This window comes from Diceros bicornis, chromosome 6, assembly GCF_020826845.1.
Source record: "Diceros bicornis minor isolate mBicDic1 chromosome 6, mDicBic1.mat.cur, whole genome shotgun sequence".
NCBI lineage: Eukaryota > Metazoa > Chordata > Mammalia > Perissodactyla > Rhinocerotidae > Diceros > Diceros bicornis.
The window spans coordinates 74,272,672-74,340,659 of NC_080745.1; the positions used below are offsets into that span (position 1 = coordinate 74,272,672).

The 67,988-nt window shown below is 45.5% G+C and overlaps 1 protein-coding gene across 1 annotated transcript; it reads left to right on the top strand.

Moving 5' to 3' along the window:
- Positions 1-14,300: 14,300 nt before the first annotated feature.
- Positions 14,301-27,165, top strand: DUSP5 (dual specificity phosphatase 5). The gene is made up of 4 exons (XM_058543970.1): positions 14,301-14,839; positions 19,629-19,777; positions 22,664-22,883; positions 25,636-27,165. The coding sequence occupies exons 1-4, from the start codon at positions 14,461-14,463 to the stop codon at positions 26,040-26,042; spliced, it is 1,155 nt and encodes a 384-aa protein (XP_058399953.1). The 5' UTR covers positions 14,301-14,460; the 3' UTR covers positions 26,043-27,165.
- The last annotated feature ends 40,823 nt before the right edge of the window (positions 27,166-67,988 follow it).

Sequence of the window (67,988 nt, forward strand, 5' to 3'; positions counted from 1 at the left end):
CCTCTTGCTCAGTGCCCACCCCTCATCAGGAACAGCAAGTGTCTCACCATGTTGCGAGGTCTATGGGTGCGTCATCTCCTCCCAACCCAAGCCCCCTCCCTCTCACGTGTGCATTCATTCATTCCTCTAATCTCAGCTTCCGGCAAGCGGTGCGCACTCAGCAGGTGCTGCATGAATGTTCCAGGCATAAGTTTGGGGGTTAATCTGTCTCCCCTTCCCCATCCCTCATTATCATACAAATTCATAGAAGGCAAGGTTTACATCCAAACACCAGCCCTGGGGCCAGCACAGTGGCATAGTGGTTAAGTGCGAGCACTCCGCTTCCTCGGCCCAAGGTTCCCCAGGCTTTGCAGGTTCCGATCCCCGGTGCGCACCAACACATCGCCCGTCAAGCCATGCTGTGGAGGCGTCCCACATAATGTAGAGGAAGATGGGCACAGATGTTAGCCCAGGGCCAATCTTCCTCGGCAAAAAAACGAGCATCAGCATCAGATGTTAGCTCAGGGCTGATCTTCCTCACAAAAAAACAAAACAAAACAGAAACACCAGCCCTGCACTACAACCAGCCTTAGGTAAATACTTGGTGAAATGAAAGGCTGACTTCCTTGTTGAAATCAGGACTTCCATGGTTCCTAGTAACTAAGGAAGGCTGGGCTATTCCCACATAATCAAGATTAACAACTCCCTAACAAAGTAGGGTTTTTACTTGCTGATGGAGTCCTGCTTAATGACTGGAAATTACCTGTCTTCCATTTTCCAGCCCCTGAGGTGTGGCCACCCGGAGGAAGCCAAAGGGAGTCAGCGCCTGGAACCAAGATCAAGGACCACCAGCTACACACTGTCGTTATGTTTAAGTCTACAACAAACGGCTTCCCATCTGGCCTCAAGTAAAGTCCTTACACGCCTACAAGGCTCTTGGGATCTCCCTCTCCACCGCATCCTCCACCCTCCATCCCTCCACTTCTTGTTATTTCTCTGACATCATCTCCTGCAACTCTTCCTATGTCTAGACCAGAGTTTCTCAACCTTGGCACTATTGACATTTGGGGCCGGATAATTCTTTGGGGAGAGGGGGAGGCTGCCTGTGTGTTGTAGGATGTCAAACAGCATCCACAGACTCTACCCACTAGACACTAGTAGCACCCTCTCCCCAGTTGTGGCAACAAAAAATGTCTCCAGACACTGCCAGATATCTCTTGCAGGGAGGGGTCAAAATCCCCCTACCCCCAGCCTGTTGGGAACCAGTGGTCTAGACCACTCCATTCCAGCCCTGCTGCCCTCCTAGCTATTGTTGCTCCCACTTCAAGGTCTTTGCACTCGCTCTTCCCTCTGCCTGGATAGCTGCTGGCTCTCTCCTGCTCTTCAGGTCTTTACTCAAAGGTCATTTTCCAAGGGGAGGGATTCCTTCCCTTCCAGGTCTTTACTCAAATGTTATCTGCTCATCGAGACCCTCCCTATTTAAAATTGCAACCCATCCCAATAATCCCTAAAACCCTTTCTTGCTGCATTTTTTCTCAATAGTATTTATCACTATCCCGCATACCACAAATCTCACTCATTTTATTTAGTGTCTATCTACCTCCAGTGGAATGTAAGCTCTCCAATTACGAGATTTTGTTTGTTTATCTGATGTTTTGCTTTGGTTTTCTCTGTCCGCTGCTACATCCTAGGGCTTAGAACCATGACTGTCACACAAGCACTCAATAAATATTCACTGAATGAGTGAATGAATTGGACAGCTCTAAGTCCTTCCTGCCCCAGAAAGCTCCTGGATCAGGAGACAAGACCAACCTGTGTCACTTCTCCAGCTCCCTCGCTAGCTAATCCATGGGGCAGTGTTGGGGGTGGGGGTAGACTCTATGCTGGGCTTCTAAACATTTGACCCTCTCCCATACCAGTCTTTCCTTTAATTGCCCCTCTGGTGAGAATAGAGAGCATCTCACAGGCGGCCAGGGCTTCCAGAGCTGGCTCATTAACAAGCAGTCATTACCTTTCCTTTCTTTTCCCTCCCACATATCTTTTTATGGCTGTATGTATCATAGGAACGTGTGTGCAGCGTCAGGATACCCCTGTCCTTGGGTGGGGAGGGGTACATATACACACACAAAGAAATATTTACACATATATATTGTTATTAGTTATACAAGTAATAATAACAGCTGACCTTTTCTGAGTGCTTACTGAATGCCAGCATTGTGCTAAGCATATGCATCTCCTTGTTTAACCCTCTAAACAACCCCGTGAGGTTGGTTTTGTTATTATTGTCATCCCACTTCTACAGATAACGCTGCAAGAGCTTCAGTGTCTGATCCAGAGACACATATCTGAGTTTGAAGCCAAACAAGATGGTCTAACTCCAACGTCCCCCTCATTCCTAACCGCTACAATAACCACCTCTCTCAAAAGATGTGTTCTTTAGCAGAAAGTCAAACAATAAAGAAAGTAAACAAGGAGAGCCCACCGTGCTCCCCAAAATGAGCTGCTGTTAGCCGGTAACACTTTTTTACTAGTAGAATTTTTTTATATGAGCAGAATGTATCTGAGTATATAAAAAGAGGGTCTATATGTATATAAAAACACACATCCATACAATTAAGTGGGTTTTTTCTTTTCCTACGATGGTAGTACCAGACTTTTTGTCCCACTTAGTTTTTTCACTCTCTAATAATACGTTTTGGACCAGACCTTTAAACTTCACTAAGTTGTTGCCTCCCCTCCTATAAGCTTTAGGTTGATATTCTGGCTGCTGGGGCTAAGGATGAAGTGATGCGATGAAGACAAAGCTAAGGATGAAGGGAGATGGAGTACATAATGTGCCGGCCAGACAGCAGCTGGATGGGTTTAGACTCCTACAAGTTCAGGAGCTGCCTTTAGAAGGGGTGTTTGTTGTTGGTGTTTACTGTAGGTGGTTTCAGGGTTCCATTGAGAAATTAATAGGCTTCCTTGCCTGGATCAGAGGTTCTCAAAGACAAGCTCTCCCAGGCAGCCCCAGGTAACCTCTTAGAGACTGGGTTAAAGGGAGCCAAGGGGCTTCCGTTTTTAGGATTCTTAAGGATTAGACCCATGATATCACGCAGCTTCCAGGCATAGCTGCTGTGCTAGGTGCCAAACTCATGGCAGTAGTTCATTTAATGTACACAACGCCATCAGGTAGGTCTTACTGCCCCCATCTTAGAGATGAGAAACTGATGCTCAGAGAATTTAATAACTCACCCGGGATTGCAGAGCTAGTGAGAGGCAGCACTGTGTCTTTCTCACTAAGGCCTCGAAGAATCACAGCAGAAGCTGTGGAATATGCTAGCTCCAGCTCCTTATTCCACATCAATGAAGCACACAGCCCAGGGCCCTGACAAAGGCAGTTGCAGGCCACACAGCAGGTGTAAGGAATTGGCTGAGTTTCCGGTTCTTCAAACTACATTTGCTATAAAAGACCTCCAGGGAAGGTGGTGGAACTGAAGTCGTTCTGTATCCTGGTGGCCCAGAGGCATTGCAATAACTGACTTCCTGATGAGGATTTGCCCACAGCTAAACAGAATTAAGCTGCATGTCAATATGAATCAAAGGCGGGGGATCCTAATCCATAACTTCCCCCAAAGAGAAAAGCCCTGCACCTGCCAAAGAGGGGGGAGTGTGGGGTGTGGGGATATTACTACAGGAAACACCAGAGAAACTGACCAGAGAACAGACCCACTCACTCCAGCCAGTCATTTTTACCAACTCCAGCCAGTCATTTTTACCAACAGGGACCATCCTTGAATCTGGACCCCTAATTAAATCCCTCCAACCCCAATCTGCCAAACCACATGTATAGCCGCCTAGAAGTACTTTTTTTTCCAGTTCATTCTTTTTTGTTAAAAACAAACAAAACCCTCTGCCCAAAGGGTTGTAGGCAAGGATGTTCTTCAACTGGAGACCCAGGTAAATAAATTATGCCAAATTCGTACCATAGAATTGTCTGAGGCCCCCCAAAAGAATAAAGGGCATCCAAGAGATGATAAGATGAGGAAGACTGGTAAATGGAGAAAACCAAGTTGCAAAATGAGAAGCAGAAGAAATAATTGAAAATTAGGAAAGGAGACAAAAAAAGGGAAAAATTTGGAAAATACAGAAAAGTAGGAGGGATCACCCCTCCACCACCTCCCACTCTGAAAAGGAATCATTGGTAATATTTGATATATTTCTGTCAGGTCTCCTTGCTAGATGTGGTCAGAACACCCTGGAGAATCCCAGCTCTTCCAGCCCCACCTGGGTGAGCCTCAGTCTCAAATCCCTTCCGTGGAAGTAATCCTGCCCTCTCGGGTAGTTGTATTGGTTCAATGAGGCCAAATACGGACAGCACTGAGTGCCTAGGAAATAGCACTCAATAAATGCAGCTATTGTGATTATTTGTAACCTGCCATTTCCCTTAACATTTTAACATAATTGATTTTGAATGTTATTCAGAGTCTTTGAAAACATCACATTTAATGGCTGCTGGATATACCAATTTCTTCACCATTCTCTCATGAGAAATGTTTGGGCTGCTTCCATTTTTACCTTCTTATAAATAGCTCTGTGAGGAACACTGTTCCTCACAGAATATAGCTTTACCTCACCCAGATTTTGGAGATTTTCCTTAAGATTATTTCCCAAAAGTGGAATTAGGTTAAAGGGTAATAAACATTTTTAGACTTCATATACATAATTCCTGATTGCACAAAGCAGGTGTTATTTCCAGACTTAACCTCCCCCACGTTCTCTCTGTTCCCAGAACCTCCCTGCCCCCCACCAGCATGATCCTCTCCTCCCTGGAGACGACACCTGGCTGCCTCCTACCTCCCACTCCTGTGCTGCCTCCTATCCCGTCTCCTGTAGCCTCAGAGCCTTTCTCCTCTCTGCCTGAGTAAATCCTCCCTGGTCTTCAGTTCTTACACCTTTTCCCAGCCCGCCCTGACTGCTTGGGTCCTCGGCCATCCCCCTTCCTCTGATTTCACCCAGCCCCTTTAATCCATGACCACACCCAGCCTGATTTGTGGACACTCTTTCCCTTTCATGATTCAGACTCAGGTCCATAACAACCAGACAGTAAGCCCCTGAAGTCAGGGAGGAAGTCTTGGGCTTGTCTTCCTTCCGCACTCAGCTCAGAGCTGCGCAGTATGGTGCTAGGACCTGAGTCCCCATTTCATGTATTCATTGGGCAAAATGTCGTACTAGGGTCAGCTGTGGGCCAGGCTAGGAACTATGGCTGCAGGGGCCTTAGGAGCTGGCTCCTCGGGCAGGGGGAGAGAGGGAAACGTAAATAATCAAGTGTAACCTTGAAGGACAGGGGCTTTGATGCAAGTTCACAACAGAGGAGAGAGAAAGGAATAGTCAGCTCAACCTTGTGGGCTTTGCTCAGTGGCTGATACTTGTTGAATGTCTTGCTGTGTGACCCTGAACAAGTCAGCTAACCTCTCTGAACCTGGGTGCCCCTATCTGGACTAGGCTTTCTTCACTAGGATGTAATGAAGTTAAATAAGATATTTAGGTGAACTTGCCCAGCCAGAGGCATGCAGCAGGTGCTCAATAAATCTTTGCTTATGGTGAGGGCTCAGCACAGACTTGTGGATTAATAAATTGTCTGGGGCTGCACGGGCAACCATGGGACTCGTGCATCTCAGCGGGCTTGTTTTTCTTGCTTGGGGAACAGGTTGCTGGATGCCCATTTCTTCCACCAAGGGGCAAGTTTCTTGCAGGGTCTAGGTGCCTGAGTCTCAAGTCCAGGGTCTGGAGGGATATGCATAAGGGCCAGCATCTGCCGGGTGTGATATATGCTTACAAGGAATTTACTGTGGAATCATCTTTGCCTCCAGTGCGGTGAACCAGTGGGATGGAATGTCGAAAACGCGTCCTTGTACATCCTTTTTCTGGGCACGCTGCAAACCCGCTCCTGCTTAGGCTGCAAATCATCCTCCCTAACAGGGAGAACTTCACATGAGGCCCCGAGGAACGAGGCTTCCAGGGGTGATGTCACCCAAGGGCTCCAGGAATGCCAAGGGCACCGGGCTGGGCTCTCCAGTTGTTCATCCTCGCCTTGGTCAAGGCAGGCTCACAGCAGGCCCGTCCCTGCAACAGATGCAGCTCAAGGTTATGGCCAAGGTCAGGCCTGTTAGGTGTCTTTTGGTGGTGGGGGTGGAGCAGGGACAACTGGCCTCAAGCTTAGCTTTAAAGCTGAGAAAACCCTTAGACACCATCTAATTCAACTCCCCTGCCCTTTTGTGGAGGGGAAAACTGAGGCTCAGAAAGGGCAAGAGATCTGTCCAAACTCACACAGCTATGGCATGAATTATAAAGCTATGACTTGAACCTGGGTCTCCTGACTCCTGGTACATTGCTCTTTCCAACTCCACAGGTGCAATAGTCTCATCTTCATCCTCTGCTCTATCTGGGGTTCCTCTCAACCCACCTCTAACCCCCATATACACCAATCACTATAACATTGACAACAGAGCTACCACCTATTGGATAAGTTCCTGAAGTAAGCACCAGGCTAAATGTTCAGGCTGGACTGTCTAATTTAAGCCTCTCAACACCTCCACCACTTAAGTACTATAACTCCTTGCTACTCCAAGTGTAGTCTGTGGACCAGCAGCATCAGGATCACCTGGGAGCTGATTGGAAATGCAGAATCTCAGGGCGCAGAATGAGGATTTGCATTTCAACTGGCTCCTGTGATTTTATGCACAATCAAGTTTGAGAAGTGCTGCCATAACTAGTCCCACTTTGGAGACAGGAAATTGATACTTAGGGAGGGGAAGTGACTCCCGCAGTGTCCCACAGCAGGTCAGGTGCGGAGTTCCAGTGGATCTTGGGCAAAGCCCTTGCCCTGAACTCGAGGTTTAGGAATGTTTTCCACTAGTTCCAGGCCAGGGGAGAAAGGATTCCAGACCACCCCCCAGCCCCCAGGAACAAGGAAGTTACTGATGAAAAAGAATATCCCAAGCACTTCACAAGGCACTTTCATGTCTATTATTTGGTTTCTACTTTACAACTTGTTAATTATCCCAGCCTTACTCAAGAAGAAACTATAGCTTGGAAGAGTTTAAGCCATTTGTACAAGGCTACATTGCTGACCATTTCCAGAATCCGGACCCAACGCTGGTCTCCTTTACTCCAGAACCCAATGACTGTTTCCCCAAGCATGGGGTGGCATCCTGGTGGCAGGAGAGGCAACTGTAGGCTGTACACAGATGAAAGTCTCCCATTTGAATTGCGATGTATTTAAATTCCTCCTACAAAAAAATAGAATTAGATTATCAAACCCCACATACTATTGCTTAAGACAGAATAAGGGTTTTGGGCTGGTTGTTTTTTTTCTTCTAATGCATCTCTGTAAAGTCAATTTTAGGAACGATAGAGGAGCGCCTGGCCCGATGGCGTAGCAGTTAGATTTGCACCTTCTCCTTCGCTGGCCCAGGGTTCGCTAGTTCGGATCCTGGGCACAGACCTACTCACCGCTCATCAAGCCATGTTGAGGTGGCATCCCATATAGAAGAGCTACAAATCTACAACTATGATACACAACTATGTACTGGGGCTTTGGGGAGAAAAAAGAAAATAGGAAGATTGGCAACAGATGTTAGCACAGGGCCAATCTTCCTCAAAAAAAAAAAGGAATGATAGAGGAAGTGGTACTCAGATATTGCAAAATCCATAAGGGTGGTAAGAGAAAGACTAGAGTCTGGGACACATCTCCAGATACCATACTACAGAGGGGAAGGGGGAGAGAGAGAGGGAACCAACGACCAGAGAGAGCTCTACTCAGAAGTTGTTGACATATCATGTATGGGTGGTTTTCACCCCGTGGCCCTCCCATCCTTTTTGCCTCCAGGGTCTTTGTATGGAGCAAACACAATGCTCAATCAAGGGCACACACTCCCCATTTAACAAAAAAAGACCAAGTTGCACCAGTCATTTATCCTTCTGGACAGAATCTCTAGGGCTGAAGCTGGAGAGATGACAAACTTGCTCCGTCTAACCTCCACCCACCCCCAGCCCACTTCCTGTAGCTTTCAAGGATGTCCCTGCACCATCCAGACCAGACTTGAAGTGCTGCATGGGGCAGGCAGGAACTGGGGATAAAATCCCCCTCCCATCCTTCAGGGCTAACCTGTGGCTCCTCAACGGAGGGGAAAAAACTGCATCTCTTTACTTTCCAGTGTTTGCTCTCTTCCATATCTTGCTTTCTCTAACCACATCCAGGGCTCTTAATAGTCACTCTCTTTTGTAGGACCTTTGAACTTGGAGTAAATGGGTATTCTCTGCTGCACCCCAGTTTCACTCAGGAATCATAAGTAAAGAGTTCTGGCAAATAAACAAAATATCTTCTAGGAGTCTGGAAAACAGTTATGATAAGGAACAAAGACTATTATCTTAGAAAAGAGAGGTGGGGAAGGGACAAGATGGCCATCTTCAAATATTTCAAAAAGGGTCTAGACTTACTCTGTATTTCTCCAGACCTGGAAGAAAAGGGTAGAAGATACAGGGAAGTCCACTTCAGCTATGTGAACTTGGTCAACTGTAAAATGGAGGGAACACTATTTACATCATAGGGTGGTTGCAAGGATTAAGTGAATTGCTCAGAACATACCTGGCATCTCATAAAAATCCCAGGATACACTTGTTTCCTTTTTTGGCCTCATTCAAAAATGTCTCATGAGGCACTAAGCTCCCTCTCTGGAAAATTTCAAGATAGAATTATAATTCCTTACTGCCAAGATTCTGTGCTTCGCTGCTGCCCATGAATTTTCATAAAGAAAAATACCGGCTCACACACAGCCCTCAGCATGCTCCAGGCACGCAGAGAAGGACTTTTCACAGGTACTTCATTTAATCTTCTCATCAGCTCTACAAGGTAGGTACTATTATTATCTTCATTTTTTTTTTTTTTCAGATGAGAGAATTGTGGCTTAGCGAGGTGAAGTAACTTGTCCAAGGTCACACAATCCATAAGTGGCAGACAAGGGACTTAAACCTCAGGGTGTCACACTCCAAAGTCCTTGCTCTTAGAATTGGAGGGGTTATTTATCAAATCCAAGCTCCTCTCCCAGGCTCACCTGCTCTTATACTCCAGCCTTTACTATCTCTCTTCTTCTGCTCCCGATATCAAAACCACCCAATTTAGCACTTATTGTGTGAGCAGCTTCTTGTCTCTCCTACCTCACTGTAAGTGGGTCTGGGGATTTCTGCTCTTCAAATATCCCCCTGTACTCAGTAGCCCTTCAGAAGAACAAGTTTATAGGCTTCTAATTTGACTGTCAGCTGAATTAGACAGCAAGTAACTCCCTCTTCCCTGCCATGGCTACTCCTGTCTTCTTTTCCTGTGCCATGAGAAAACAGTCTTTTCTTGGCTGGAACAAATACTACAGTCTGCTCAACTAGCTAACATTTACTGAGCTCTTAATATGTGCCAGGCACTGTTCTAAGTACTTCACATGTGTTAATTAACTCACTGAATCTGGACAGGAACCTATGAGCTAAGTCCTATTATCACTCCCATTTTACAGAAGAGGAAGCTGAACGTACCAGTGCATCGGGACCAAGTAAATGAGTGAACGCTTTGCTGATGGATAATATTAGCAACAACAACAACCATACAAATACCTTATGCTTGCATCATGCAATACAGCTTTATGTACATTATGTCATTGTCACTCACCATTAGCAGTTAGGCACTAATGTCCCTATTTTATAGCAGAGGAAACCACAGCTCTAAGAGGGTGAGTGATTCTCAACAGTCACAGAGCAAGTGCTGTCTGTACCCCTGAATGAGCATAGTATTTACTCTATTCTAAGATCTTCGGGGCAAGGGAGATAGGAGGGCCATGGAGAGAAAAACACCTAGACCCACAAAAGACACTCTATAAATATTAGGTAAACAAATAAAAGCTGGTCACAGCAGAGACTAAACAGGAATCCAGATCTTCAACTCCTAGCCTAGTGCTCTTTCCTTTCTCTAAGATGGTGGGAAGCAAGTCTTGGGTCTGGACCTGGCAGAAGCCTTGATTTGGGATCTTAAGCCAGAGACAACAGTGCTCTTTTAAAAAAAAAAAGCATCAATTTCACTTCTCTGCATTTTCCACAATGAGCATGTGCTACTTTGATAATCAGAAACAAATAAGTAAATAAAGAGAGGGGGCCAAATGCATCCTTCTGAGAGGGCCAAGGCTGGGAGAGGACCCTTGGGCTGGCTTTGGGAATCTCTGGGCCTCTGCCCTGGCATTTTCAGGCACTCTCTGATCCATCCCCACAGGCATCCTGGCCCCACCTTATGGGAAAGGCTGGGCAGGCTGGGGATGTGGGGATGAGGAGGAATCCCAGAAGCTCCTACAGAAGCTGCAATGAACAGGGACAGACACAGGGGTTCCCGGGTCCATGAAACCCCCTGACATTGGAAGTTGAATGCTGTGTGTATAGTATTCCAAGGAGTAGGCCCATACTTTTTTAAAAAGGGGCACCCATGACCCTCCAAAGGGGAAGAAGCCCAGATCACAATGATGAACCAGGGCCTGAGGGTTAGGATGACTGGTCAAACCAGGGCCAAGAAGCCTAAAAATCTTCTTGCTCCGAGTATCACACACAGGGGGGAGAGAATGACAAATAGAACAAGGTCCTGCCTCATGGACTCACAATGTTAATTTAAATTCTGCTTTTTTCCCTGAACTCACCCTCAAACCCATTCCAAAGCAGTAGGGTAGACAGGCATGATTATTTGCCCTACTCCAGTCTCAGACACCCTCCTCTTCCTCCTAGGCTTGTGGCCGATGAACTCTAGTTCCTGATCCTAGAGACTGTGTATCCACAGTCTTGCCTCCTTACCGAGAGTCTAAGGTCCTCATTTATGCTCTGGCCAACTTTATTCCCAAGTGCCTCCTAAAAAGCCAGCTGGTCTCAAGTTTCAGCAAGCATTGAATTCCATTCCACCAAGATTGACTGAACTTGTACCATGTGCTAAGGGTTATGCCGGAGTCACAGATGATGGGATAAGTCCTGAGTGTGGCCCTGGAGCCTGCAGGATGATGGCAGGATAGATAAGACTAGTGTGTCAGGTTGGGAGAGGGGGAAACTGCACAAGCGTGAGGACCCCCAGGAGGGCAACTGATTAACAGCCTGGGGGGCTAAGAAGTGGCTTCTTGAAGGTACAACAGTAGCTCTGGAGTTGGCGTTTGAAGGTGAAGAAGGATTCCTATACGAAGGAATGGGGGAGGCCTTCAAGGCTTGTAGAAAGGGTGGAGGCAGCAACATGCTGGGCAAGTTGAGGAAACAGGAAGCTTGGTGTGACTGGAGCCTGGGACTGGGGGGTGGGGAGGAGAAACGAGGTTAGAGGCGGGTCACGGCCAACTGATCAGAACAAGGACCTTGGTGTTCCACTAAGGAATCTGGATTCTATTAGTGCGTAGGTGTCATTGAGGGTTTTTGAGCAGAGCAGATGGGCTCTATGCTCAGATCTATGCTTACAAAGATCACATTGCAGGGGACAAGAGAGCAAGGAGAGGGCTTAGAGCTTGGGAAACAGGATACTACTGTAGTGCCCGGTGTGGGGGGATAATGGTGCCCTTTAACTACAGCATGGGCAGAACAGGCTACATAATTTGTGGGGTCCAGTCCAAAGGAAAATGCAAGGTCCTTTGTCCAAAAATTACTAAGAATTTCAAGTAAGTGACAGCAGAGCATTAAACCAAGCATGGGGTCCTTCTAAGTATGGGGTCCTATGCAGCTGCACAGGTCACACACCCATGAGCTTGCCCTGGCCACGGGACTGGAAAGGGCAGGTCGGAAGAGAGATCTGGAAGGCAGGGTCCTGGGACTTGGTGATCTGCTGGACATGGGAAGGGAGGGAGCAATCCAGTGATGGATGACCATCCTGCACTATTTGTGAGACCATCCCACTGCTTACCGGGCACCCCCTTGGGGGGCTCATGATCAACTCTAACATGTTTAAACTTCACCCCTACCTCCTCTTCCTGCTACCCACCCAGACCTGTTCCTGTACGGTGGTCCCAATCTAAAGATGTCACCATTGACCCAGTCACCTCAGTTTAAAACCCTGGCGTCACCCTCTACTCTTCTCTTCCCATCCCACCCCTTTGGGCAATTTACTTCCTAAACGTTTCTCCCATCTGTGTGGCCTCTTCAATCGCTGCCATCACTGCCAAGTTCTGCAGGCCCTTATTAGCTCAGGCCTGGATTCCCACAAAAGCCTCCTATCTGTCTCCCTGACTCTGGTCTGGACCCCACCCCCGCTCTCAAATAAAACATCCATCCTCCACAGTGCTGCCTCAGTGAGGTCCCCAAATGCTCACCTGACCTTGTCACTGAGTAAGACCTCTAATTAGGGGCTGCTCCAGCCAAAGGATAAGATCCAAATGCCTTAAATGGCACACAAGGCCCCCTGTCACCTAACCCTGCCTAATTTTCTAATAAATGCCAGAAGTGCCTGAGTGTCCCACACAACTCCAGCACATACCGTGCTGGGTTTTTTATTTCTTTACCTCAAGCAGTTTTCTTTGCCTGGAATGAAACTACCCCGCCTGCCCTCCCCCCGCCCCCCATGGCCTAGCTAACCTCAATTCACTCTTCGAAATTCACCTCAGCTCTCCTCTGCTCTGGAAGGTCTTCTCCAGGCCCCTGCCCCTACCCCACCCTGCACACCCTTCCATACTGACTACAGGACCTTAAAGAGGCCACGGCTGGGCCAAGCCTCATCACTGGGCTGGGGGCAGCTGGAGCAGAGAGTGACTTCTGCTCACTTTCGTGTCCAGCACCCAGTTCCGAGCCTGGCCATGTGGGTGCTCCATACGTGTGTGGCTCTGGGCTGAAATCTCGGGGGTGGATGGTGCCAGTGACACTGGGGAGGAGCAGGTGCAGGGAAGGCTGGCACGATAACCCCAAAATGAAAGAAAACTCCCGCATTACGTTGTCATTAAAACTCCACCGCAGGACGAAGACAGAGCCTCTGACTGAACACAGCCGTGAGCAGAGGCAATGTCAGCTATCTGGTGTCCGGTTTGGTTGCATTTGATTTCAGAATTTGATCTCTGCTTCTTTCTAAAAACCTCATTCCCCCATGTCGGTAGTAAACAAGGCCCTCTCTAGGAAGGCAGGCTGTTTTCCATCAAGCAGTCCCTCCCCCCCCCCCCCAGGCTAACAATAAAATGGTTCCTAGTGATTGTGGGAGTAGAGCCATGTTTCCCTCACATGCGTCCCTGCAGCTAGCAGAGCCCTGCCACAAAGCTGACCCTCAATAAATACTTGCTGAATGCGTGACTTGTGTCCCAGTTTCCCAAGATCGCTGATGGAAAGCTTGGAGCTGCTAGGGACTGGTGGGGGCAGACAGCCTGGGATTATACTTGATCCACAGATAATCCCTCAAATCCAGAAGCCACCTGGACAGTCCGCTGGACTGAGCTCCATCAATGGATGCATGTTGACGTTGCAGCTGATTTCACCACAGATTTTCCAGGGGCCAGAAAATGGCTCCTCAAAAAACAATTATTCTAATTATTATTGGAATGTGACAGAGAAAAGGACTGTCAATCCTTTGAGGGCAGAACCCATTTGGGGAGATTAATTTGCTGGCTCTTCTCTCTCCATTTTTAATTTTAGGTACTTTTATTATGGAAAATTTCAAATATACAGAAAAGTGGAGAAAACAGTATACTGAACCCCCAGGTACCCATCACCGACCTTCAATGACTACCAACACAAACCCAGTCTCGAGTCACCTATAACTCATCTCTTGATGCAAATCCCAGCTATCATCTCATTTCACGCGTAAAGACTTCGGTAAGGATCGGAATCCATTTCTGACTCATCTGAGGGCACTGGGCGAGAGCTCCCCTTGCTCTGCGTAGCGCGGTGCCGGCCCCCAGCAGGTTCTGAACCTACGTCTATGAAACTCAAAGCCCGATTGTGCGGCTCCGGCCCTGCCTCCTCCGCTTCCTCTTCTTCCCGCACAGCGTGGGTCACCTCGGCCTCGTGGCGTTCCTGACACCCCACCGGCAGTCCCCGGTGATGCGCGAGTGACTCTCTCCGCGCAATGCCACAGAGAGAACCGGGGAGGCGCCTTCCACTTCCTCTTGCTCCGGCTGACTAACGCTCGGCGCCGGCCCCGCGCGTCCCGCTCCCCGGGGGCGTGGCCACAGCCCAAAGGGGCGGGGAAAGCCCATCTTCGGCCTTATATGGGCAGCCACGTCACAGGCCGCACGCTCATTCACATAAAACGCTGCGCTGCGGGCGGAATCCCCGGCTTCTGGAGCGGCGAGTGGCCGGGCCGGGCGCCGAGCGTGCGGGGCGGGAAAGAAGAGTTGAGCGGCCGCTCCGGCGGAGGGCTCGGTCGGCCGGCCGCAGCCCCGCGGGTCGCCCTCTTGTGCCTCGCCGGCGGGCACCCTGGCCGTGGGCACCTGCGGGGCGCACGGCGCGAGGCCGCTGGGCGGCGGCGGCATGAAGGTCACGTCGCTCGACGGGCGCCAGCTGCGCAAGATGCTCCGCAAGGAGGCGGCGGCGCGCTGCGTGGTGCTCGATTGCCGGCCCTACCTGGCCTTCGCCGCCTCGAGCGTGCGCGGCTCGCTCAACGTCAACCTCAACTCGGTGGTCCTGCGGCGGGCCCGCGGCGGCGCGGTGCCGGCGCGCTACGTGCTGCCCGACGAGGCGGCGCGCGCGCGGCTGCTGCAGGAGGGCGGCGGCGGCGTGGCGGCCGTGGTGGTGCTCGACCAGGGCAGCCGCCACTGGCAGAAGCTGCGCGAAGAGAGCGCCGCGCGCGTCGTGCTCACCTCGCTGCTCGCCTGCTTGCCCGCCGGCCCGCGGGTCTACTTCCTCAAAGGTGAGCGCGTCGGTGCCGCCGGTCCCCTGTCCCCCTCCCCACCTCCGCGCCGGGATGGCCCTGGGCTCTGGGGTCCTCTCCTTGCGGGGCGCCCTCCTCGCCCCTGGAAGCCGGGAAGTCTCCACTTGCCGGAGTCTGCACACCGGGGCTTGACGTGCGCTGGGGAGGGCACTGCCGGTGTCTGCGCTCAGAGCTTCCCCCTCCCCACCCGCGTTCCTCGAAAGCGCTTGACAGCCTCTCCGCCTGCCTTGGTGGGGTTGGTTACGCAGGGGGTGCGCTGCTGCTCAGCAGTTTGGGGGCCGTCAGCTCGTGCTGGGCGCGGGCCCCGTTTCCTGGCGTGGGTTTCGGCGCTCTCCCTGAGGCCTGGGCTCTGGGCCTTCCTGATAGACAGACTGGCGGGATCAGCATGTCGCGACCCCCCACCCCCACCCCAGGAGCGTGGCGCCATGGTGTCCCCTTTCTTGCCGCCTGGACAATTAACGTCCGTTAGGCTGTGTTCACCGACCCTACTTGCCTTTTTGACCCTGGCGAGTCCCTCCCTTTTCTTTCCATTTTGTTTTATTGCTTTTTATTGTTTTCCTCCGGCCTCCCCTTCTCCCCTCCCAGGCCTTTCTCCAGCTCAATTTGGAGCTAACAGCCTTCCCACCCTTTTCACCCCTTCCCTCCCCCACCCCGGGATCATCCCCGGGACAGTCCTGAGCCAAGCCAGGGCCGACATCTCGCTGTTGGCCAGGGGTGGGAGGCGGCCAGGGGTAGGAGGCGGGCCGGCCAGCGAGCCAGGACCTAGGAGAGGTGCCGCAGGGTGGTGGTGGAGGGGATTGTGTGGCCTTTGGTTTGAGATCCCCAGAAGCTGTGCCACCAGTCTGTCCATTACACCTGCTGGGGAGATGATTTTGACTTCCGGTGGTGAGTGAGTGACTCAAACTCCAGAGCATTGATTTCTGGGTCACTTCCTATGACTGCTCCCGCCTTATATTTGAGCCCTTTGTAACCTCACATGTGTGGAAGACCTAGCCCACAGTGCACACATGAGGGCTCAGCCAAGGGGGTGCCCCAAGACCCTGCCTACCCTGGTCCAGGCACCTTGAGATGTAACAGTGCTGTGGTTCAGAACTCAGGTACAGTGAGCTGAGTGAGGGCCCTGTTTTAAACGCCTGCAATTTGGGGAATTTCACACGCTCCAGGCTAGAAGATTCCAGAGGCACATGGGCAGCTCCCACTTCTATTAGCACCTCCTGCAGACTGTCCCCTGTTGTTCCTGTTAGGGAGATAATAGAGGCAGAAGAAGATAATTCTCCTCCACCCAGGCTCAGCCCCCAGGGGATAGAGGGATGCCCTCCAAGCTCTGCAGAGGTTTCACACATGGCCCCTGATTTCTTTCTCTTCCTGATGTGGTTTTTATCTCCTGTTCTTAGCAGTGAGTACAGGAAAAGCTTCCACCTCCCCCGTAGCATGAAAGATATGTTCCAGGAAACCCCTCCTGGTCCTATCTTTGCTCCCCACCCCTCTCCAGGGGGGCCATGCTGACCGTTTAGAAATTATTTCACAGGAAGTAGGCAACCCTGTAGATTCACATCTCAGGGAAAATTAATGTTTAAAGTGTTTTTTTTAATGAAAGTAACATACACAGGTAAAAATTTGAACAGCACAAAGGCTGTACAATGAAAAATGAGTCTTCTGCACACTCTAGAACCCAGTTCCACTCCCCAGAGATGACCACCAACTATTTCTTGTTTGTCTTTAAATAAGTTAATTTTCCGTGAATATCTTTAAATAACAGAATAATTTTGTGTATTTCCTGTTCCTGCCTCTTTCACCCAACTAGATCTTGGGAGATCAGAGCGTACATGTCTGTTTCACTTTGTGTGTGTGTGTGTGTGTGTGTGTGTGTGTGTGTGTGAGAGAGAGAGAGAGAGAGAGAGAGAGAGTGTGTGTGTGTGAGGACGATCAGCCCTGAACTAACATGTGATGCCAATCCTCTTTTTTTGCTGAGGCGGATAGGCCCTGGGCTAGCATCTGTGCCCATCTTCCTCCACTTTATATGGGATGCCGCCACAGCATGGCTTGAAAAGCCGTGCGTTGGTGCGTGCCGGGGATCCGGGCCTGGGAACCCCGGGCCGCCAAAGCAGAGCACGCGCACTTAACCACTGTGCCACCAGTCCGGCCCCTCTGTTTCACTTTTTAAACCGGTCCCCTGCTGATAGCCAGTAGGTTGCTTCCAGCCTCACTATTTGAAGCAATGTGGTCAAGTATATCTTTGTCCAAATGCTTTTGCATGTGCACTATCTATCAGTAAAATTATGAGAATTGCCAGGTTGAAAGTTGTGTGCATTTTAAATTTCAGTACAGATTGCTTGATATTTACCCTTATACTACTAAACTTTAAGTTGTTGCCAAAGAATTTTTATTTCCTTACCTAACTCATGTCCAGGTACGAGTTGAGGTTTTAATCTAGTGGCATCTCAGATCTTGGGGGCAAGGCCTTTTTACACTTTCGTTTAATCCCCCCTCCCCCCGCCAAAAAAAACCGCCTAAAATGAGACGTTGACTGAATGGTGTCAGTGCGCATTTATACATCCATTGTGCACTTTCTCTGCCCTGCTCCCCTGGGTAATGTGGTGGTGATCAAAAGCAGAATCACTCTGAAGAGGGTTGAAGCAGCCAAAAGTATTGCCAGGACTCTTGCAACTCAAGTGAGGCACCGGAGAGGAATGTTCTCTCTCCATGCCTCTGATGGAAGTGGGTGGAAGACAGAGACCATCTAATCTGGAGGACTCCTCCTGACCCCAGCTTGAAGAGGCAGGGCCTGTTTATCTGTCCCTCAACTACACTGAGACTCTTTGTCTGTCTGCCTTATTTTGTCAACAGGCAGGCAGGACCCAGCCCACACCCGCACCTCCTGTCTGTCCTCCTAACAGCCAACTCTTAAGTGCTCTATTTAAAGCCAAGAGATGGAGTGGCCTGAAGGCTTCTCTTTCCCAAGCCTCATTCTGAAGTTTGGGAGGGCCTGGGCCACTCTTCCTCCAGATTTCCATCCCATATCACTCAGTTTGTCTCCTGGAACCCAAAATGTTGAGGCCCAGGCACAGGAAGTGATTTACTAACTAGAGACACCACTTCCGAGGAAGCTGTGGGTCAGTGTAGGTCTGGCATTCTCTCTGCCTCCTAGAAGAGAACAGGGCCAGAGGATACGGTGGAGGGGAGGGGGAAACCAAGCTACAAACACCTCCACCACCTTCCACCTCCGTCCCCCTCCAGCCTGGCCTCCTGTCTCATGACCGGGAACACCGTCATTGTAGAGGACCAGAAGCTTATCTGGGGAGGCCCAGTGGGCTATTTGTTGAAGTGACCACAGGGGAGATTTGAGTGTGCTAAATGGGGGCGGGGGCAGTTCCAGCAAGCTGAGAGGAAGCTGTAATGGCAAGATGACTCATTCTAGGAATTGGCCGGCAGCTTCTGGGAGGGAGCTGGAGACTGCCATGTAATCCATTAACCATTTGTCTACTGCTGGGGTTTAAAAAAGCCACCACGTTTAAAAAAGCCACCACGTGCTCTGCTCTGGGGCTGTCACAACACCAAAAGACAGAAGAAAAAAGGAGGGGCTTTTTGGAAAATACGTGGTCTCAGAATGCATATTTAATTGATGATTTGACCCCAAGTGAATTCTCTGGGCCAGAAAAAGACAGAAGCGGGGTTTTTGGAAGCTCTAGAAAGTGCCTTAGGTTTCTTTGGATTGGAAGCAAAGGGTTTCCCCAGGCAAAGCTGGCATGTTCACCCTCCAGCACTTGGCATTCTGAGGCTTCAGAGGCCAGTTTTTCATGTGGTTTTTCCCTGCTGAGTGTACTGGGCCTGAGAAGGCTTGTTTATATACTCAAGTGTCTGTGACTTGGTCAGAGAGTAGTTTTTACCTTAAGTGATCCATCTGGAGAAGTTTAAATGTAATGTTAAGGGTTTTTACAGAATTATGCCTGCCACTAGTTGACATCGTTTTGAGGGCTTGTGGGGGAGAATGTTCAGGAGGGGAGGGTAATAAGGAGATAGAAAGGGAGGGTAGGTGGTCATCAAGGGGAGAGAGACGGTTTTTTCTTGTAGTGGCTAAGAATTAAGCTCAGAAGCCTCATTCCTCCAGTTCGGTTTGGAAGGTAATTAACTAGATTGATTACTCTAAATTGGACCTGTAGAGAGGGTTGTCGGCAGTGTTCTTAGCACCCTGGGAGTGAGAAAGGGCAGGGCTGTTTTATTGCCTTCAATTTAAACCTCATATTAGCCCCCATTCCCTTATAAACAGAGGGGGTTCCATCTATAATCTAGTTCAGAGCTGATGGGCTAGGGATGAAATAGACCATTTTAAGAGTATCTTTCTTCTGGAAAATTAATGAAATTCTGTATAATCACATCTGCATTTTAGATAAACAAGAGAGAAAAATGTGTTTTTGTTTTCTGGAAGGATTTGGGTAATATTGGCTGGATGTCAAATATATTTCCTTTCACAGTTTAAGCTGCTTCTGATAGACACAAAAAGTTAATCATTGCTTCTCTGAACTACAGCTTTTTAGAAGAATATCTGTGTGTGTGTGTGTGTGTGTGTGTGTGTGTGGTGTGTGGGTGTAAAGCCCATTTCTGTTCTAAAACTATTAGTTAGTTTGGCTCAATTTTTTTATATGACCAGAATCTATATTAGCTTAATATTTTTGACTATTCCACAGTCAGGGTATTGATTAATTCTGGACATTTTCTGACAGCCTGAGAAATCAATGCTTACATCTGTCTTACTTTTCTTTTCTTGTAGGGGGCTATGAGACTTTCTACTCGGAATATCCTGAGTGTTGCGTGGACGTAAAACCCATTTCACAAGAGAAGATTGAAACTGAGAGAGCCCTCATCGGCCAGTGTGGGAAACCAGTGCTCAGCATCAGCTACAGACCAGCTTATGACCAGGTACACGCTGTGGAAGTGCTCCCCCACCCCCTGGCTCCATTCCCTCCTCACCACCCTGACTCTTCCTCTCCCCACTCAGTAAGGGCTCAGCAGCCGCGGTGGTTGGTTCTTTTGTGGCTCAGGGTGTTGGCAGAGCCCTGTAGCTTTAGAGAGCCTCTGTTGCTTGCCAACTTGAGTTTCCATCCAAGAGTAAATGGGCTTCCTTCCAGCAAACAAGCTGACGAGAGCAAACGAGCCACAGGATGCTTGACGGCTTGTGGAGAAAAAGGGGAAGTGAAAGATATATTATTATTAGCTGGCCTGGGAGGTGCAGAGAAGCTTCGAAATATCAGTTTAGGTTTCCCTGAAGACGTTTCAGAGCTGACTTGCAGGCTTCCAGTGTTGATCTTCTTTGTAGTTGTTCCTGCTCCAGTTTCCACAAATCAACCCACTACTGTCAAGGCATGTCTTGTTGGTATTGTTAACTGAAATGGGGCAGAGGGAAAGGTTGGGAGAGAGCTGCAGAGAAACTACTATTTGGATGGGTAAGCAGTCTCCTCTAAGGGTTTCTGATGGTTATAATTTCATAAATTCTGAAACCAGAGCAGATCAGGAGACACTAGAGGATTTCATGTTTCTACAAACGTGTGGGTTTTTTTTCTTCAAAGAACCGTACTTTCTGACAACTCATTAAAGGAAGAAAAAGTGGAAGGCTCAGTCAGGGGGTTACCTATGATGCAAGAAGATGAGAAAAAGGGGAGCAACAACCCAAATCTGGCAGAAATCAGAGATGAAAAGCCACATTCCCATTTTACAGAGGGAAAAACTGTGTCATGGCCAGTGAGATGATTGATTTGCAAAGCATCCTGCAGCTGGATTCATGGCAGCACTAGGCCCAGCTCCCCCTTCTCTTAACTCCCCGTTCTGGTTCTTTTCAGGACCTTGTTCTGGTTTCCACGTGCCTTCTTTCCGAAAAGGGTCATTTTAGGCACCTGACTTGGTGGGAGGAGCTTTTCAAATTTTTCCCATAAAATAAGAACATATCCAAATCATAAGAAGGAAGACATCTAGATGCTGCCAAAAATGCCAGCTGCCTGCCATGAGCAGAGCTCTGCCCCTGGGGATAAACTTCCAAGTAAAGCCAGATGACCTTTCCTTCAATGGGATCCTTGATCAGGAAGCCTGTTAGCTTGGCGAGGTGCCAGGGTTGTTATTTTGTTTGTTTTCCTTTATTAAAAATACTCACATGTCTGAACCCTTGGCTTGCGAGCCGTGGGCATCCGGCCTAGCTAGATTTCTATTTTGGTGTTTATTTGTTTGGGTGGTGTTTTCCCCCGGTTTTTCAGAAAGTGAAAGAGAAACAAGAATTGGCAGGATGTTGTGAGAAAACACAGACCTTTGGCCAAGTGAGGGCTGGGGAGGCCCTGATGTGTCTCCAGGGTTCATCTGGGGAACCCCCTCATGCTACTTCTTAGAAGTGCTTCTGCATTGAGAGAAGCCAGGCGAGGTCGTGTTAACCTTTGATTTCTTCCTCTTGAGTCTAAACAGAAGATTCAGAAAAGGAAAGATCATGGTTTCAGGGCTGTGTTGGGCTGAGCTTCAGAAGAAGTTGAATGGGATCCCAGGCCTGGTATGTCAGCATTTTCCAGGCTCTAAAGAGAAAGAGAGAGATCTATGTAGGTACATCTAAAGTGTTAAACCCCGGGGCCAGGATTTGTAGGTGCTAATAAACTACTGGTTGTTACTATTATTACTTTTTGTAAAATCCTCTAACTTTCTTCCAAGTGGCCAAACTACCTTTGCTTAAACATTTGACTTCTCAGGAGAGAAAAAGCAATCACCATGGGCCAGGTAATTTGAGAATTGCCTGCTGCTGGCCCTCGGCCCATGCCCCTTTCCCTATCATTGGCCTGGCAGAGTTTCCATTCCACTCTTATTCCGGGACAGGAAATGGAAACACAGGAAGCGGATGGATGATACGGGAAAGGCTCACAGCCCCTGTCCCCCCAGCTCAGTGTTTCCCTCTGAATCTCCAGGGGCTCCTATTGTTCCAACATCGCTGGCTTTTCTTGCCACCCTGGAAATGCTGAGACTGCCAGAGTTTGACTAGCTAGTAGTTCTTTTTAGCTTTGCCTCAGGGTCGATGGTCTCTGGTTCTAATTGGGATCCTCTTTAACTAGAAACCTGGTGTGTGGGTGGCCTCCCAAAAGGGTGAGAATGTGAGCATCTCTCACCAACATCCTTCAGCCCACACGAAGAAGGTCAGGGGTGGGGGAAGCCCCTCTGCTCATGACCTAACAGCTTTTCTTTATCTGAGAATTCAGGGTAGGTAGCGGTTATTTTCATTTCTTAAGAAGCATACTTTTTTGCGGGGGAGGGGGCACATTTTAACATCTCTGAAATCTGAATGCATCTTAGGATCAACAGTCCTAGGTTTGATGAGATACACTATATAAAACGTCAAGACTGTAAAGGGGAGAGTTCACCTTGTTTGACCCTTTCCCATTTTATCTAGAAAGAAACTGAGGCTGCCCCAAGGTTAAAGGGCTTCCCTGGTGCTCAGGGCACCTAGAACTTCACACGGGCCTCTCAATTCTTCCCATCACGCCACACTGCTTCTCATCCTTGGCAGCATAGGAAGGCTGCTGGCATTTCCTGCCTCCTCGATATGTGTAAGAAAATGAAAATCTATGCTGTGTGGGCTTTGCTGTCACTGAGTAACAAGGTAGCAATGTAGGCTAGAGAGTTTTCCAGGATGGAGGCTGCACCCACTCTAGGTTGAACTGCCCTGGCTTTGAACTCTACCTGGAAACCAGAAAGGGAACCTCCCACCTGAAAACAAATAGGTCAAGGTTGTTGAGCAAGCTCATCCAGTGTTTCCTGGTTGTCTTTTGCCCCTGCTTCCAGGGTGGCCCAGTTGAAATTCTCCCATTCCTCTACCTTGGAAGTGCCTACCATGCGTCCAAGTGTGAGTTCCTCGCCAACCTGCACATCACGGCCCTGCTGAATGTCTCTCGGCGGACCTCCGAGGCCTGCATGACCCACCTACACTACAAATGGATCCCTGTGGAGGACAGCCACACGGCTGACATCAGCTCCCACTTTAAAGAAGCAATAGACTTCATTGGTAGGTTCAGCCATTCCCCCTCAGTTGTTTTGGGAGCGCCCTAGGGACACGTGATCTTGGATTTTGACATACTGATGGGGGCTACCTTCGCCAAGAGAAGTGTCTTTTGTACGCCACGACCAAGAGTTGGAGCCGAGAAAGGATGCAGCCACTGAAAAGGCAAAGGGCAGGTTTTGAGTTGCTATTAATAGGAGCTTTAATTGGCAAGATAAATGAATTAATATAACTTTATGGCAGTACTCACTGCTGCTCTTGTTATTGTTTCTGGCTGGGTGGGAAGCAGAGTGCGTCCGTGCGTAATGCTCCATGCCAGGGAAGCAGGGGAGGGAAAGAACCAGCCTAACCCTGCTTCTACGTAGGTTGGGATATTTTTAAAAGCAAACAGAAGGCTGGAGAGAGCACTACTTACGCACTGAGCCCCAAGGGCCCCAGCAGCTTTCCACAGTTTTTGGCAAACCGCTTTGGGGGCAGTTTGTTTTGCGTTTTCAGCTAGTTTTGGATTAAAGATAGCACTGACTCAAGCTCCGCGCGCGGGAAAGTTGGCATCTTATGCTTCCTTTGAACGTTCCGTGAGGCAGTTTTCATTTACTCCATTGTGTGGGCCTGGAAACCTCTGGTTCCTTTGCCTGGAAAAGGCTTTGAGCTTTGGGTTTCCAGCTCCTCAGTGTAGCCTGGATCCTTTCCCATTTGACATCTTCTCTTTCCCCCATCCCTCTCCCTCGGGGGCTGGGCAGACTTTTTTCTGTCTCAAATTTGCAAGCACCGGGCTTTGTGGTCTTGCCTTTCCTGAGTCCTTCTTTCCCTTTAACATGCATAGTTGTTGGAGCTGAGACTTGATTTTCCTGTATCTTGTTCTGAAGGATGTTGGAGGGGTAAAGGCAGATACTGGGCACACCAATAATTACTTAGTGAAAGTAGCAATTAAAGGCCCCCCATCAGCCACTTGCAGGGCCCTCTGCTCATCGCACATGATTTCTGCTCCACGGGGAACCCAAGGAGAAACTCACCAGAGGCAGAAGGCTGAGCCTGTCCTCCTTGTACCCTGAGTCTCTAGGCTGGGATGATTCCTTTAGGTCTCTGAGAGGCAGTCAAAATGGTGGGTTCAGGGTGGGAAACCCTTGACTTGTTCTCCCTGTCCCTGGGAATGCCTTGCCCTTCTCAGCCTGTTATTTAATTACCTGGATAGCTACTCAGTGAGGTCATGAAACCCGCCCCCATCCGTGTCTCAGAAGCCTCCCTCCCTATCCTGTGTGTGTATTGTCTCTGTGTACACAACCACACAAACCCACTGTCTTTTGAAAGCACAGGATGCTTCTCCCCAGACTCCTTGCCCTGCTGATGGAAGGAGGGACTGAGGCCGAAGCATGTACTAACCTCCTCCAAGGCCCACTTGGAAGGCAAGCCCTGAGGGGTAGAGTGGGGTCCAGAAGCAATGCACTCTAGGCCCTTTGCTTTCTTGGATGTGAGCCAGTTAAAAGCTAGACTACAAAAGAAGCCAACAGGACCAAAGGAAAGTCCGAGTCACTACCCTGTAATCCTAGGGATTTGGGGTCTCTCCTTTGAACTAATTTACAGGGACACTTTTTCTTTTGAGTCAGAGACTGAATTGGGGGCACCTCTAATGAGCTACCCCGGGGTGTCCTTCAGGACTTTTGCTCTGATGGGGAAACTTCAGGGTTCCTCTCTGAGTTCTCAGAAACGTGACCTTTTAGATGTTACAGATTCATTTGCAAACTCCTTGAACTTGAAAAGGAAGGTGGGTAAGGGGCTGACTTTTTTTGCCCCTCAGAATCTTGTGTTTTTGCATACTGTGGCCTTACATAGTGCCAGGTACATCTAACTTCCTGTGATGTAGTTGTTTCCTCACTAGCAAGACAGGAGATTGAAGACTGTATTTTTTGTGATTTTTGTTTGATGTGTATATATGTTTAACCTTTTACCCCTTCCCATTTTTAACAGTTGTAGCTTTTTTTTGGGGGGACGAATAGAGCAGAAAAGGAAGGCCACCTCCCTTTTTGTCATATTGAGCTAAAGAATGCTAACTGATGGTGGGAGCTTTATAGCAATGACTCCCATTGTTGTGCAAGATGGAGTTTGTGAAAGCCATTTATATCCTCCGTCTAGTAAGCATCACTTAGCCAGGGCTATAATTAGTGGCTGTGCACTATTTATTGTATGTTTGGTGGTGGGAACCCTGGGAATTGAGCCAAGCATCCACCCTGGCAGAGCCAGACAGGGTGCACAGAGAGGCTGGAAGGCCTCTACCAGATAGGGGCTAGGTCATCACCATTAGAATCAGACCCAGAGAGACAAGAATTGCTTCTTCAAATCAGTCTTTGAGCCTGGGGCCCTCAGAAAAATGTGCATACCCAATAAAAACTTGCATTTTCAAGGATTTTCCAATGCCTCTTGAACCCATCCATGGAACCCAAGTTAAGATGGCATCCCTAGGAAGGGATTACTCCAGGTCAAGCGCCTCTAGTGGCAGAATCTGTGGAAGTATCTTGGAGAACTGGGAAGCAGCTCTAAGGATTATAAAGGTCCTATATGGGGTTAAACATTTGTGGGACCCCAAAAGCTCTACCCTCACCGGTCAGGATTAAAGACTGGCAAAAGTGTGGTGTAGGACCACAGCTGTTGAGCAGGCGTGACAGTTTGATAACTAGCCCACTTTTATGTTTAATTCTCGTGTTTTGACATTGCCTTTGGGTTCCAATCCCAGCTCATTCCTACTGTCTTTTCCTCCTTCCAGACTGTGTCAGAGAAAAGGGAGGCAAGGTCCTGGTCCACTGTGAGGCTGGGATCTCCCGTTCGCCCACCATCTGCATGGCTTACCTCATGAAGACCAAGCAGTTCCGCCTGAAGGATGCCTTCGATTACATCAAGCAGAGGAGGAGTGTGATCTCACCCAACTTTGGCTTCATGGGCCAGCTCCTGCAGTATGAATCTGAGATCCTGCCTTCCACGCCCACCCCTCAGCCTCCCTCCTGCCAAGGGGAGGCAGCCGGCTCTTCATTCATAGCTCATTTGCAGACACTGAGCCCTGATGTGCAGGGTTCCTACTGCACATTCCCTACCTCAGTGCTGGCGCCGGTGCCCACCCACTCGACTGTCTCAGACCTCAGCAGGAGCCCCATGGCCACAGCCACATCCTGCTAAAACTGGGATGCGGGAACCAGCCCAGCCCCAAGAACAACTGTGATTTTGTATTTTAAACTCGTGGACATTTCATACCTGTGCAATACTGAAGACCTCACCCTGTCCCACTGCCCTAGTGGGATAGTCAGTGGTCACCAGGCTTGCAAATGAACTTCAGACTGATCTCGGGGATAGGTTCTCGGGACCGAAGGAAGGCCAAGCCATTATGAGAGCACAGCACGTGCTGACTACTGTACGTCCAGACCCTCTGCCCTCTCAGGACTGCCCAGTCCTTGCACCTCAAAGTTCGCCTTTTCATTTCAAGCGTAAGGCAATAAATACCTGCAGCAACGGGGGAGAAAGCAGTTGCTAAACCCGGAGAAAAGGCAGTTATGAAGCCAATTCATTTTGAAGGAAGCACAATTTCCACCTTTTTTAACTTTGGCAGTCTCAATATCTGTCTGTGTTGCTTCAGGGCATAAGCCGACCACCATGTAGTCAGGAAAGTAACCCTATGGGGTTTGTAGGGACACAATACATATGCCGATTGGAACCCTCATGTTTTGAGACTCCCTCTTGGGTCCAATGGAGGCAGCTGGTTGCAGCAGCGAGACGTTGACCCTTCTGGGTTTCCTTTCACCGTGGGTTTTTCCCTGACTTTGGACTGTGGCATGATTCTTGTTCATACTTGAACCTTTCTCCTTGTACCTCTCCTCAAAGCAACTCTTGTGTCATTTGAAAAGAGTTCTTCAGACCATAGATCAAAAATCACCACTTTGAGGTGGTGGCAGTGGATGCCAGGAGAAAAAGGGTACCTGCTATCTGGGTCGGTGGCATTGAAACGGTCGTTTCCCCAGCTTGCTGTCCTCTTGTGTGCGTGTCTCGTCTCTTGTGACACTTGTTTTCTTCCCTGCCCCTGGAGGTTGTCTTCAAGCTGTTGACTTCTGGGATTTGCAGATTTTGCAATGTGGTACTACTGCTTTTTTTGTCTGTAGGTTTTATTTCTCCAGGGGAAAAGGCAATAATTTCCTAAAATCCATACGAATGTGAAGAAAAGCATTGTTGTTGTCGGTTGTTGTTGTTGTTTTTTATAGTGCAAAATAAAAATAGTAAAAAGAAAAAAAGCACTTCTTCATGTTGGAGAGTTGGGGTAAGGAAGGAATACATTTAGGTGGGGACCCAACCTGCTTCGCCGGGTTTTATTTCCAGATGAACTCTAAAGTGATGGTGGTGGACGTGCGGCTGTAGGCGTGAGGCTGTGCGTCTGCTCACAAGCTAGTGATCTTAACTGCTTTCCAGTTGAGGCTTCCCTAAGCTTACTTGCAAGAGGAGTCCACACGGAGATGCAGGCCACACAGAGAGATGGTCAGAGCATCCACTCACTCTGGGCTCTTCACTCCCGTGAGCCCAGGCAAAGCATTCAATTTGAACCTCAGATTCTTCGTCTATGAAATAAGTGAACTGAGCTAGATGATCCCCAAAGTCCCTTAAAGCTCAAGGCCCATGACTCCAGCAAACGTAAGTACCAAACTTGTCAGCTTCCCGCCTCCAGTGCCTGGCACATGGCAGATGCTCAGAAAAAGTTGGAAAAATGGCCAAAGGATGGAGAAGTGAACTAGGTGAAGGTTCACCTTAAGTGCCTGCCCCCCCATCTTTTTACCCTTGGAACTAATTCTTCCAGGTAATTCTCTCAGGAGTTCCTAGGTAAATCCCTCAATGAGTGGGTTTAAATTCAAGACTGAGTCAACTTGTCTTCTGAGTAATTTCCTCTGTCTTTGTGGGGGAAGGAAGGGGCAGTGTTGACTTCTCCCCGTGGCTGGCTATGCCTCCACTCCAGCCTAACTCTTGGGGCCTATTTCCTTATCAGAGGAAACCAAGAACTGGCTGTTATTTATGCCACCCTAGTCAACTGGTCCCTGACGCGGGGAGTCCACCATACCCCTCAATTCTGGAGGGCCCAAAGAGGCCTCCCCCTCCCCCAGCAGGCCCCATGTCAACAAATAGCAAGATGGAGGTGGAGCCCAGGGTAGCCCAGCTTTTTCTAAACCTCTCACCGCAAAGGCTTTGCTTGAGGCCTTGCTCTCTACGTGCCTTTTCCTTTCCCCAACTCGCCCTCCACAGATTTCTTGGAGAGCCCACAGATCAGAATGCCACCCAGACGGGAGGCGGCATTTCCTTCAGCCCACCCCCCTCATCTGCGTGATCCAAGCAGGGTTTCCATGGAAGAAAGTGGAGTGAAGAGCATGGACTGGGAGGGGAAAGTCCTGGGTTCTAGCCCTTACCCCGCCCCTACCTCCTGTGCTTTGGAGCTGATATCTACGCTCTGTGGACCAAACTTCAGGGCTTGATCTAGCTGATGCTTGAGGTCCCTCCTGGGTCTCACATCTCGGAGCCTCTGCTCAGCCTTGGAATGTGTCCTGGAAGCTTGCCCATTGTGCAGGCCTGTCCAGGTGCTGAGTGGCCAGAATGGGAAGCTGCGTGCAGACTGGGCTGATGTACTGACATCCCACTTGCTGACATTTGCTTTATTGCTGAAAGTCTTTCTCTGAAGGGTAGGTCCTCTAAATTAGGCATATGAGGACTGCTCACAAGCCAGTGAGTCGCTGGAGGGTAAGCCAGTGAAGCCCCACAGCTGGGGCTGGCTCTGTAACTCTCACTCCCTTAATAATCTCATTAATTACACCTTCATTTTTGCCAAGACGAACCTTACACAGGCTCCCAGTGCCGGGTGGGGAATTAAAGCTGCTGTTCGCTTCCTTCATCCCCAGGTTTGTGGAAACACCTCTGTAGAGATGTGTCTGGAAGAATAGAGATATCAGTACTTCCCTATTCTGTTTCCCAGCTGGGTCTGTGGGCAGGTCCCCCTCAGATCCACCCTAGCTCCTGAGCTGGGCCTGACAGAGGCGGGGAATGTATGAGCAGCCTCACACCAGTATCCAGTGGGCTGGCGGGAGCCCTGTGCACCCGTGGGTCTCCTTTGTGTGAGGACCTAGGGAAAATGCCCCTCAGATCTCAACACTCTGAAAGGCTGTACCTCTCCGAGTTGCTGGTCGTTTATCTTCTGAACACCATAAAGCTTGTGACTGCCCCTGTTTCCCTTCTTGCTCAGGCCACTAGGCAACTTATAACCACATTTTTATCCTACCTCTAGCAATTTCATAGGACCTTATGGCATGTATTTTGGATATTGATTCCACCCTGTTGCCGTTAAAATTTCTCAGCTCTTCTTCTTTTACTTCCATTTCCCCAGTGACTTAAAAAAAAAAAAAAAAACAAAAAAAAAACCTTTGGGTAGTAAAGATTAAATATACCACAATGCGTTTGTGAAATGAGCTGGTATATAAATAGATACAGAGAGAAGCCTGTGCATCCTCAGTGTTGTTACTCTCCATCTCACCTTGAAGGATTCATCCACAGGACTGAGTTTCCACTGCCAAGTTCTGTATTCTTTCTGGAATAAATTCTGTCCAGAACTCAAGCCCCGTGGGCTGGGTCCCCAGCTCCTTGTCTCCAAGTCTGTGGCACTGCCCTCCGCTTTCAACTCTGTATTCTGCTGCTGCTGCTGCCCTTCTACTGGGGGGCGGGGAACCCTGGCACAGATGGGCAGATTGCTCAAAGCCACAGCACAGACCCTCCTGACCCCCACACGCTGGATGTGATGGACGTGACTCCGTGCCTAGATAACCATTGTCCTTCCATCCATCTAACACAGAGCACCTGTAGAACCTGGGACTCAATGGGGAATAAGATCCAGGTGGCCCTACCCTCATGGAGTTCATAAGTACTGATGACAGTTCACTGGACTTTCTGTCCCAGACTGGCCTCTGAATTGAACCCACGCCCCAGCTCCACACAGTCCCCTTCCCCAGCTCCCTTCTTCTAGGCTCCAGCTCCACCCTCTCCCTCTGGTCCAAGCGTGCTCCATGCACAAGCCACCGGATAGGCCAGCCTGTAGACATAGCTGTGTTTACCTGTGCTAAAAATCCGAGGCCTGCCTTGACCCGTCCCTCAGGTTCTCTTGCATCATTTACTAACTTGTTTTGAGCACTGTATTAGTCTTGCCCCCACCGCCACGCCCACCAGAGTGCAAAAGAGAAATGAGTTCTTATTGAGCCCTGGTCCTTTCTCAGCCATTTGGCTAATATCAAAAGTGTGTATTAAGCACCAACTATGTGCCACAAACCAAGCTAGGCATGTGCACAGGCATCGTCTCATTTAATCCTCACCACAACTCTGTACAAATATTCTTATTAGCTCCATTTCCAGATGCACAAACTGACCCTCAGAGAGGTTAAGTAATTTGCCCAAGGTCACACAGCTAGTAAATGGTAGAGTGAGGATGAAGCTTTCATTGATCTTGTACCCCTTTGAGCACCTAGTGTATACAGTAGGTACTTTTGTCCATTGGACTTTTGTTTGCAAGGAAGAGAGTCTCCTCAGGTTGCATTAAAGAAAAGCATTTGTGAATAGATGCAAATGGCATTAATGCCCAGCTACACTCCACTCCAGCCACACTGGCTTTCTGACAGTCCTTTAAACGTGCCGTGCTCCCTCCTGCCTCAGGACCTTTGCACATGCTGGCCCCTCTGCCTGGAACACATTTCTCCCCTAAATTCACCCTTCAACTAAATAACTTCTACTGGTCCTTCACTTCTCAGCTCAAACTTCACCTCCCACACTCCCAGACTAGGTCAGATGTCCCTGTTCGATCTCTCATAGTTCCCTATCTATATCTTTTCATCATATTTCATCATAAAAGTTTAAAAATTACTCATTTATCTGTGATTATTTTATTAATGTCTGTCTTCTCTAGACTAGATGCACCAGGAGAGAAGAGATTACATTGCATTTCAAGAGGGATCTAGCACAGGGCCTGATTTATAGTAGATGTTAATAAGTACTGGCTGAGTAAAGGTGTGGATGAATGACAAACTGGGAATGAAAAACTGTTAGAACCAGAGGCTGTTCTCTTCGTCTCTCTCAAAGCCTGCACTATCCTCTGCACATGAGCTCCCTTACCCTGGTGTCACTTGCCAATCCCTCCCCAATCCTAGAGGAAACAAGTTTCCTGGGTTTAATTACTGCTACCCTATTGGTCAGAGCCCAGGTAACCACATCACCTCATTGGTGATTGGTCAGCCTATGGGTGGGTTGCCCTTGGGTCAGGGACTAATCAGCTTCCTCTAAGTTCAGAGACCTGCCTAGCTCAGACGGCTTGAGGCGGGCTGTAGCTAGTGCAGTTTCAGCTAGAAGCCATGGGGATCCTGCCCAGGAGACTGCCATATGGGCATAATAAAACTCAACCCTACCCGTCTTGTCCCAGCTCCTCGGAGCATCTCAAGGTGATCAATTATGGTACCTAAATTTAAAATCCTGGTAGTAAGGAATTTCTAGTACTTACTTACTTGTAGTAGCGGGTCAGACCCCTTCCAGCCCACACACCCACCCCCATTTACTTATAAAGTTTGCAGAAACCAAGAAGCCACTAGGTGGGAATTTTAAATAGACCCTTGAAGTATCTGTACACTTTTCTTTCTGGGCTTCTCCAGCAGCCAGGAGAAAATGTGCTGCTTGAGAGGAACAAACCTTCAAATAGTCAAGCCTTAAATATATCTCTATGGTAGGAAGATGAAAAAAGTTTCTTTCTAGCCCACGAGGAAAAGAACGGTAGGCTTAGAATTGGGAAACATAGCTGTCAGACCCTGAGGAACATAATTGCTTAGGACATTTAAAAAGATTATTTGAAAAAAGCATTACTATGGGCAGGCTGTATGCTGGGTGTTTTGCATATGTTCTCTTATTTAAGATCCAAAAAAAACCTTTACAGGGGAGAAAACCGAGAGGTCACATACCCGGCCCCAGGTTACACAGCAAGAGCCTGTGAAGGTCAGAGCCAGGACACCCAACTTGCATTGGACTCCCAAGGCCCTACGCTTTCCCCTACACTCCACTATTTTCCAGAAAAGGAAATTCAAAAGCTTCTCAGTTATGTGTCTCCATGTCTACATCCCTAAAATGTGGTTATGAAATCTATTTGTTCTTTAGAGCAGGGTTTCAAGCGATCTCAGTGAAAAGGTTCATTAACTTTACAAAGCCTTCTCTTCCAACATTGTTGAGTTTAGACTTGGGAGCTGAATTTCACTCAGGATGTGGACAAGCTGGTGTGTTTATGGATGATGGGCAATGAAGGGATTGGAGACTACGTCATATGAAGAGGAGTTGGGAAAGGTAGTGATGTTTGGCGTGGATAAGAGAGTCAATGAGGTTGTGTGGAGTAGTGCCTAGGAACTCATGGGCTGGAGTTGCATAAACCTGAGTTTGAATTCTGGCTCTGCCACTTGCTAGCTGTGTGGACATAGACAAATTACTTCATCTCTCTAAGCCTCAAAATTCTGATCTATAAAAGGGGCATACTAACTGAATCTACCTGTGGATACAATTTTGAAGAGTAAACGTGGTGAGGAATAATTGCCTAGTATGAGGTCAAAGACATAGTAAGCCCTCAATGAATAGTGGTCATGATTATTAATTACAATAATTGCAGCAGCGAACTACACACTGGTGTGAGGGTTGGGCAAGCAGAAGTGGGGAGAGGATGCAAGCCTCAGGGCCTTTGCACACATCTCTCCCTCTGCCTCATCCCTTCCCTTTTTCACCTGCTCATTTATGGACCTCCTTAGTATTTCACTTCTTCACTCACGATTTCACTTCCTCAGGGAAGCCTTCTCAGATTTCAGGATTCCATATTAAATGCTCTCCTGGTACCTACACCCTCCCTTCAGGGCACTATCACAATGGGAATTAAATAATGATGCTTATAATTTTTAAAAATCAGCTTTATTGAGGTATAATTTACATAGTATAAAATTTACTCATTTTAATTTTACATTTAAATGAGTTTTGACAAATGTATGTATTCAGTCATGTAACACCACCACCATCAAGATATGGACTATTTTATTCACCCCTCAAATTTCCTTGTGCCCCTACGTGTTCACTCCTCTTTTCCCACCAGTCTCTGGCAATCACTGATCTGTTTTCCTTCATTACAATTGTGCCTTTTCTAGAATTTCATATAAATGGGATCACATAGTATGTAGGTTTTTGAGTCTGGATTATTTCACTTAGCATAATGCATTTGAGGTTCATCCATGTTGTCATGAGTACTAATAATTCTCCCTTTTTTTATGGTTGTAATAGTATTGTATGGTATGGATATGCCAACATTTGTTTATTAATTCACCCACTGGTGGACATTTGGGTTGTTTCTACATTTTGGCTATTGTGGATAAAGCTGCTGTGGACATTTGGGAACATATTTCTGGTCATATGGTAAATATATATCTAATTTTACATGAAACTACCAAACCATTTTTTAAAGTGGTTATACCATTTTGCATTCCTATCATTAGTGAATGGGAGTTCCAGTTAGTCCGTATCCTAGCTCATACTGTCAGGATTTTTTAGCTATTCTAGTAGTATGTAGTGGTACCTCATTGGATTTTTAAGTTTGCACTTTCATAATTACTAATAATATTACGAATTATTTCATGTGCTTATTAATTCACATATCTTCTTTGATAAAGTATCTGTTGAAAATTTTCTGTAAATAAGCTGTTTGTTTTATTATTGAGTTTTAAGAGTTATTTATATATTCCATTGATCTGTATGTCTATCCTTATACCAGTACCACACTATTTTTCCCCCCAAAGCCCCAGTAGATAGTTGTATGTCATAGTTGCACATCCTTCTAGTTGCTGTATGTGGGACGCGACCTCAGCATGGCCGGAGAAGCGGTGCGTCGGTGCGCCCCCGGGATCCGAACCCAGGCCACCAGCAGCAGAACACACGCACCCAACCGCCAAGCCACAGGGCCGGCCTGAGTAACACACTATTTTGATTACTGTAGCTTTGTAGTAAGTTTTGAAGTTGGGAAGTGTAAGTCCTTCAACTCTTTTTTCTTCTTTTTCAAGATTGTTTTGGCTATTCTGGGTCCCTTGAATTTTTATATGAATTTTAGTCTCAGCTTGTCAGTTTCTGCAAAGAAGTCAGCTGGGATTTTGATAGGGCTTGTGTTGAATTTGTGGATCAGTTTGGGGAGCATTGCCATCTTAACAATGTTAAGTCTTCTGCTCCAAGAACATGGGCTGTCTTTCCATTTATTTGGATCTTTAATTTATTTCAACAATGTTTTGTAGTTTTCAGTGTATAAGTCTTCAACTTCTGTTGTTAAATATATTCCTAAGTATTTTTTTTATGCCACAGTAAATGGAACTGTTTTCTTAATTTCATTACATGGATTGATTTTTGAGTGTTGATCAAACCTTGCATTTCTGGGATAAACCCCACTTGACCATGGCATATTATGTTTCTTCTATATTGCTGGGTTTGACTTGCTAATATTTTGTTAAAGAATTTTGTATCCATGTTTATGAGGGATGTGATCTCTGGTCTTTTCTTTCCTTGTCGTGTATTTGTCTAATTTTGATGTCAGGATAATGCTGCCCTCATAAAATGATCGCAGAAGAGTTCCTTCCTCTTCTGATTTCCGTAAGAGATTGAACAGAATTGGTATTATTTCTCCCTTAAATGTTTGACAGAACTTACCAGTGAAGTCATTGGGGCCTGAGCTTTTCTTTTCGTGAAGCTTTTTAGCTATAAATTCCATTTCTTCAGCAGACACAGAACTACTCCAGGTACTTATTTCTTCTTGAATCATATTTGACAGTTTTTGTCTTTCAAATAATTTGTTTATTTCATCAAAGTTGCTGAACTGTTTAGCATAAAGTAGTTAATAATATTTCCTTATTATCACTTTAAAGTCTTAGGATCTATAATGATGTTACTAGTAATTAGTAATTTTTGTCTTTTTTTGTTTTTTCCTGATCAGTCTGGTTAGAAATTTATCAATTTTATTTAGAAAAGCTAGAAGGAACCAGCTTTCGGCTTCATTGATTTTTACGTACTATTTGCCCATTTTCTACTTCACTGATTTCCACTCTTATCTTTTTTTTTCTTCCTTCCATTTACTTTCGGTTCAATTCTTTTTCTAGTTTCTTAAGGTGAAAATCTATCATCGATTTTATACTTTCTTCTTTCCTAAGTATTTAAAGCTATGAGTTTTCCTTTAAGCATCCTACAAATTTTGATACATTGTGTTTTCTTTTCATTCAGTTCAAAATATGTTCTAATTTCCCCTGTAATTTCTTTTTTGATCTAGTTGATTAATTTCCAAATGTTGGGGGATTTTCTAAACATCATTCTGTTATTGATTTCTAGTTTAATTCTGTGGTGTTCAGGGGCCATATTTTGTGTGATTTCCATTCCTTAAATTTATTGAGACTAATTTAAAGGCCCAAAATATGGTCTATCTTGGTGAATGTTTCATGTGCACTTGGAAAACAAAAGTGTATTCTGCTGTTTTTGGGTGGAGGGTTATGAAATGTCAATTAGGTCAAGTTGATTAATCATGTTGTTCAAGGCTTCTATATCCTTACTGATTTTCTGTCTATTCTTCTATCAGTTACTGAGAAGGGAGGGTGGAAGTCTTCAACTGATTGGGATTTGCCTATTTCTGCTCTCAGTTTCATAAGTGTTTGCTTCATGTATTCTGAAGTTCTGTTAGGGGCAGCGATGTTTAGGATTGGTGTGTCCTCTTGATGCATGGACCCCTCTATCATTGTGAAGCGTTCCTCATGACATTCCACCTTCTGTTGTTTATATTGCCTGGTATTAATATTGCTACTCAGCTTTATTTTGATTAGTGTTTGCACAGTATATCTTTTTATTTTACTTTTAACCTATCTGAGTATTTATATTCAGAGTTGTTTTCTTCTGCACAGCATATAGCAGGATCTTACGTTTCTTAGCCTCTCTGACTACCCTTGTCTTTTAAATTAACTTTAATGTAATTATTCATACTGTTGAGCTTAAATCTATTATTTTGCTATTTGTTTTTTATTTGTCCCCTCTGTTCCTTATACCTTTCTTACTCTTTTCCTGCCTTCTTTTGGAAGTATTTCGGTATTTGTTATAATTCCATATTTTTGCCCCTGTAGGTTTATTGGTTATACTTATTTTGTTCTTATTGTTAATGGTAGTGTTAAGGTTTAAAATATACATATTTAACATATCACTACCTTCAGATAGTACTATTACACTGCTTCATGTATAATGAAAGAACTTATAATAGTATCTATACATGTCCCCCTTCCTAGTCTCTGTTCTATTGTCATAATAAATTTAGTTCTATATTTGTTATAACCCTCATAATAACTTGTTATTATTTTTGCTTTAAACAATTATCTCTTAAATATATTGAAAAATGAGGAAAAAATTTTTCTAGACCTTTGATTTTTATAATGCTTGGCCAGCCCAGGGAGTGTGAGGATGGCATCACTGCTGCATCTTGAGGGTGACTTCCAGTGAAAATACTGGACAGTCCCTGAGTCCCCAGCTGCCTATAGCTCCATTCCAGGCCACATGTCCTCCTTTGGGTAATGGTCTGTCTTAGTTATATCTGTCCTTATAGTGGACAGGGCTCCCATAGCTCTATAGTTGGTCTTCTTTCCAACTCCTGCTTCCCTACAGATGCCCTTAAGTTCTTTTTAAAGTTTACAAGGACATTGACCTTCATGCCAGAGCATTAATAATCATGATGGCTCACATTTGTTGAGCTCTTTCTATATGCTCAACACCTTGCTAAGCCCTTTGTGTGCACTATCTCTTAATTCTCACTGCAATCTGATGAGGTAGATACTGCTGTCATCCCCTCTTTACAGATGAGAAAATGGAGGCAAGAAGGTTAAGTAAATTACCCAAAGTCGTACAGCAAGATCAATAAGGGAATCAAGATTTGGTTCTCAGTGGTCTGACATCAGAGCCAGCCACTCCCAACTACTTTGCTCTGCGTCCCCCCAGTGACCTGCCCAGGGACATTTTGCTGCCCTCATAACGCACACGCCTCCATTGATGTTATACACCTGGAGAACCACTGAGTCTGGGCCTCATCTTTCCCTGTCCCGGTCTGCACATCTGTGCCTCTGGTTGAGGCACACAAACATGTGTGATTTGGCACTGGACTGGGAGTCAGGGCAGTCTGTTCTCATTCCAGCTCTGTGGCTCACCAGTCATGTCTCCTTAGGCACCTTAGTTAATGTCTCTGGGCTTGTAGTTTCTCAGGACCTAAGGTGAGGGGATTGAACCAGATTATCTCAAAGGGTCCTTCAAGTACCAACGTCCTGTGAGTCTATAAATTAGTGGCCTTGCTGATAGACAGCTAATAATTACCTAACCTGGCAGGACATCTAAGGTTTATTTACTTTAACAATATTTATCAAAACCACAGAGCTTGGCTGCTCACTTTATGCTCATATATCTTCTCTGGCTTCCTGTTTATCCCAAAGGTTATCTTTTCAAACTGCCCTTTGGGTTTATAAAATCCCCTCTGTATTCACTACATATTATTAAGTGAACAAAAAGCAAGTTATAAAGCTGTATGTGTCCTATTTTATTAAAAACGAGTGTGTGTGTATATACTTGTATATATAAAATACATACACAATAAAATATATACAAGTAGGGGCTGGCCCAGTGGCCCAGCAGTTAAGTGCTCTCACTCTGCTTCGGCGGCCGGGGGTTTGCAGGTTCGGATCCCAGCCGCGCACTGACTCACCGCTTGTCAAGCCATGCTGTGGCGGCGTCCCATATAAAGTAAAGGAAGATGGGCACAGATGTTAGCCCAGGGCCAATCTTCCTCAGCAAAATAGAGGAGGATTGGCATTGGATGTTAGCTCAAGGCCAGTCTTCCTCACCAAAAAAAAAAAAAAAAGAAAAAGAAACAATATATATACAAGTATATATATAATATAATAGATTTATATTATACAAATATAATGTATAAAATATAAGTGTATATATATACTTATATTTATATTGATTTTTACATTTATGTAGTCTGAAAGGATGTACATCAGAATGTTAGAATGACTATTTCTGCATGGTGAAACAACTGGTGATTTCCTTTTTTTTTTTCTTTATACATTGTTGTTCTTTGTAAGTTTTATCCAGTGGAATTGCTTATGTTTTTGATACTTATTGCTTATAAACTCAATAGCTCACAAACCGATAAATAATGTCTCCTTTGGACTCACCATCTCCCTGCCCCTTTAACTTTGTCTCTGGCATCTTCTCCCAGGTTGGCTACACGTCTTTCTTTCTTAAATAACAAGACAAGGGGGGAGAGGGTTCGTGACACATGGGACAGAGTAATCTAACCTCTGGAAAGTCAGCCCTCTCCAGCCCCAGCTTTTGGCTATCCCCCCACCCTCCCACTCCCATTCACTCACTCTCCTATTTCTTTTTCTCCTTTTGTGTCAATATGGATGAACATCTTCCCCAACAGGTCTTCCCACTTCCAGTTTCTCCTTCTACAACCAATCTTGAGCACTCCCAGCATTCATTCATCATAAATTATGCGTAAATCATAACAATAATGGAATAAGTGTTGTTTAGAGTTGAGGACTGAGGTTTGAGTCCTGAATCTGCCTTAGGTGTACCAGGATCACGTGAAAAGCACCTGGAAAACTGTAAAGATTGGATCAGTGGGATTGTCATTGCCCAGGCTCTGGGCTGAGTCCCATGGGGGAAATGAGGGGGACGAGCCTCTGCCCTCAAGGAACTTAGAGTTGTTCAAGAGGTAATGCCAAGGAGGAGGATGGGAAGAGATGCAGACATGATATCCATAGACATGGGAATGAATGACTGGATTCTGCAGAGGAGGAAGAAGGACGAGTCAAGAATCACTGTGGGGTTTGGGGTCGGGTGGCTGAGAAAATAGTGGTGCCATTAATCTATTTATCAATCCATCCACTCATTCATTCCACAAATACACACTGAGCATCTGCCACCAGCCCAGTACTGTCAAAGGTGCTAGAGATGAAACAGGGAACAAAACAGATAATGATCCCCCACCTACCTCATTTTGCTTACGTTCTATGGGACAACAGAGAAAAAGGAACTAAGCAAGTATATAAACAAGATCATTTCCAAAGGTGCTAAGTGCTATGAAGAAAATAACACTGGGTAGTGTGTCAGAGAGCAACCGGGGGAGGTGACATCTGTGCTTACGTGTCATTAGCTTCTAGAAATAGAAGTCAGGGGCTGGACTGAGGAGGAAGATGGTGAGTTTCATGGTAGGGCTCTTGACTCAGAGATGCTAAGATTCACGTCCTGGTGAAAATATTTTAACCTCCTCTCAAACTCTGCATTGTATCATTCTCTGGCTCAGAAACATGCAGTGGGTTTCCATTGTCTTCTGGACAAAATCCCAGTTCTTTAGCTTGGCATTCAAGGGCCTTCACAATCTCACCCAGCCTGCCCACCTGCCTGCCCCCATCATCACATGAACTTTCCATTCTGGCCTCGATGGGCTCTTCACTGACTCCATCTAGGCTGTGTCCCTTTGCACCTCCATACTTGGGTCCTAGGAAAGTCTCCTGAGTTCTCTAGTACACAACTGTCCTGCTCTTCTTGGGGCTCAGCCCTTTTCTCTTCCTGCCTGCCCTCTTAGATTGTTTAAATATCTCATGAGCAAGGGCTCGACTCTCTAACAAGAATGCAGTCTCCTTGAGGGAGGGGCTGGCCTCTTCATGATCCTCTCTCCATTGGATTTGCTCTGTACACCTACCCAGAAACACATTAAGCAGCTTTACAGATCAATTATCTTCTTGTATAAAATGAAGAAAGCAAGACAGAAGGAGAAGGAAACCAAAGTGTTGCCCAACCAAATTCACGAAGCTAGGTAGTAATAGAATTCAGCTGTAGCCAAGTGTTCAGGAGCAATCCACAAAGAATCCATTCAGTTTGCTAGAGGAATTGGGAGTGAAATAAGCTCCATCTACCTTGTGCATCTAGGGAAGAACCTGCTTGGGAATACACGGCCTGAGCCAGAGAGTTCTGGAATTCCTCCCATCCCTCAATCCACAGAGAGGCAGAACCCTGGGGTCTGGCCCAGAGTAATCCATAGCCCCTCTCTCCAAGGCCTCCTTCCTTGGTTTCCTAGGCTTTGTCATAATTTCCTCCTTTTAACCTGTGAGGGAATGGGGCACCTCAGTACCCATCTGAAATGCAGGACAATGTGGCTCAGCTGTCCCCTGCCTTCCTTCCTCTCCTTCAGCAGCATTTGATACTGATGCTCAACTTCTATGTTGTGAGGCCAGGATGTCGGGGCAGTGGGAGGTTAGGAGAGAGACGCGTGATTGTCATGACGGGTGTTTGGGATGAAAGTCAATACCGTAAACACGCATTCATCATGACACTCCTTCTGCCATGTCTTTCATCTGGGGAATCTCAAAGCCCTGGACAAACGGTAATTAATTTTCACAACAGCTTCCACAGGAGGATGAGGTGCTGCCTGCCAAAGGCCAAAGGGGCATTTTCCCAGCATCCCTCCCCCCAACCCCTGCTCACTCCCAGCTGCTGCCCACTCCAAGGTGACAACACCAGGTGGGTAGGATGCCTAGGTCTTAGACTCCTTCTCGGATTTCTCTGCCTAGAAGGCTCCAGGGGTGGATGGAGACTCCCAACTAGCCTCCTGCCCCCACCCCTACCCTGCTTTCCCAGAGGATGACTAAGAGTGAACCAGGGCAGGAGTGGGAGCGTTTCCTGCCTCCACCAGCAGACTGGGGCCAAACAACCAGTTAGTTGACTCAGCAGGAACCACATGGCTCCAAAAATACAACTGCTCTGCTCAGTTCCACCTCGTGCTGCTCCCTTGGCCCCTTGGACACAGTCACCTGCTTCTCTTCCCTCCTCCCCCGACCCCAGGGGAGCTACTTGAAGTGATGTTTGCCTGAATTCTGATTATAGAAGAACTATAAGCTCATCGCAGAACACTTGGAAAATATAAATAATAGAATTATTTTAGTAATCCCATAATTCTACCACTCCTCAAAGAACCACTTTGAAATCTTGTTATATTTCCTTTATATTTTTTCTATGTTATTTTGGTTTTATTTAAAAATTAATACATAATCATGACAAAATTTTTTGTATATATTATGATATTATATGTTCTCTCTATATTATTTTATACATATAACATAGGATAGAAGGTTATAAAGTGAAAGGTCAAAGTCCATCCCAACTTTCTATTCCCACCCAAGAGGAAACCACTGTTAAGAGTTTCTTGTGTATCCTTCCAGAAATTGCCTATTGCATGTACAAGCAGGCATACACACACTCATTTTACATGGCTGAGTTCATACTATATGAAAAATTTAGCCTTTTCTTTGCTTCACGTGAATACGTGAGCATTTTTTTATTCCATTAAAAATTTTTGGTTAAACAACATTTTTATTGACTGCCTAACATTTTACCTTATTGGTATGCCATAGTTTATTTAACATTTTCCCTGTTGTTGGACATTTACTCAGATGAGGGGCAGGGAGAAGGAAGCAAGTCAGAATGAAGTGTTGGGAGGGAGAAGCAAGCTAGGATAGACTGAGGGCCTACTGTGTGCCAACCACTTTTCCTATCTTCCCAATTACTCGGTGTGAGAATTAGGCACCATCCCCATATTGCAGATGAGGAAACTGAGGTTCAGAGAAGTCAAAGAAAAATTTGCTTGTAGGCAAGAGAGCCAGGGTTTGAAGCAAAGTTTGTCAACTCCAAAGCCCATGGCTGTTCTATTTTGCCAAGATGCCTTGGAAAAGTCCCAGGGTTTAAGGTTTGCCACTGCTTGGCATAGGGATGGAGAGAGCTCTTCGTTCACTCATTCTCTCATTCATTCCAATAATATCGATGTGCCAGGCATGAGGGATTCAGGGAGGAAAGACCCAGTCCATTCCTCTAGAACTTCACAGTTGCATGGGGGTGGACATGTAAACAAACTAGCATAACCTGACATGGGAGAGGAAAGTGCAAGGTGCCATGGGTACCAAACCAGGGGTTCCTCTCCCAGACTCCAAAGGTCAAAGAAGGCTTCCAGGGCAAGGAGACCCTTTGCTGAGTCAGTGCTCTGGCACCAGACAGGAAGTGCCATTGAGGCCTGCAACGCCTCTGTTTCCTCTCCTCCCTGGATCCCATTGCACCACAGTCACCGGAGGCCTGGGTTGGCTCCTCCCTGACCTGGCTTTTGCCTCAAGCTTCTTGCCCTTCACAGAATGACTTGCCAGGCTCCCACAGCAGCAGGGTGGGTGATGGGCCCCTAATCTCTGAGAACAAAGTTTCAAGACAGTGTTTCCGATTTGTTCTCTAGAAGTTCGGGAAATGTTTGTCATGCTCTGGAGAAGACTGGGCAGCACAAGAGGATTGGTTAAATGCTGGGGCTCTGGATGGACAGATCTGGATTGGAATCCTGCTTCCACCATTTGCTCTGGGACTGCCGGAAAGTCACCAATATCAGTCAGAGCTCTTGGTAACAAGCCACAGAGATGGACCCTGACAGTCTTAAACAAAGAAGGGAAGCCAATGCAGTAGAACTGGCAGGGGTTCAAGAGGGGACAGTGTTAGGAAAGGTGTAGAAATTAAGGCAGCCCTCAAGGCCCAGAGCAGCAAGAGGCACAAAACCAGCCCTTGGCCGGAAGCATCTAGTCAGGATGCTGATGCCTCTGCAGCCAGATGTCACAGCAAGCAGAGTTCTAACCATCTAGCACTTAGGAGTCCCGGAGCCCAGGCCTCAGGCAGGAGCACCCGATTGTCTGGGCCTTGTCATGGGCCCGCACCTATTGCCAGGAAACTGGAAGGGGGAGAATTTTCCTTAGACCTCAGTGGTAGGAGGTGGGGTGCTCCTTTCCTCCAAGCCAACACACGAGGGCAAGTCCTGCACACTAGCCAGGGGGCTCTGGATCCTGGACAGCCAAAAACTCAATGTCCAGGACATGCCCTGACATCTCAGAACCTCTATAAAAAGGAGACGTGAATAATGTCCACCTCACAGGATTGCTGTGAGGATCAAAAAGTGAAAAAGCAAGCGAAGTGTTTAGCACAGTTCCAGACACCCAGTAAATGCTCAGTAAATGTTAATTTACTATTTTTGTTGTTGCTGTAATTATTATGATTACTATTATTATCCACTTTCTCTCTTTTAAAGTAAAACACAGATCGTTTTCGCTATAATGTAATATATAGAAAAGTTGAAAAATACTGAACAGTTGAAAGAAGAGAAAATCACCCACCGCCCACAGAAAACCGCTGTCAACATTTTGCTGTTTCCTGCTAATCTGTTTTGTATGTATTGGTTTGGGTTCTTTCATTCTTTCTTCCTTTTTTTTCTTTCAAGCAGCTGTGATCATCCCATGTGTACAGTTGTGTGTCCTGCCTTATAGCATACGCATTTCTTTGTGTTATTAAAGACTCTTGGTAATCAGCATTCTTAAGAGCTGCAAAATACCCTGTGGAGTGGATAGAATCATTCCCTAATGTTGTTTCCACTGTTTGGGGAGGAGGAAGACGAGAGGGAGGGGTATGCATTTATAAATGATGAGTGTTTTTTCAAAAAAAGTTTCTGATTCTGAAATGCTGCTTTGGAATACCGATTGATACTTCATTGACATCAATTAAGCACTGTGTTCCAAGGAACTTTCAAGAGGCTGTTTTCTAAAATTCCCACACATCTGATGCAGGTCAGGAGGCATGGCCCTCCTGAGTGCATACCACCTCATTGTGTTTCGATGGGACATTTTCACTGCCACCAAGAGTATGAGAGTCCCACAGTCCCACTGTCACCTTGACACTGCTGGCCTGCCCACTCCTTTCTCACGTTCCCAATATGCTCAACCACTGATTAGACTGGCGTGGTTTACCCTGCCTGTGAGATTACCTGCCATTAGTGTGATGGAAAGTGCCCCAGCTCTGCCTCTTGCCAGCTTGGGACTTAGGGCAATTTTCTTACCTCTCTCTGTCTTTTCTGGAAAATAAAGAGAATCATGTATAAATTCGCTTAGACAGCAAGCTTTCCTTCCTTCTTTCTTTCTTTCTTTCTTTCTTACTTGAGTTTTGTATTCTCCTCTTCGGCTCCCTTACTACCCCCCACCCTGCCCCAGCCCCCACCAGCCTCCCTGCACGTGCGGGTCCCAGGCTGGGTTCCAGGAAGTGGCTCTCGCCTAAGGAGCAGCTGGGGATCAGGTGACCCAGCTCCCCACCGGGGGTGACTAAAATGCCAGTGATGCTGATTATTTGGACTTCCTGGGCAGGGCCTGGCACCTGCCGGTGGTGGGGCTTTGGAAGCAACAATAATTAATATTTTGCCGAGTGTGATTCTCATCGCCCCGCCAAGGAGAGGGTCCCACCCTGAGCCGGGATCCCCGTGGGAACTGCCCCGGCAGCATTCCCAGGGCAGTGATTGTGTAATGGGCACCCGCGCCCAGCCAGGGCGGGCTTCGTTGGTGGGGTGGGCAGGCAGAGGATGCGCCCCAGCCTCGCCGGCTCGGATAATCAGATATGCCCGGGCGGCGAAGCCGTAACCTTTACCACCACCACCCCGCCCCCAGTCTCCTGGGCCGGGACACCCACGTGGTCCTGAATCCATCCTGGGCCTGCCCAGGGCCCCACACTGGGTGGCCAGGCTCCGCCCCGGTTGGGGTGTGGGAGTGAAGTGACCAGAAAGGGTATCTGAGGAGGGCAAAAGGAAATGAGATGTCCCTTCCCCTCCCACTCCCACCTCCCCGCCCTTCCAAAGCACCATTAGAACCTAAAGAAGCAGGGATCTCAGAGGCCTCCTTGCCCAACGCTCTCATTTCATGCGGGAGGAAACTGAGGCCCAAGGAGAGTGAATTGCTCTACTCCAAGTTTCTATAAGAAATGACTAAACGAGGAGTGGCTGGAGCCTTTGAAAGCACCGTCCATGACATCGTTTATTGGATGCGATTTCAATGACTCAGAAAGGCGACCCTCAAATTCTCCTCCCACTGCCCAGCACCTGAAATCCCACTTCACTTCCTTTACTTTGAGGCTTTGATGCCAATTAAAAGCTAAACTTCCCCCAGCAGGGATCACGTCCCATGTCAGTAAGGCGTAGTTTCTGTTCCTTTTCTGAGAGCAGGTGTGACGGAGGGAGGGAAGGAGGACATAAAACTTCAGCGTGGCAGGAAGAGTCCTTGTATGGTATTTTTCAGTTTTCACTGAGCTTGCAGTGGCACTCTCCAATCACCTTTGAGACATCACTGTGAGGTGGGAGAACCCTTAACTGTCATTCCCTTTCATCAGAGGAGGGAAGAGAGGCTCTGAGAGGTTAAGTGACTTGCCCAAGGACAAGCAGTTAGTGTCTGCGCAGGGTTGAAATCATGGCACTCAGCTGCTCCCCACAGCCCACTGCAAGGGTGTGATATTAGCATTTTTGTTGACTGGTTTATAGAAAAGTATGAAAGCAAGTCCTGGGGTTCAAGATTTGAGAGGGCTTGGAGAAATGCAATGCAGAATGCTTGCCTTCTCTCACTTGAGCCTCACAATAGCCATTTTCCAGAGGAAAAACCTAAAGCTCAGAGATTTGCTACATTCAGTCAACTGTGAGCACCTCTAGGGCAAGGAATGGGGTCGTGTCCATCTTTTTATGTTTGATCCATAAGTTTATCTATGAATGTTTGTTGAGTGTTTGCAGAAAGAATCCTGCAAGATCATCTAATACACTCTGTGCATTTTACAGATGAGAAAACTGAGGTCTGCAGAGTTAAGGAATATGCCTAGATCACATAATTAGTGGCAGAGCCTGGACCAATCTGGTGTCCTTTCCACTTCATTCATTAGTTCAATCATTAATTCATCCATTCATTTATCCAACTATCAGAACTGAGCTGACACACCTCCAGGTAGTAAGCTGGGCTCTGGGAATGCAAACAAACAGGGCAAGGAATAGGGCAAGGAGAGTGGAGCACTTGCTTTGAGTACAAAATCTAAGGGGTGGTGGGGGGTGCCAAAAACCCAGTGACCAAGATAAATTATATTTTAATGCAATATTTTTTTAAATCAGACTGGCAAACTATGGCCTGTAGGCCTGCCACCTGTTTTTGTAAATAAAGTTTTGTTAAGACTAAATCCCAGTCACTGTTTTGAGGAGCCCCCAATTTCATCAGAGGAGATAGGCCCAAACGGAGTATTAAGTTAATTCTCCAAGCGTGTCCTCAGGCAGCAAGCAGGGGATGAGGGGGGCGTGTTCAAGGCAGGGAAGGAAATGTTGTGCAGAAATCCAGCTGTAGACACAGCCGGGTTTATTGGGGGAACTTGCAGCAAAGTTCGTTGGTGTAGGAGAGACAGGGCCAGGAGCCAGGGGAAGGAGTGGTAAGCGACCAGTCTCAGAGCCTGGGGGGAGAGGAGGAGGCGATGCAGAGCCCACCAGGCCAAGAATGTCCGCTAAGGATTTTGGACTTTACGCCACAGACATGGTGACCCTCCCTCGGGCTGACACCGAACCTGAGGGAATCAGACACAAACCAGAGGGGCAGGTCTTACTTCAGAAATAGGCTTAAAACCACAATGAATGTGTTTGGCTGGTTGTCCGCAGATGTCCCTGGGGTATTTGCTCCCCTCCAGTCCCTGTCCCCCAGCCTGGTGCTCTGTGGCTCATCTGTGACCCGACCGCTCCTAAGGGTAGAAGCTGCCTGCAAGCTGCGGCTGCCTTGGGTGAGCTGCTGGGAGCCGGCGGAAACCTTGGGAGGACAGAAGCTGCGAGGAGTTCTCCTCACTTGCTGAGAATGTTACAAGATGCATATTTAAAGATATTCCATGTAAGTCACTCAGAAGAGAGCCTGGCATAAAACAAAAACTCAAAAACATATGGCCATTACTACTTTATGTTTATTATAAAAGTTTTTTTATAATTTTATTAAATTATCATTTGAAAGAAACTTCGCCATGTTTGCAGGATGTTGTCCCGTTCCCCATCTGTTTGTGTTGATTGTTGGTGGTTTCAAAGTACCTGATAGATCAGGCTGTGGGCTGATAGCTGAGAGGACGTGGTGTCTGGGAGGAACTAGAGTCCTGGGGGAGGTTTAATCCAGGAGGACTTCCTGGAGTGGGAGTGGGAGGTGGCTGGGGGCAGAGTTTTATTTATTTTATTTTTTTCCCCCCAAAGCCCCAGTAGATAGTTGTATGTCATAGTTGCACAGCTTTCTAGTTGCTGTATGTGGGACACGGCCTCATCGTGGCCGGAGAAGCGGTGTGTCGATGCCCACCCAGGATCTGAACCCGGGCCGCCAGCAGCGGAGCGCGCACACTTAACCGCTAAGCCACGGGGCCGGCCCCTGGGGGCAGAGTTTTAAAGGAATTGGTGAGAAGATGGATGGAAGCATTCTGAATGACATGGATCTGAAAGATGGAACAATTTTTCCTACCTCCTGTGAGTTAACTGATATCACATACCTAAAATGGTTGGCATGTAACCAGGACCCAGAGATTGGTGGGTGATAAAGAAGGAAGGGTAGGGGCAAGGGGAAGGGAGAGAGAGAAAGGGGCTGAGAAGCAGGAGTCCTCGGTTCTAGGCACAGCTTTGCCTCTGGTTAGCTATGTGAGACTTGGGGGACATCACTGCCCCTTTTGACCCCTCAGATGTCTTTTCTTTAAAATGGATTATTCAGGCTAAGATTTCCACCTCTGAGAGTCCCTGGTTATAATAAACATAAAATAATGACAGTTATTGTTTATTACTACCTACCACCAATCTCTCTTCTACATGATAAACTTAACATCTCACTTGGTTTTTACAAGAACACTGTTAGTGGACTCCATTATTATTCCCATTATATTGATAAGGAAATAGAGGCCCAGAGGAGTAAAGTAACCTGTCCAAATGGTAGCTCTCTTAAGTAGGGTCTCTGACTCTGGGAATGCAGAGAGCTGCTGCCTCCTGGGGGCTGTCCCCTCTACAGAGTTGCATTTCCCCACGTGACTGGGATCAGCACCAGCCACAGCTCCCTGGAGACACCGATGATGCAAGGCTCTCCTGCCTTGTTTCACTGCCCAGTTTCTGTGGCACCACCAGCCCATAACTTGAACATCCCCCTACCCACCCACACCCCCACCTCAGCACAGTGACTTTCCCCAAAAGCTGTGTCACTCTTAACAGATGACACTCAGGAAAAAGCTCTGTGGTTGAATCACAGTGACCACTTCCTGTTCCCTTCAGGGTCCCCTGTTCTCCAGAGCCCTCACTCTGCCCTGCCCTGTTTAGTAATAAGAGCCACGAAATTTATGACCCCTAGACTGCTAGGGAGGCTTAGTCACCCCTTCCTATAGCCTCGTCCTACCAGGCTGAGGGGCGCTGACTCTCAACGTCAGCCCTATTCCACAACGCTGCTATGGAGAGCCTGGTGGGAGACCCTGGCTGTCCTGAGACTGTGTAAGGAGGCAGAGGGAAGATGCCCATCCCTCCAGACTGGTGATATAAGGCTGATGGGGCCAGATGGGTGGATGTTCAAGCCTCAGCCATGAAATAAAGGAGTAGTCACTGACCCTGGGTGCCTCCTGGGCACCCACTCAGGGGGTATTGTTGTCTCCATGCACATGGGTCAGGTCACCGAGTGGAAAGGCAAACACAGACAGGTTGTGTGTCTTGAGGGAAACCCCACTTCTCTCCCAGTTGCTCAGAAAGGGCTTCCTGGAGGCTGACAAACTGCGATGAACGAACATTGACTGTGAGAACTGGAGGAAGTCATCAGATATTTGATGGGCTGCCCAGAGGAGAAGACTTCCTCTGGGTAAATGCCGAGAGCGGAATTTAGGACCATCAGGGCTCGTTTAAGATCTTTAGAAGTCTTCAACCTCTAAAGATTACGGTACTTCTTGCCTGACCTCCACCCCGATAGGTAAAACAAAATAAAACAATCTAAATCTTAAAAACAAGTATAAGGAAGTTCAGTAAAGTTCTGATTTTTCCCATGATGATGACTTCAGTGCTTTTGTTTTCTTCCCTTTTTTTTTTTGGATATTCTCAGTTGTCAAGGTCCTTTGAAACACTTTTTTGTGCTTTCAGATGCCTCCACTTTGCTGGTTCCATAAGCTCTGCTTGGTCTGCCTGTTGTATAGTCCTGCGCTGGGAACAGTGGATGGGTGTCACTGGGCCACACGTGCCGGCTACTATAGGGAAGATCTTTCCAGCCATTTGTGTTGTGTGACCACTGAGTGGGCTGCACCAGGGAGGGAGTGCCTGGTCACTGGTGTGTTCCCATCCCCACCGAGGCCAGAAGTCCCTGTGATGGGGACGGGATGGGCGGGAGGGGGAGTCTGGACAGGGAATGGGTCCCTCTCTAACGTCCCTTCCAGTCCAATGATGCTAGGGTAGGAATTCCGAGCTTTGGAAGGAAAGCGTTCATGTGGCCACAGGGGTTCATAGGGGTCACCAGCTGTGGGGGTGGGCCTCTGTGTTCCTGTTGGGGACTTTGAGGAGAGGAATTTCCCTTTCCAGTTGGAAGGCAAGCTTAGCCCTGCCTTGGAGGCCTTGGACCAGCCCTGCAGCTACATCTGAAAACTTGCCACATGGTCGCACCAGTGGTGGATGGACCAGGACCAATGGGCGGGACCAAGGGGCATGTGGGCCACCAATCCGAGCACTCTGTTCAGTCCTGTTTACGTGTACGTCCCCTCTGCTGCACCGTGAGCTCCTTGAAAGGCACAACTGCCTTATCGGTCCTTGTGTCTCTGGTGCCAGCCCTCAGCTGAATTAATTGAGTGAATAGAGTCAGGAGAAATGGGATGGCATATTTCTTTTAGGCAGTACATAAATGCATGTTCTATAGACAATAAATAAAATGCCTTTGATTGTTCAGTGACTTTCCCAAAGGATACGTAGTTAATTGGTCATGACGTTTGCCTCTGGAGAGGGAGACCAAGGGACTAGGGTCTGCGGGTGAGAGAGAGATGATTGGTCACTTAATATCATTTTTATCATTTATTAGTTATATAAACTAAGCTTAAAATGCTGGGTTAAAAAGTCTCCAAAGTGCCTTCAGCAACCACGGTAGGAGACTTCAGAGGCGGAATGGAAGTCCTGGAGGTTGTGAGTGCATCACACTCCTTAGAAGAGGCTCTCGACCTTCTACTCAACTTGATTGACTTTCAGTTTGTAATTTTCACAACAGTGAAATGTTTATTTTCCAGTATAGAGCTCATTAAACACATGAAATTAAAAGCAGGCTTGTGATAAGAGAGGAGTCAGAACAACAAGTGTTTCATTTTGGGTACATCAGTTGACAGTCACCAAGATGACCAGGAGTTATTGGCAAAAGATTACCTTGTATTCATATTTTTTTCAGAAAGGGAGTCAAAATACGTCTTAGTTTAAATCAGTTATTCCAGACAAGCCATACACCGTGAGACCGGGCAGGTAAGTGGGAGAATAAACTGCTGGTCCCAGCTGAATTCTAAATTCCCAGAAGGCTTTCTCAAAGTCTTCAGAGTAGACTTTACTGACACCAAGAAGTTTGCAACTGTCCAAAACGAGGGGGTTTCCACTTCCAGGACCAATGCTGGGCCACAAAGCCTTTCCTTAGCCTCTCGCCGACTCCACGGCAAATCCAGATGTCCTTCTGTCACCGGTGTTAACAGCCGGCTGCTTGACCTTGGGGCATCACTCAAACTCTCTGCACCTCAATTTCCTCACTAGTCTATTAGAAATTAAAATTCCTACACTTTGTTCTGTATCCTGATTGCGATGCTAGTTACATAAATCTACGTGTGTTAAAATGCATAGAACTGTACACCAGAAAAACAGAAGTCAGTTTTACTGTACGACAATTTAAAAACAAATTTTTAAAAAAACCCTATGCTTTAAGTAAGCACTTCTTACCTGGCATCCTTTTTTCTTGTTTATTCTCTCCGGTATCCAGTACAAGGTCTAGCTCACAGTGGACATTCAAAAAGTTGTATATTTGTCAAATGAATGAGTGAATGAATATCAGACAGAACAGAATGCTGATCCCAGGCAGGCACTCAATAGTTGTTCCTTTCTGTCACCTTCCTTTTAGTCATTTCAGATAACAGGACACAGTGCAGGTCTTCAGAAAATCCTAACAGCTTGCTCAGTTCTCTACCACTTGGGCAATTTTTTACCTAAGCGGAGAAAAAAGGCGGTGCTGGCAGGGAGAGTGACCTGGCTGATCTTCTGTGGCCACGGATACATTCTAGATTGTCGGAGAGTCTTCTCCATGCCAGGCACTGTGCTAAGTAGCGTGGACACCCAGTCTATTTAGACACGTCCCTCTCCTTGGTCAACTTGCACAGTGGAAACTGAGCGTTTATCTCAATGCCCTGGGTTAACATGTGCTGGAGGATCACCCAGCTTCTGGTATTAACAGAGGCCACGGCTTATTTCCAGTGACCCAATGGGTGTTAGAGTGAAGGAAGCTGGGCAGGCAACCGGCCAGGGTAGCCAGAGCCTGCCAGCATGGACCCTGGCCTTGATCCACCAGTCCCCCAGCCCTAATCAGGTGCGGAGGGACCAATTTGTTCTAAATAATCAACAAGGGTGGGAATAATGAAACAGGAAACGAATGTATTCGTTTCTAAGGGAACTGCTTGAGTCTGACAGCAGCAGCATTGTTCTCTCTCCTGAGAATAAGGCAAGCTGAGGCTACTATATAAGCCGAAGGTTGCTCAGAACATAGAAAGAGCACAGAGGGACCTGGGAATTCTTTAAAGGAGGCAAGTGGTGTTGTAGAAAGAGGGTGGCCTTACAGTCAGAAAGATTGGCTTGAAATCTGGCTCTAGCACTGTGTGACCTTGAGCAAGTTACTTAAAGTCTCTGTGTCAGTTTCCCTGTAAGTAAACTGGGCACAATTACACCTAACTCATACTGTTTTAGAGTGTAAATGAGATAATACATGGGAAGATGCAGGCACAAACTAGATATATCACCAAGTGGTCCCTTCCTTTTAATTTTTTTTTTTTTTTTTTTTTGGTGAGGAAGATCAGCCCTGAGCTAACATCTGATGCCAATCCTCCTCTTTTTTTTGAGGAAGATTGGCCCTGGGCTAACATCCGTGCCCATCTTCCTCCACTTCATATGGCACGCCATCACAGCATGGCCTGACAAGCAATGTGTCGGTGCCCACCAGGGATCCGAACCTGCAAACCCCAGGCCCGAAGCACAGCGCGCGCACTTAACCGCCTGCACCACTGGGCGGCCCCCCTTTTAACTATTTTTCATAGATAACTTTCATTTGCAAAGATAATACATGTTAATTATTGAATATGGAAAATATTAATAAACCAAAAGGAAAAAATTAAAACCTCCCATAATTCCATCATCCAGAGGGAACTGTTGGTAGCATTTTAGTATTTGTCCTTCCAGGCTTTTCATGTATTATCATTTTTTAAAACAAAAATGGGATCCTACTCCCAGGTGGTCTTACAACGCGCTCTTTTCACTTCTGAGTGTGTATTAACACCATCTCATGTCTTTAAATGGTCTTTTGCAGCATCTTTTTTTTTTTTGCTGAGGAATGTTCATCCTGAGCTAACATCTGTGCCAGTCTTCCTCTATTTTGTATGTGGGTCACTGCCACAGCATGGCCACTGACGAGTGGTGTAGGTCCGAGCCCGGGAACTGAACGCAGGCTGCTAAAGCAAAGCGCGCCAAACTTAACCACTAGGCCACGGGGCCAGCCCCAGCATCATTTTTTTTAAATGTCTGGCATAGTGTCCTACCATACGGCCATACCGTCATTTATTTAACCAATGCCATATTGTTGAGTATTTTCACCATTATAAACAATGCTGAAATGAACATCTTAGCAGCTGAACGTCTTTTATTACTCCCCTATGATGAATTTCCTGAAGGAGGATTGTTGGTCCACACTGACAAACAGCCTTCCAGAACGTTCCTGCCAGATCATGTTCCCACCACCAAGTCCAGCAGTGTCCATTATCTTGATCACAGGTGAACTCTGGGTTTTGTCATTTTTTTTTTCTCCAACAGCGGTAGCCTAAACATTTTATCTTCTCTGCGCTCTAGGGATATTTCTGTCCAAATACATAAGTTTGGTCTCCCAGCCTCAGAAGGCCTCTTCTGCCCTGTCTACTTCTGGAGACATAAGCTCTGCCTATTGTCTCTTGCCGGTTTTTCATCCTCACCACCAAGTCTTCTCTCACAGAGGACCCATGATAATTAGTTAAATGACTATTTAACTGCTATTGTCTACATTTCCCAAATCTCGTCAGCCTTGTTCACAAATCTCATCAAGGGCAAGTTCTTTCCTGAGAAGATTGCCACAGATAGCTAACATCACTCATTTTCTGTTGACACTCCTGGTTTCCACCTCCAAGACTGAGGCTCTGGCTTTGTCTCTAAAGGCAGGGGTGGGGAGGAGCGCATTTTATCAAAGCTGAAAGTAACAAATTGGGTTCCTAGGACAAATAGCAGGAAATGAAGGCTCAGCTCAGAGGAAGGGCACCCATGGAGGAAAGAGGTGTGGGGAAAGTGGAGGCCCCTGTCCACACGTGTGTTCCTTGTCTCTTTGGCCCCACGTCACTCCAACCTCCGCTTCTACCATCACACCTGCTTCCTGACTCCCCTGCCTCCTTCTTTCCCTTACAAGGACCCTTGTGATTACGACATTGGGCCCACCCAGATAATCCAGGACAATCTCCCCATCTCAAAATCCTTAACTTAATCACATGAGCAAAGTCCCTTTGGCCATGTAAGGTCCCATCATCATAAATTCTGGGGATTAGGACCTGGACATATTTGGGGTCATTATTCTGTCCACCTCACCTGGGTAAGTCACTTTCCCTCTCTGGCCTGAGTTTTCTTATCTGCAAACTGTGAGTCTTTGACAAAAAGCTCTCCAGGGTCCCTTGCAGGTTTGGGAATAATTCGAAATGTGAAATATAGTTTAGTTGAGGTGTAGGAACTGTACTGAATTTCTCCTGAGTTTCCCTAATTTCTTCCTGTATGACTCTACCCTCTCCCCTGAATACTACTGATGTCATTTGTACTTAGGCTTCTATAGAATGAACAAGCCAGCATAGAGTGCTTTCTATGTGCTAGGCTTGTTTCTAAGCACTTTGAAGCTTTGAAACCATTTAACCTTCCTAACAACCTCATGAATGAAGTAGAGTGGTAATCCCTATCTTATAGAGGCACAGAGAGGTTAAGTAACTTGCGCAAGATCACGGAGTGGCAGGGATGAGGTCAAACCTTGGCTTTCTGACTACAGAGTTTGTACTCTTAACAGCTGGTGACCTGGCCTTTCCTCGAAGCCCTTGAACCACAGTCATGTAGCCATTGCTTAAGTCTTCTAGACTGAGCAACTCAAGAGCAGAAGCCTTGTGTAATTCTGTGAGTCCCAGCCCTGATAATGTTCTGGCACAAAAATGAAGGAAAAAATGAATGAATGATGAATGAACGAATGAATGAGTGGACATGGGCATTACTACTTATTCTCCTGAGAGTCTCTATAGATCGGAGCCATGGTTGCAGGACATAACAATAAACATTTATGGGGCACTTCAAAAGAGAGCAGGATCCTCATGCCAGCACAGGGAGGTAGGTACCATTATTATTCTCATTTTACAGACAAGTAAACTGCAGCAGAAAGAGGATAAGTAACTCGCCCAAAGTCGGGAACTGGATCTGAGTTGAGATCTGCTTGACTTCCACGTTTGCATCATGAAGGTCAGTAAGAACTCCCCGAGGCCTGCATTTTTAAAGTTAGGACAAGTATGACTCTGGACAACCAGAGAGAAGGAAGGAAGCAAAGGAACATTTTATTGGGCAACACTACATGCCAGGCTCTGGTGCCAGGTGCTTTATGTAATATTTCCCATTTAGTCCTCAGAACAACTTTATCATCCCACTTCACAGATGAGAAAACTGAGGTGTAGAGAAATTAAGAGACATTTCTAAAGTCCACTGTTAGAGCCAAGATTCAAAACCAGGTCTGTCTAACTTCAAAATCCATGATCTTTCCACCATCACTAGGCTGCTGGGCCTCAGTTCTTTCATCCGTAGAAGGAATGAGTTGGGTGAGATGATCTTGGAGCTCCAGCTCCCCTTATGTTTTTAAAGCCAGCATTAATTGTGTGCTTATTGCACGCCACGCACAGTGCTGAGAACTTCACATACATTATGTAATTTCATCCTCACAACACCCTCTGAGGCTTTACTATTATTGTTATTTCCACCTTTCAAATGGAGAAACTGGGGCTCAGACATAGAGATATTGTCCAAAGTTACACAGCTACCAGGAGGCCCAGCCTCAGTTTTAACTGAAGCTTGTTTGATTCTTAAGCCAAACTCTTGCCCATACCCTCCACTGCCTCCAGCAGTCTCAGACAGCCTTTGGAGTGAGGACATCCTGTGTTCCTACAGAATCGGAACAAGGCTGGAGGAGATGTGGGATGAGTTCCTCAATGCGTGGGCCCCTCTTCCTTTGGATTTCAAAGACTCCCTTCACTGAAGTTTTGTTAGAGTCAAAAGGTGACATCCTTCCGTGGACAGTTGGCCAAGGCTCAAAGTCCAGCCTTGGCACCTCAAGGGCTTGGCCGTTGTCTCCGATCTTTTCAAGGCAACCCTAGATTGTTCTGTGGCTCTGTAGTTATTCTCCCTTTTGCTTCCTTGTCGTCCCACCTTTTCTTTTCTTTCTTTCTTTCTTTCTTTCTTTTTGGTGAGGAAGGTTGGCCCTGAGCTAACACCTGTTGCCAATCTTCCTCTTTTTGCTTGAGGAAGAGTGGCCCTGAGCTAACATCTGTGCCCATCTTCCTCTATTTTTTTGTATGTGGGACACCTCCACAGCATGGCTTGAAGAGTGGTGTAGGTCCATGCCCAAGATCCAAACCCATAAACCTGGCTGCCAAAGCAGAGCATGCCAAACTTAACCACTATGCCACTGGGCCAGCCCCTCACCTTTTCAAGGAACACTTGAGAGACAGCAGCTGTGTGTCCTACTTGTAGTGATTGAAGGTGATGCTGACTTGGGAAAAAAACAGTTCCCAGGACCTTCAAGGCCTCCAACAAAAAGAGCTATATTCTCTAAACACTTTGAGAACAGAAGCTCTCTGTCCCATTCACAGCTATACCCCAGAGCCTTATAAGGTGCCTGGAACAAAGCAGGTACTCGGTAAACTAATGATGAAAAGGGGCTGCCTAAGGTAATCAGCTGGAAAACTGGGGTAGAGTGATGGGCTAAGATTTGTAGTGGCAACCTAGAACAAAAGCACGTGCACCCGTGTGCGTTCACCCCAGAGCGAAGGCTCAACAACCCCTGTGTTGTGCTGGCCTGTGTCCCTCTACTTCTCTCCACGTCGTGTGAGCTGGAGCTGTCAGTGCAGACGGTTCCTGCCCACCTGGGCTTCTGGCCTGAAGAATCTCTCTCTCTCTTAATTGTGGTAAAATACACATGATACAAAATTTACCATCTCAACCATTTTTAAATGTACAGTTCAATAGTGCTACATATATTCAAGTTGTGCCACCAATCTCAGAACTCTTTTTATCTTGCCATACTGTCTCTTCAGCCTTGTGTTGTCCCATTTTCATCCACTATCTTGGATTTTAGCTGCAAATACATAGACACTGGGTTTCGAACTCTTTATGGATTCTTAGTGCAGTACAGGACAGTACTGGTGCTCAATAAGTGTTCACTGGGTGATTAATCTTCCTCTTTTATTTTCTCCTGCATGCTTCAATCTCTTGGTTGAAGAGCAGCTTTTGCTTTTTGAGGTACCTCACAATTATAAATACTTCTTGACTGCCCTCTACTGGTAGACATGAAGAAGTGACACTCAGAACAATCGGTTAGTCTTTCCTGCTGGAATAAAGGGGCTCTTTTTTCCCTAACTCTCTGGACTTCACACCACGTAAAATTGTGATGGATCCAAAGTTGACAATGTAGCCACAACTTACAGATGAAGTTGACCCATAGAATGGTGCTTCTCAAACTAACTGTAGTGAAAGACTAGTTTTTTTTCCTAAAATTTTTATTGAGGTAACATTGATTTATAACATGGTATAAATTTCAGATGTACATCATTATATTTCATCTTCTGCTTAGACTACGTGGTGTTCCCCACCAAAGTCTAGTTGTCATCCCTCACTGTACACCTTTGCCCCTTTACCGCTTTTGCCCTCCCCCCACTCCCCTTCCCTCCCTGGTAACCACCAATCTTCTCCTTATTTACGCATTTGTTTGTTTATCTTCCACATATGAGTGAAATCACACGGTATTTGTCTTTCTCTGTCTGACTTATTTCGCTTAGCATAATACCTTCAAGTTCCTTCCACGTTGTCTCAAATGGCAAGATTTCATCTTTTTTATGGCTGAGTAGTATTCCACTGTGTGTGTGTATGTATGTGTGTATGTATTTATATATATATATTTTTTAATATAAATACCACATCTTCTTTATCCATTCATTGGTTGAGGGGCACTTAGGTTGTTTCCAAGTCTTGACTATTGTGAATAATGCTGCAATGAACATAGGGGTGCATATATCTTTTTGAATTAGTGTTTTCATGTCTTTGGATAAATACCCAGATATAGAATAGCCAGATCATATAATAGTTCTGTTTTTTATTTTTTGAGGAAATTTTATACTGTTTTCCATAGTGGCTGCACCAGTTTACATTCCCACCAGCAGTGTATGAAGGTTCCCTTTTCTCCACATCCTCTCCAACACTTGTTATTTCTTGTCTTTTAATAATAGCCATTCTGACAGGCGTAAGGTAATATCTCATTGTGGTTTTGATTTGCATTTCTCTAATAATTAGTGATGTTGAACATCTTTTCCTGTGCCTATTGGCCATCTAAATATCTTCTTTAAAAAAATATCTGGAGGCCGGCACGGTGGCGCAAGCGGTTAAGTGCGCGCACTCCGCTGCGGCGGCCCGGGGTTCGCCAGTTCGGATTCCGGGCACGCATCGACGCACCACTTGGCAAGCCATGCTGTGGTGGTGTCCCATATAAAGTGGAAGAAGATGGGCACGGATGTTGGCCCAGGGCCAGTCTTCCTCAGCAAAAAAAAAAGAGGGGAGGATTGGCAGATTTTAGCTCAGGGCTGGTCTTCCTCACACACAAAAAAAAATCTGTTCATATCCTCTGCCCATTTTTTAATCAGGTTGTTGTTCTTTTGTTGTTGAGTTGTATGAGTTCTTTATATATTTTGGGTATTAACCCTTTGTCAGATATATGATTTGCAAATTTGCAAATCTTCTCCCAATTGGTAGGTTGTCTTTTTGTTTTGTTGGTGGTTTCCTTTTGTGTGCAGAATCTTTTTAATTTGATGTAGTCCCATTTGTTTATTTTTTCTTTTGTTTCCCTTGCCTGAGGAGACATATTCTAAAAGATATTGCTAAGACCAATGTCAAACAGTGCACTGCCTGTTTCCTTCTAGGAGTTTTATGGTTTCAGGTCTTACATTCAAGTCTTTAATCCACTTCGAGTTAATTTTTGTGTATGGTGTAAAATAGTGGAAGGACCAGCTTTTAAATTTTTTAAATCTGTTGTAAACCAATCTATTTGTAAAATACAATAAAAATGAATTACTAGATAAATTACATTATAAAACAGACATTAAAAAATAAAAATATAATTTTTATTATCAGATTCAACAGACAAAATTACATTTCAATAAATATAATCAGAACAAACATAACATAGGAAAAATAAAATAATTGAAAAATCTGTATGCGTTGTTCATTCAATGTGTGTATTATAGGTGATTAATGTAGAGGATTGCTATTAAGCTAATAAGTTTTTGTTGTTCTGCAATCATAACCAAACAAAAAAAATGGGTAAAATATAGTATCTCCCTTTGAACTTCTAATAAATAGCATGTACATCAATACTAAGGGTTTTTGTTTCTTGTTTGTTTGTTTGTTTTTGTGAGGAAGATCAGCCCTGAGGTAACATCTGTTGCCAATCCTCCTCCTTTTTTTTTTCCCTTTTTCTCACCAAAGCCCCACTAGACAGCTGTATGTCATAGTTGCACATCCTTCTAGTTGCTGTATATGGGACGTGGCCTCAGCATGGCCGGACAAGCGGTGCGTCAGTGCGCACCCAGGATCCGAACTCGGGCAGCCAGTAGCCGAGAGCAAGCACTTAACTGCTAAGCCACGGGGCCGGCCCCTAAGGGTTTTTTTTCATGGAAAAATACACATGCTTATGGCTTGTTAGCCTATTGAATCCAGGCAGAATGGAATATAATGCTACTCGCAAGGTACGATGTCTGTTGAAACTCTCTCTATGTTTTGTTTTAATAAGAGCTCTAGTGGAGAAAGAGTCTTGCAGAAGTTTGTTAATGGAATGGAAGAAGAAATTTTAAAGCAATTTCAAGAAGGTCAGGATTTTCGTATCTCACTTTTATCCAAAATGACGCAAACGATTCTGATTTTCAAAATCCATCTTCAATTCCCCATCAGTTGCCTGTTCCACCAATTTATCCTATAAGGTTATATAGTTAAATAAAATTATCTTTTTTTTTCTTGAGGAAGATTAGCCCCGAGCTAACATCTGTGCCAATGTTCCTCTATTTTGCACGTGGGTCGCCACCACAGCACGGCTGATGAGTGGTGTAGGTCCGAGCCCAGGATCCAAACCCTCAAACCTGGGCCACCAAAGCCAAGCATGCCAAACTTAACCACTACACCATGGGGCCAGCCCCCAAATTATCTTTCAATGAAAGTAATGGTTTATGGATCTGTGAATTTCCCACGCATGGATCATCTTTCTTTCTTTCTTCCTTCCTTCCTTCCTTCCTTTCTTTTTTTCTTTCACTGAGGAAGATTTGCGCTGAATGAACATCCATTGCCAATCTTCCTCTTTTTTTCTTTTTCACGTGAGCTGCCACCACAGCATGACTGCTAACAGACAAGTGGTGTAGGTTCTCACCTGGGATCTGAACCTGGGCTGCCAAAGCAGAGCGTGCCAAACTTAACCACTAGGCCACTGGGGCTGGCCCTGGATGTCTTTCAATGGAAATAAAATGTAAACAATTCTGTCAACTCTGTAAGGCATTTGGCCATAACATTTCACAGATGTGCAGTATCAAGATCATCAACTACTTTATTGATGACTGTTGTTAAATTATGAAGCATGTTATAACAGTCTATGGAAACTCTGTTCTTCCAAGCTTCTAACTTTCATTTTTGCTCTTTGATCTTATCTATCATAGAAAATTATATTGCATTCTTTCCTCACTCGGAAGTAGTAAGATCATCAAAAATGCCAAAAACATCACACAAATAAACAAGTCTGTTGTCCAAATGTCCACTACATTTTTAAAAGGTTGGGACCTTATAAAGGTAGGCTCTTTAGTTTCTAAGAACACTAAAAGTATGTTTCATATTCAAATTTTGCCCTTCAGTAAGCATCATATCTCAGTGGGCAACGATAGTTATTTATGATCAGCTTCCATATTATCACATAATAAAAAGAATAATCACAAATTTAATAGCTTTTGCACAATTCACAATTTTTTACTGTGTAACTAGACACTGTTTAGTTCAGCTAAAATATTTTCATTGCAAAAGTTTCTTGGTGAAGGAAGTAGTGTGTTGATTTACATTCTCTTGCAAGCTCCTTAATTTGGGTAATAACTTCAGAATGTTTTTCTGTCAATGCAGCTGCACCATTAGAGCATATTCCTACACCAAACTTAAACTCAAACCGCATTCCTCAACAGTGTAATCCTTCATAGTTTTATGTAGTTCAGAGCTACTTGTGTTTGTCATCAAGGAAGCTGAAAAAAAATTCTTCCTCACATCTTCACCATATTCAAATTGCATATATACCAAATTAACTGTCATGTTAGCAGTATTCATGCGTTCAACAACTTGCAATGAAAAATGCTTTGCTAGCTGTATTTATTTTGTGAGTTAGTCTGCCACGTCATTAGCTAGTTACTGAATTTGTCCAGTTATGAAAAATAATACTTGACCTGCCTTCTTTGCCATAGACTCACCCATAATTTCCAAGATCTTTGATATAGTCTTGCACTAATGTCTATTTTTTTTTTCTATTTTAACATCCCAAAGTGCTACTGTATAAGACAGAAATTACCAGTGTTTATATGTGAAATACTGAATCTCTGCTTCTATCAGTTTTTTAATTCAATAGTCTTTCTTTACAAGTGTTCTTTAGGTTTTCAATTTACTTCTTTCGTTTTCTGTGTAAATGCTACCTAACTTTGATGACTTTATTTATTAGCTTTGTTAGCTAGTATATCTCTACAAATAACACATTATAGTTTTAGCACTTCGTTATCAATTATGGCTACAAACTAAGTTCGACACATGAGGAATTATACTTCCAAGTAAAACTAGTACAAGTTCTTTTGGTTTTAATTTCTTCAGAATGACTTTCACAGTCATCATTTGTTTTATTATTGCTGCTGCTGTGTGTTAGGAAAAGTATGTCGTTTCTTGATTGAAAGAAGTCGAGTGAAGTTTGTTCTGATATCTATAAATTACAGTTAAATATTATTATGAAAATTTTCTTCCCTAATTTAGCTAATATTTTTAAAGATTTTATTTATTTATTTTTTCACCCCAAAGCCCCAGTAGATAGTTGTATGTCACAGCTGCACATCCTTCTAGTTGCTGTATGTGGGACGCGGCCTCAGCATGGCCAGAGAAGTGGTGCATCGGTGCACGCCCGGGATCTGAACCCAGGCCGCCAGCAGCGGAGCACGCGCACTTAACCGCTAAGCCACAGGGCCGGCCCTAGCTAATATTTTTAAATTATAAACTTTAAATATAGTTTTTTCAAAAATGTTATATTTAATAAGTAAAAACAACAAATTATGAAAAGAAATAAATGCTTTTATTTTCTCAGATTTTTATATGCATTTGGTTTACAGTTGACCAACTAACCTTAAAATATCACACATAGTAGGTGCAGGCTGGTGGTATATCAGTTAAGTTTGTGCATTCTGCTTCCTCGGCCCGGGGTTCACCACTTCGGATCCTGGACACGGACCTACTCACTGCTCATCAAGTCATGCTGAGGCATTCCCACATAGAAGAACTAGAAGGACCCAGAACTGGGCCGGCCCCGTGGCTTAGCGGTTAAGTGCGCGCGCTCTGCCCGCTGCTGGCGGCCCGGGTTCGGATCCCGGGCGCGCACCGATGCACTGCCTGTCCAGCCATGCTGAGGCCGCGTCCCACATACAGTAACTAGAAGGATGTGCAACTATGACATACAACTATCTACTGGGGCTTTGGGGGAAAAAAATAAATAAATAAAATTATAAAAAAATTATAGAAGGACCCAGAACTAGGATATACAACTATGTACTGGGACTTTGGGGAGAAAAAAGAAAAAAAAGTATCATACATGGTAACATGGTCCTACTATATACACAGCTCTCAACACACGTGACTCATAGACAGCACTTGGTATATCCCTTGTTCAACGAGACAAGTTCCCCGATTGTGCACTTGGATGTCAAATTGCTATAAAAGTTTCTAAACATCTAACTCTCTATTCTGTACTGCTCTCCTTGTGAACTGATAATAAGCAGTTCGTGGGCTGTAGGGAACCATGGAGCACATGCTGAGTAATATTACGAGAAGACCTAAGTGGCTTGCCCAGGGTCCACTGGTGAGTAAGGAGCAGACCACCTTTCTCCTAGTCTAATGCCCTCTTCATTTTTTTCTCTAACTCAGTTTCTTCATCTGTTAAATGGGTTGTTGAGAGGATTAAATGAGATTATCCATGAGTCGTTTAGCCTAGAGTCTGGTATAGAGCAGATGCTATGACTATTATTATTAACTCACTGTGTAAGGGAGACTGGTATCTCACAAACCAGACTCCCAGCCTCCAGTGACTTCCTCAGGACAAAGCCGTGTGGGGAGGAGTCAGTCAACTGGCACCATTCGATGAGCACAGATACTCACCAATGCTCTTGTCTCTTGATCTTTTCCTGTTTGAGAAGGAGCTTCTATTTGAGATCTTTATTTACAGGTCTCTGTATTACACAACTATGGGAATGGTGCTCCCACGAGTTGTGCAGTGCAATCTACACAGTTGCACATGGTGACATGTCTAGACCAGCCAGGGCCAAGACTTGACACTGGGACACAGTCTCCTTCCAGGTAACAAATTCATCAGCTTTCCTCTCAGGGAAGTTATTATGGCAACCATAAAACCAGCTTAGATATATAATATAACATAATATAATATAATATAATATAATATAATATAATATAATATAATGTAATATAACATATAATACAATATAATCAGGATCCCAATGACCATCTCTTACCCCCTTAACAAATCAGTTCAGACGGTAACTGTGACTTTGGACATGATCTGCAGACAGCAGAGATTTTATGTCATGGCTCCCAACTCTTGAGCCCAATACTTCCCTGTAGCTAATGGTCACCTGTATATCTGGTCCAGGGCTGATGAGACCTGTCTAGTTTCCTTCTCTGGGATGCACAAATGTAGGGACAAAGGCAAATCCAGTGCACTGGGCAACAAAAGGCAAAGTCAGCTGGGTACAAACCTCAAAGTGCTTAAGCATATCTTCCTTCATTTTTTGCAGAACCATGATTATCACATCTTGTGGCTAACCATCCACAGATGTATACATAAGTCACTCTATAATTCCAAGGGACTGTATGACGTACCTTAGAGTGGCCAATATTCAACCTTTAAGGAGTGTGAAATACAGGTGGTGAGATAAGACAAAAGCATGTGGAAACATTCAAAGGCAATAGAAGACTAAAGAATAACAACAGAAAACCTACACACATGCCCTCAGTGCAGCGGGCTGTAGATAGCTCCACGTGTGTTGACAGACTCCCTCCTCAAGTGCATGCCAATACAGCTATCTGGTTTTCTGCCTTCTTTCTTTCTCTGAGGCTAAGGAAGTCTGTGCAGCCAAGTATGAGTCAATTCCCAAGCATGGGGGAGGTAAGCCTCCAAGGGCAACCTTCAATCAATGAGAGACGGGAATTGGTGGATGAATACCTCAGTCTCCCTGTCCTCTGGTGTGACAGTTCTGAGGTATGTTTTACACATGTCCTCAGCAGTTTCCCAGTAGATTGATCCCTGGTGCCCACACAAGTAAAAATTTCAATATTGCATGTTATTGACCTTTCTTTCTTCCTTGTCTCTCCCTTCCCACTCCATCACTTCTGCTCCCTGGGATCACTTCTTGCCTCCAAATCCTTATCTCAGGCTCTGCTTATGGGGGAAACCGAAATAAGATCCATGGGCAGCTGCCAAGTAAGCTAAACATTTCTTCTGCATCTTTTAGCCTAGGGAATCCTCCTTGATTATGAGTACTCCTTTCAAACATCAAAAACTTTCATGGAGCCTGTCTTCACCTTCTAGCAGTTATCTTCTTGGTATTCATTCTTCATTCATTCAACAGGCACTATTCTAAACCTTGATAAAGTACAGAATGGCCAACGCAACTATGACATCTATAACTCTTTTGAAGGGATGTATACATTTCATTTATTACTATAGCATCTATTGAAAACAATGGTGTTTACGGAGAAAGAAAGATAATTTTTAAATAGATAAAAAGGTGCTAAACCTTAGTCATAGAAATACAAATTAAATTAAAAGACATTAAAATACCATTGTCTACATTTCAGATTGGCAAAGATCAAAAACACTGTGTTGGTGAGGATTTGGGGAATCATTAATTTAAAAAATTATTGATCTCCTATCATGAGTCTGTGCTGGGCACTGAGTAACCAGCAGTTAACAAAGTAAACAAAAGTTCTTTTTTTCCAGGATCATACATTCCATCGTGGGAACAGGGGTATACAATAAATGAAAAAGAGAGGAAAGGGGAGAGAGAGAGAGAGAGAGGCAGAGAGAACATCAGATAGGGAATGCTCTAAAGAAAAACAAAGCAGTGTCATGGTAAGTGACCCAGGGGTAGTGTTACTTTAGATAGGGTGGTCAAAGAAGACCTTCCTCATAAGCTGACAATTGAGCAAAGGCCTAAATGAAGCAAGGGGTGAGTCTTGAGGATTTCTGATAGAAGCATTTTCCAGACAGTGTGAAGCGGTCAGGCAAATCCTTTCACAGATACCAATGATAAAAACTAGACTAAATGTTAGGCAATGATTTCTTAGATATGACACCAAAACCACAAGCAACCAAAAAAAAAAAAAATAGATAAATCAGATGACATTAAAATTTAAAATTTGCATACTTCAAAGGACATTATCAAGAAAGTGAAATTGGAATTAGAAAGAATATTGGGCCTAAGGTTAAGGTCTTCAAATCTTGCCTATAGCAAAAACTCTGGTTCTAGAAAAGGTGTGGGGGGAGGACGTGAACCTCCTGCTTCTTAGTAAATAACTCATTTTTGCATTTTGTGACTTTTTCCCCAAAAAAACTCTTAGACTAAATTTGGTGATTTTCTATTAAATACCTTTGAAATTGTAAAAGATCATTTTAAAATATCAATTAAATTGGAAAATTATCATCATACCTTATTGTTAAAAAATGTAACTTTGTGTTTAACTTTATAGTGATACAGTTACTACAGAAGGCAAAATTGGGAATTTGGAACACGGCATACTTGACTCCATGCCAGAATTTGAATTTCTGCACTAGTCTAAATAACTAAAGCTTTGTGTAAAGATAAAGTAAACATGAGATTTTAGTAACATGTTTGCAATTACAATGTATTTTAATTATATACATCACTGGTGTCCTTTATGAAATGTTTCTAGAATGACCCAGATAATCTGTATATCATATAAATCTGCACATGGTCTAAATCTGGGTATGGTTTAAACATTCATAGCTGAAAATTTTTCAGGCTTTTTTTCAGCTTTAAGATATATTTCACAGACAATAAAATTCACCTACTTAAAGTGTACAGTTCAGTGGTTTTTACTATATTCAAAAAGTTGTACAACCATCATTACAATCTAATTTTAGACACCAGGGATGTATATAAGCTGTTTGTTATCTTTTCCCAGGGACTTGCTGGATTTGAGTTTGGTTATAAACTATGAACAAAAATAGCTAACATTATCTCTTGTACGAGTTGTTTTACATAAATCATCTTAATTTATCTGCACAGAATTTTTAGTAGGTATGATTATAATCTCCATTTTATAGATGAGGAAACAGAGGTTCCAAGAGGTTCTTCTCCAGGTCAAATAATCAGCAAATGGTAGGGCTGGGATGTAATATGGGACTCCCAAAGTCCAACTCTCAGCATACTCACGCAGGACTCTTTGTGGAAGCAGACCTCTGTCTGCATCTCTGCTGCCTGGAAGGGCAGAGAGTGGTCCCATTTTAAACACAGGAAAACTAAGGTCATGCAGTAAGATGGTGTCAGCATAAGATCCCTGGGTTTCCAGTCCAGCATGGAACAATAAGCACCCTTGTTCCTCACAACATCATAGTGAGGAAAACATAAGGGAGACCACACTCGTGATAGCACAGTGAAGCTGGTAAAAAGCTACACAAATATAAGGGACTATGATTGTTGTTTGCCTATGCTTTCAGTATTTAAGAGATTCTCGTCTTAAAGAGATTTATGATTAGTGCCTCTTTTTGTTTTGTTTTGTTTTTTTTCCACTTCAGTATGTCCGAGGATCATGTTGAATCAATCTGAGGTGGAGCTGAGGGAGAAAAGTAAAAACACTGAAGGAGGTGATGCTATGTGGTGTTCATGGGATGTTTTGATGTAAAAAAAAGAGCCTGCAGTTCTCACCTGCTTGACTATGAGCAAGTAGGCATTGTGTAGTTGTCTGCTTCATGGAGTCGATTTCATTTGGGAATGTCCCTTTGCCGCCAGATAGTGCATGGGTTTGTTGAACCTGTCCTCCCTGCTAAAGGAGATCCGTGTGATGTACTGTTAAATGCTTCCCAGGGGAGAATGATGCTGCCATGGGGATGGGAGGTGGGTAGCATGGGGTCATGTGGAGCCTTGAAATACCAAGAGCTGGCATAAATGAGCCAGGCTCTGTGGTAGGTAATTTGCTTTCCTACAGTTTTCATTCATAAGTATTTATGAGTACTTTCTAGGAACAAGTTACTAAAGAAACAGCAGGAAGAAGATAAAGGCCCTTCTCTCTTGGATTTATGTTGTAGCAGAAAAAGACAATAAATACACAAATATAAATAAGACAAGTATGTTAAATTCTCAAAATCACCTTTTTATATTTTAAGTTTTCACTCATATTTATTTTTTCTGCCTGAATAAATTATATAAACTAATTGTATAAGATTCATTTAACATGGAAAGTCTAAGGAATAAAAATCTCATCACTGTGACAAACATCCTTTCATCTACATATCTATATAATTTAGGTAAATAGGATTATTTTATACATCCTGTTTTTAATTCTAAACATGAAGTGGTTTTATCCTCATTTTATAGCCCAGGAAATGGAGGCTTAAAACTTTAAATATTCATATATGCCTGCAATCCCACAGTTAGAAATTGACAGTGTAGAGACGCTAATACTGGAGAAATGTTTATTTTAAAGAGATATTTTTTAAGCCAAGGGCTGGATAGGATTTGATCGGGGCTTGATAAAGGACTCTGCCAGCACCGAGGGGTGCTGACAGGTTTGAAGTTAGGAGGCTATTAAAGATAGTTCAATCTTGAAATATTAGGGCTGGAACTGTCCCCGACAGCGGGAGGGGCAGCGAGGACCGACCGACTTGAGTGGCTGCTGAGCAGCAGATAATTTTACAGCGACCCAGGGATCCAATTTCTAACCAAATAATTTTCCCCTAAAACTGATACAGATCAGATACACCTAGTGTTGCCACTACCACCTAATATCTTTCAGGTTGTTTAAAAAAAAAAAAAAAGGAGCTTTAATCTTATCTAAATCTCTTTTTGTTGCCATTGTCCAAGTCTGCCTAGATTTATGGCAAAGGGAAGAGGAATAACAGCTCCCGGGTTATTAATCATCACATTATTAAAACAAATTTTCGAGCGTTAAGTCCCTTCGGGGCTGTCCTGCGAGTGGGTGGTCTGGAGCCAGTGGGGGCCATTGTAAGTTTATAAGATATAAAAGTGCCTAGAGCGAGAAAGAAT

Coding starts and splice junctions, on each gene's coding strand:
- DUSP5 (XM_058543970.1), top strand. CDS start 14,461: ATGAAGGTCACGTCGCTCGACGGGCGCCAGCTGCGCAAGATGCTCCGC. Junction 19,778..22,663: donor ACAGACCAGCTTATGACCAG/GTACACGCTGTG, acceptor CCCTGCTTCCAG/GGTGGCCCAGTTGAAATTCT. Junction 22,884..25,635: donor AGAAGCAATAGACTTCATTG/GTAGGTTCAGCC, acceptor TCCTCCTTCCAG/ACTGTGTCAGAGAAAAGGGA.